The sequence below is a fragment of the Heptranchias perlo genome, chromosome 34, assembly GCF_035084215.1.
Source record: "Heptranchias perlo isolate sHepPer1 chromosome 34, sHepPer1.hap1, whole genome shotgun sequence".
Classification (NCBI taxonomy): Eukaryota; Metazoa; Chordata; class Chondrichthyes; order Hexanchiformes; family Hexanchidae; genus Heptranchias; species Heptranchias perlo.
The window spans coordinates 9233369-9305457 of record NC_090358.1 but is presented as its reverse complement, the minus strand read 5'-3'; the positions used below and the strand labels follow the sequence as shown (position 1 = coordinate 9305457).

The 72089-nt window shown below is 43.0% G+C and overlaps 1 protein-coding gene across 1 annotated transcript; it reads left to right on the top strand.

The window, feature by feature from the left end:
- The first annotated feature begins 22810 nt into the window (after positions 1–22810).
- Positions 22811–53610, top strand: ticrr (TopBP1-interacting, checkpoint, and replication regulator). The gene is made up of 22 exons (XM_067971398.1): positions 22811–23520; positions 25023–25350; positions 26620–26855; positions 27137–27374; positions 27922–28054; positions 28142–28278; positions 28713–28916; positions 29916–30067; positions 30569–30669; positions 31229–31322; positions 32949–33031; positions 34331–34567; positions 35694–35781; positions 36428–36506; positions 39242–39379; positions 40090–40180; positions 40366–40430; positions 41206–41358; positions 42604–42728; positions 43353–46332; positions 48909–49031; positions 51974–53610. Exons 1-22 carry the CDS (start codon positions 22912–22914, stop codon positions 52123–52125), a joined length of 6546 nt encoding a protein of 2181 aa, XP_067827499.1. The 5' UTR covers positions 22811–22911; the 3' UTR covers positions 52126–53610.
- Positions 53611–72089: the final 18479 nt, after the last annotated feature.

Here is a 72089-nt window from a genome sequence, read left to right as displayed (position 1 = left end):
ATCAAAGGGGGGGGGCAGAGGAGGTGGGGGGACGTGGACGACATCGGGGGGGGGACCAGCCAGCATCGGAGATTGGAGTGGGGGGAAGGTCAGTCAGCATTGGAGATTGGGGAGGAGGGAAATCGGCCAATCGCGGGGTCACGTTGTGTCAGGTGAGCTTGTTGAGTCTGGATGAAGCACTCATGCTCCTCTGGGCCCACAAGCAGTGCAATAAAGGCACTCGCCTCATGGATCCGTCCCTTCCTGCCTGCTTTCACATGACGTGAATCGGAAGCGATGGGAAACTCAAACAGGTAAGGTTAAATTCATTTAAGTTTTCCAATACACAAAATATTAAGTATTTCAAGTATACCAATTAAGTACATTGCCCCTTTTAAGTATCAGCCCGCCGGCTTTAAGTGGGGGCGGGACTTCCTGGGGTGTCTGCTGTCCACATGCAAACAAACCTGCCTGGGTTAAACCCAGAAGTGGGTGCATTGGAGCCGGGATGTGGTCCCAATCCAAAAAGTTATTATTTTAACCTCCCGCCCACACCCAATCCACTCGTGCTTGGGGGTTAAAATTACCCCCCAGATGTGGGAATCCTGGCTGACTTTTTCTCTTCCCTGGCCCAAGAATGTGGGGCCAATAACAATTGCTCTATGGCTAACACAACCTTAATCGAGAATAAACCTGGGCCAGTTTGCTGGGCCAGTACAATAACTATTACATTATTGTATCCTACTTGTGACAAATAAATGGGATGGGATAAATATTCCCTGAAACTTTGGCTCTGAAATGAGTCATTGTGGAGCACAAGATATATTTTTAATATATCAGAACTTTGTATGGTTTAATTTTTAAAAATCATGAGCAACATGCTACCAGAAGATATATTCTTCAAAATAAATTGACCATGCTGCCGCCATTTCACATTTGTTCCACTGCTAAAATAAATAACAACGTACACTATATAGTTTTTTATTCGTTCATGGAATGTGGGCATCGCTGGCGAGGTCAGCATTTATTGCCCATCCCTAATTGCCCTTGAGAAGGTGGTGGTTAGCCGCCTTCTTGAACCGCTGCAGTCTGTGTGGTGAAGGTTCTCCCATAGTGCTGTAGGGAGTTCCAGGATTTTGACCCTGCGACGATGAAGGAACGGCAATATATTTCCAAGTTGGGATGGTGTGTGACTTGGAGAGGAACATGCAGGTGGTGTTGTTTCCATGTGCCTGCTGCCCTTGTCCTTCTACATGGTAGAGGTCGCGGGTTTGGGAGGTGCTGTCGAAGAAGCCTTGGCGAGTTGCTGCAGTGTATCCTGCAGATGGTACACACTGCAGCCATGGTGCGCCAGTGGTGAAGGGAGTAAATGTTTAGGGTGGTAGATGGGCTGCTTTGTCCTGGATGGTGTCGAGCTTCTTGAGTGTTGTTGGAGCTGCACTCATCCAGGCAAGTGGACAGTATTCCATCACACACAGTACGTTTAATGTAGAAAAATATCCCGATACACTTCGCAGAGGCTAATCAGAAGAAAGTGGATAGCGAGCCAAAGAAGGAGATATTATGAGGGGTGACCAAAAGCTTGGCTAAAGAGGTGGGTTTTAAACGAGGGTCTTAAAGGAGGAGTGAGGAGCGGAGAAGGGAGGGGTTTAGGAAGGGAATTCCAGAGCATGGAGCCTAGATCGCTGAAGGCATGGCTCCCAATGGTGGGCGAAGAGACGAGGGATGCACAAATGGCCGGACTCAAAGGAATGTAGAGTTCAAAGGAAGGGGTTGTAGGGCTAAAGAGGTTACAGAGATAGGGAGGGGTGAGGCCATGAAAGGATTTAAACACAAGGATGAGAATTTTAAATTGGAAGCGTTAGGGGACTGGAAGCCAATGTAGTTCAGCAAGGATAGGGGTGATGGGTGAGCAGACCTGGTGTGGGATAAAATACTAGCAGCAGAGTTTTGGATGAGTTTGAGTTTATGGAGGGCGGAGGATGGGAAGATGGCCACGATAGCATTTGAATATTCAAGTCTTGAGGTGACAAAAGCATGGATGAGGATTTCAGCAGCGGATGGGCTGAGGCAGGAGCGGAGGCAGGTGATGTTATGGAGGTGGAAGTAGGTGGACTTTGTGATGGAGAGTATTGGGAGCAAAGGTATGGATGAGAGTTTCAGCAGCAGATGACCTGAGGCAGGGGTGGAGGCAGGTGATGTTATGAAGTAGGCGGTCATTGTGCTGGAGAGGGTTGGAAGCTCAGCTCTGGGTTAAACAGGATGCCAAGATTGCAAACAGTCTGGTTCAGCCTGAGACAATGGCCGGGGAGGGGGATGGAACTGGTGGTGAGGAAACGGAGTTTGTTAGGGGGGCTGAAGAAGATGGCTTCAGTCTTTGCAATGTTTACTTGGAGAAAATTGTGGCTCATCCATGATGGATATTGGACAAGCAGTCTGACAGCACAGAGGCAGTAGAGGGGTCGAGAAAAGGTCAAGAGTTAGAGCCGGATATCATCAGTCTAAACATGGAAGCTGACCCTATGTCTGCGCATGATGTCATCAAATGGATAGCACGTAGATGAGTTTACATCTCCTTCAATTCCACGTGCACTTTACACTCCTCACTTGTGCTCACTGCTTCACCAAGTGTTCCCTTTTGCAACTCACTAACTCCCTGGCGTGGCTCTATCTGTGATAGTGCAGGAGTGGTGATGCAAAGTGCTAGGTTGAAGCTATACAGTTGACTCAGCTGCCTCCTTCTCTTGGGCACCTGGAGGAGCGGAAGAAGAATGTACTTTACAATGCTTGCCATAACAAAATCCCTTGAGTCTGTGCGTAAAGGAATGAATAGGTGAATAAAAAGAAGGTAAGCAATGAAAAGCAAAGTCATGAACTTGGGGGAGGCTTCTGACTTCACCGTTCTTCACTCCCTCTATTGCCTCCATACCCATAATCTTGACGGTTTTCTCCTCATAAGGAGTCGAGGATCGTGGTTTTGTTGAAGACCCTCCTGTCTGCAAATGCCACCTCCTGTTATATGCAACCTTTTCCTGCAGGCAGATATAAAAGGAAAGTATGTAAGAAGGAGGGTTGTGGAAGAAGATGAAGACTACCAAAGTGCCCAGAACATCAGCTGTATTATTTGAGTTTGTGAATATGCAGCTGTAAGAAAACTTGGGCTGGCCTAGTACATTGTGCGTGATACTTTGCTGATATAATGGCACAGAGAAATGGAAGAAATTGAGCATGCCTGTGCATTTACATAATAGCTCCTCTGCAATGTTGAACTAAGTTTACAGTGAGAAGCAATAAAGAATCTTGCAAAACAACTAATTAAATTGTCACATGCCTGCTCGCTCTATCTTGATGACCTTGCATGAGAGGAGGCGAAAATCTTGGAATCATTTAAGAAACAATTAGATGCTGCAAAGGGCGCAACTGTAGGATCTTTCTGGATGAGTGCACTAAGATGGCTGAATGGCATCCCCCATCTGTAATTACTGTCATTTTGTGGTCAGCATCTGATGTCCTCAAGATTGGAATAATTTCAGGAGCTTTATAGCAGATCTTAAGTGACCCAATTCTGATTGCTTTAAGTCTTGACTTCAGGCTAACTCTCATCTCTACAGTTATTAATTATTTTGAGGTTTCATCATCCAGGACTTTTTAAGAGTATTGATAGTCAATACTCTTAAAAAGTCCTGGATGATGAAACCTCATTGAGTACAGTGGCTCCATTGTTCACACCTGGCCCCAGACCAATGAAAGAGCAATGGGCACTCCTTCTATGACTAAAGGCTGGTTGCCAAAAAGCTTTAGGCATTCCCACATGATCTAGTAGAGTTCAGTAATTCCATATCATCTTAGGGTTCCTCTCATGACGGCAATGACTCTTGCTGTGGTATGGTTCATTAAGCACCAAGTGTTTCCCAAGTAACTCCCCAGGTGGGCATTTTTCATTTACATGCCCAGACAATGGGGCCTCGATTTTAACTGCCCCCGCTTGTCGGAAAACAGGTGGGGTGGAAGTTAAAATAAGGACAGTCACTTATCCCCTCTGATCCCGCTGCCTTCCCGTTGTGTCCCAATCTTTGCCTGCTCTTATGAGCAGGCGAGCGGGACATCCACGGGATGGGAGCGAGGTCCTACCTTAAATTTGCAGATTAGGTCCAATAATGTCATTAGGACCCAATCTGCAATTTTAGTTGAAGGCCTGAGCGGGGGGAGGGGGGGGGACAGTGACAGCTTCCCCTTCAGGCAGACCTATTGGGAGCCAGAAGAGGCCCAGAGGTAAATGTTAAAGTTTTATTTTAGGTTTCCTTGGGGCCAGGACGGGCAGGCATGCTCCTCCGGGCCTCACAAGGAAGCCTCGGGACTCACTTATGCCAGGCTACCCCCTCCTGATCTTTGTCAGAGCCTTCCCCCTCCTCCCGACCATGCTCAGAGCCTTTCCCCGCCACCCCCACTTCAGCCGCCAGATGCCCAATCCTGCCCACCAGCCAGGTAGTCAATCTGGCCGAGTGTCGGGCGGGACTCTGCAGAGATTTATTCAAATGAGGCCCGGCCATTAAGATCGGTTGATCCAGTCCTCTCTCGATGTCCAAACACGCTATGGTGATCAAGAGTAGGATCATTGTCTAATTTCTGTTATTTGTATCCACTTCCCTAACCAAAGGACACTGAGGTCAACTGTAGAACCGCTACTACCATTCCAGCTGAGATGGGTAAACACAGCACCAACCCAAGGATTGAACCTGGACCTTGCCAGCATGTTGTTCTACATTTCCACTCCTGACTTTCTCTTCTTGTAAACTGATCCGCTTCTGGGAACCGTTTTCTTTTCCGTTTTACAGTTAGGCGTATTGGCCCAGATTTTGCTGGAGTGGGGCATCTCACGACATGCACTGTTAGTTAACCTTTTTCCCTCACCATTCAGCTCAAAATTGTTTTGCTCTGCAAGTTGCTGCAAGTGCGATCTGATAATGAGGGCAACGGGGGCAACGGGCATCCGGCACCTTGGTGAAAGGTGGGACCTACAGTTTACCTCCTTAAACAATGAGACTTAGGGATTGAGAGAGAAACAGAGGAACGACGGAGAAGGAAATAGGTTGAATTAGAGTCAAATCGGGTACAGAAAGAAAAATAAAGGGAGGGAAAGAAAGAATGAATTAAGAGAGAGAGAAAAAAGAGACAGAAAGGAAAAGTAAGGAAAAAATTTAAAAATTTTAAATTTTAAATTTAAAAAATAATTTACTACCTGCAGGAGTGAGACTCCACAGTTTATATTGTTCCCTTTCTGGGCTGGAGAGGTTGATTGACATTGCAGGAACAGAAATCTCCTCAATAAAAAGGTATTTAAGCTGTCAAGTAGCAGTCCTAACATTCTACGGTGAGTTTAATGGGTAATTAATGTGCAAATGCAGCAACTTCATGAAACTCACGGGGAGGTTGAGGGCGAGCTGCCATTTTCGCGAAGCTAAAGACGCAGTGGCCCAAATCATCCAGCAACCTGTGGCAATTCGCAATTTACTGCTTATCTCTCCCTCGTCACAAGTCACTGGACAATTTGTGCACTAATAACGGCAAGTGCCATCGAACTCGCCATTATTTTGGCAGCAAAATCTGGTCCTTTGTCTTTTCTTAAACTCATTACATTAATTGGACTGGGATTTACTGTGTTCTTGACTTTTCATTGTTCGAACTTTCAAAATTAATCTGCACCAGCTCAGCAACAAACACTTCACTTACCACTAGATGCAGTGGAATGGAGTCATGCAAGAAGCTATGTGTGCAACTCATGTAAATGTTGCTGTGCAGGAGCAGCCTGATTAAAAATACATAAAAATACACTGTCCACATCAACGCAATCAGTAGTCATGAGCGAGCGGAGAAGGGGCATTGAGGAGTAACTGGTCACTTTTATCTTTGAAGAACATCCTTTATTGATACAGGATAACTGACTGGTTAGAGGCTTGAACTACCTCTGCTTGTATACGTTAAAAATCCCATTCCCCTATTTGAAGAAAAGCAAGGAGTTCTCCTGATATCTTGGCCAATATTCCTCCCTTAACCAACAGCTCCAAAAAAAAATTTAACAGGTCATTCATCTCATTGCTGTTTGCAAATTAGCTTCCCAATTACCTATATAACTATATAGTTGTGTGTGAAACACTTTGAGATATTTCTGAGAGACCTGACAAAGAGCATTATAAATGCAAGTCAGTCTTCCTTTCCTTCTTTCTTTCTTTCACATGACCCGTGCAGTAACCTGACCTCCTGTAATATTTCAGTGTACCATATGGGCAAGATGAGGAGAAATTTCTTCACTCAGAGGGTTGTGAATCTTTGGAATTCTCTACCCCAGAGGGCTGTGGATGCTGAGTCGTTGAATATATTCAAGGCTGAGATAGATGAATTTTTGAACTCTAGGGGAATCAAGGGATATGGTGATCGGGCAGGAAAGTTGAATTGAGGTCAAAGATCAGCCATAATCTTATTGAATGGCAGAAACTCAAGGGGCTATATGGCCTACTCCTGCTCCTAGTTCTTATGTTCATAATTTCCCTAATATAGAATTATGGATCCAGGTATCTCTGGAATCCTGATCCATCAACCGTTTCAAACCATCAAGAATAAATTTTCAAAATGTTCACAGTTCCAATTGGAGATGCAACAATTTCAGGTGTTGATGAGGAAAAGGCCATACACTGGATCCTAATCCCAGTTTGTAGCTTCACCCCAAATAGATGTCAGGAGGTATAAATGCATCTCCCCCCACAAACACAGAGCAGTGTTGAGGAATTCAGGTGTATACACATTTCTACATTGATCCTTCTACCGAACCCAGTACAGAAAACTGACCTATCAGCTACACCAAGGGTTCAATGGGCAAATGTGCTGTCCACCATCATACTGAGTCATACAGGTTAGGAGGCTTCAGGGTTTCAGGTGAAATAGTTAATTCCAACCAGAGTTCCTGCCCCTGAACAATATCCAGTTCTCACCTGGCATCCACATTCATGCTGCGCAGGAACGGTCACTGGCCAGTGATCAGGAGTGGACACCCTAACCAATTTTTCCCCACACTAGCCCAAGGGTGGCTGAGGCCAGTTACAGTCCCTCTTCCTACGCCCTAGCTGAAATCAATTAACTCAGCATAGACTGGGAACTGAATCTGGGATCTCCCAGATGTGAAAGGCTGAGTATCACACCATGCCTTTACCCACTGGCACATCAGGGAAGTCCTGCAAAATGTTTTAAAATCCTGACGTGTAACTGTGGGAATCTTTAATGTATTTGCTATATATGGCTGTTACATTTGAAACAGGAACAATGTCATGGCTGGTGGCTGGTGACTGGTTACAACCAGTTACTGACAATGGATACCAGGTACCAGCATGTATCACATATCAATCCTCAGCTTTGCATATCATTTACAACGATGTTCTGAAGTGATGGAATTTGTCTCAGACAAGGTCAGTCACAGGCACATCACAATCTGACACATTGTATGTACATCACATTGTGTGTGACTCTTTTAATCTGCGTGTGTGTGGTTGTCAGTATGTGTGTCTGTCTATATCTAGGTATGTGTCTGTATGTGTATGCATTTATCTGCATGTATCTGGTCTGTGTGTGTTTGTATGTATGTCTATATCTTTGTGTGCTTGTGTCTCTGTATGCATGCATATGTCCATCTGTATGTGTGTTTCTCTCTTTCTCTGTCTTTGTGTTTCTTTTTCAATCTTAATAAGATTTCACTTACTTGTTTGATACAAGAATAGGAAAACACGCTTAAAAATGGACTGTTTTCAGAATCTTACAAATTTGTACAATCTCGCAACGAAAAGTCAGCACTGTGGGAGAACCTTCACCTCACGGACTGCAAAGGTTCAAGAAGGCAGCTCACCACCACCTTCTCAAGGACAATTAGGGATGAGCAATAAATGCTGGCCTTGCCAGCAACGTCCACATCCCATGAACGAATAAAAAAAAAGGATGTAACTCCTTCTTGTTCCCAAGGCCCTCTGGATAAGACAATATAAAATATTTTCAAATTTCAAGCACCCAGTGGCAGCATTAAGTCAGGTACAGCACGGGTTAGATGCAGAGTTAAGTTCTCTATATGCTGTCCCAACAATTTACCTCAGCCATGACCTAAGAAGGGTGTCCGCTATTGCACCAGTGTGACATTTTTTTTCTACACGAGCTGTCCTGTGGCTTCTGAGAATGAGGTTGCCAATTTAGTGCTGAATTAGGCCACCAAGAAACTGAATTGAGACTGCCCAAACTTGTATTATTCATGATGTGGAGATGCCGGTGATGGACTGGGGTTGACAATTGTAAACAATTTTACAACACCAAGTTATAGTCCAGCAATTTTATTTTAAATTCACAAGCTTTCGGAGGCTACCTCCTTCCTCAGGTGAGGAAGGAGGTAGCCTCCGAAAGCTTGTGAATTTAAAATAAAATTGCTGGACTATAACTTGGTGTTGTAAAATTGTTTACAATTGTATTATTCAGGCAGAGGATATTTTCATTCCCATTATACTAACCCACTAAAGCCCACATCCCCCACCTCTAATTTGTTCTTAATTTACATAATATCGGACATATAACACCTGAACACATCTTTCAGTATCATCCATAAGCGCTTCATATACAATAAATTACTCTGAAGTGAAGTCACTGTTGTTATGTAGGGAATTTGCCAGCCATTTTGCACATAGCAAAGTCCCACAAACAGCAATGACCTCTTTGGAGGGATTTTGGTTGAGGGATGATTGTTAATCCCTGTTCTTCAAAAAGTGCCAACCCGAAGCACTGGAACAGGGCAGACAAGGGGGTAAATTTTAACCCCACGAATAGGTGGGTTGGGGGTGGGTGGGAAGGTAAAAATTGTAAAAAGCTAAACCCTGACCCCAACCCACCTACTTTTGGTTTTAACAGAGGCAGAATGAGGGGTCGGCGACCAACCCGCTCTTAGGAGGCAGGTCGGCCAGTGAAAGCTTTTAAGGAGGCTGTGGGCCTCCATTTTTACAGATTTTTAAATTTTAACTCCTGGGGGCCGGGATTCCCGGGCCTTCTGCTTCACGTCACGTAAGAGGAGGCGAGAAGGCTCGAAACAGCAGGTAAGTACCTTTATTGCACTGCTTGTGGACTAGGAGGAGCAGGAGTGTTTCCTCCAGGCCCAACCAGGTTACCTTCCGTGATCCCCCCCATGTCCGACCTCCCCCCCACAATCTCCAACCCCCCATCACAATCTCCGAGCCCCCCACGATCTCCGAACCCCCCACGATCTCCGTCCCCGATGACCCCCGACCCCCCGATGACCCTGACCTCAATGACTCCCCAATGACCCCAACCCCCCACATTCTCCGGCCCCCCCACGATCTCTGACCCCACCAACTATGTGCAACCCCCACCGATGAGCCCGACCCCCCCAGATGACACCCAACCCTGACGACTCCCCCATGACCCCCGACCCCCGGGTAACCGACCACTCCCCCCCACCCCAATCTATGACTTACTTGCTGGCATCCACTCCCTGTCTGTTCTCCTGTCCGACTGACGGCCAGCCTGTCAGTTTGGTTGGCCTGTTGGGCGAGAAACCAACAAAAAAAATTAAAAGATGTCCTTATGTCAAAATCGTAAGGAATTTCTGCCCTCCCGCCCCCACCCTCTTCCTGGCTCCCAGTTAAAATTTACCCCAAGGTCTCAGCTTAGTATCTCATCTGAATAACAGCATCTCCAAAAGAGGAACCTAATCCCTCAATATTGCATTGAATTGTGACCTTAGATTATTTGCTTATGTCTGGGACTGGGCTTTAACCTACACCTTCTGATTTGCAGGCAAGAGTCAGGGTGACCTCGGAAACTGTAAGACAGCTAGGGTTCATTAGCATAATAAATAGTTGGATAATTATGCGCAGGGAGTGCCAGAACTTCCAATGGGCACCACTGGCGTGCAAGGCTCCCTGCTAGGGGTGTGAGGGTGGAAAATCACCCCTCATATCCCCACTTTAAATCATTCCTTTTTTTTAAGACTTCATAATAATCTTTATTTGCTGTTAAAAATTTGGACTCTGAAACTTCCTCCTCTGCCTCTGCCTTACCACCTCGCTCCCTGCCTTCAAATACCTCTTTGCAACTCTCCTCTTTGACCGCATCTTTGCCCCCACCTAGTCTTCCCATACTCCGACATACCCAGCTCACTATCCACCCGCTATCCTCTGCCCTGTAAAGTGCTCTGAAATGTCTCTCTGAATATAATGAGTGCTATAGAAATGTATGTGTGTTGTTGAAAATGTACGTGCGCTTTAGAGGTGTATTGAACTCCCAAGGTGAGGGCACGAGGCCAAATTTTAATTCACTTTTGAACTTGGGCTATCATTCCCTCTAGTATAAGCTGAACGTGAAACTGTTGACCCCGGGAAACATTGAGGAACTGACGAGGGATTACAAAGGTTGGAGAACCATAAAGCCCCTCTTTGATTCCCCAGTGCACTGGTGGGAAGCCATCAAGGCGAACATCAAGAGGTTCTTCATCCTCAAAGGTGTTCAGAAGGCGAGAGAGAGGCAGAGGGAAACGTCCCGACTCCAGAAAAGCATGCAGAATCTTCTCCTGCTTCAGTCAATGGGGATCAATGTCGGGGAGGAACTCAGAGAGGTGAAGGACCAGCAAGCCTCGCTCTTTGCCTCCGAGATCATCTTCCGGTCCAGAGCCCGCTCCGTGGAGCAGGACGAGACTTGCTCGCGCTTCTTCTTCCAAAAGGTGCACAGAGAGAGCTCTGTGATCAGCAGCCTGAAGGAAGAGGATGGCTTGGTCACGTCCTCGCAGCCCGACATACTGAGGATCTGCAAATCCTTTTATGCCAGACTGTACGACGCGAAGCCCACAGACAGCGTGGCCTCCCAGTCCTTCTTGTCGTCTATCACGGAGGTTCTAGACGACAGCAAGCAGGAGAGTCTGGATCACCCGCTAACTCTGGACGAACTGACAAAGGCCGTCCGTTCCTTTGAGAAGAGTAAGACTCCCGGAAGCGACGGCTTACCGGTGGAGTTGTACTCGGCTCTGTGGGACTGGATAGGCCCAGACCTGCTGGAAGTGTACGGGGGTATGCTCCTGGCAGGCGGCATGTCAGACTCCATGAGGAAAGGCATCATCACCCTCATCTACAAGCGGAAGGGGGAGAGGGAAGAAATCAAAAATTGGCGACCCATCTCACTACTTAACGTGGACTACAAAATTCTGTCCAAGGTCATCACCAATCGGGTCAAGTCAGCCCTGGAGGTGGTGATCCACCCCGATCAGACCTGCGCCGTACCCGGCAGGAAGATCTCTGATAGCCTGGCGCTACTCAGGGATATGATCGCCTACATACAGGACAGGGGGTTGAACACCTGCCTGATCAGCCTGGACCAGGAGAAGGCCTTTGACAGAATATCCCACACGTACACGATGGACGCGCTCTCCAAAATGGGGTTTGGGGAGGGAATCCGCAATTGGATCCAACTGCTCTACACAGACGTCAGTAGCGCAGTTTCAATCAACGGGTGGGAATCAGAAAGCTTTCCGATCAAATCTGGAGTCAGGCAGGGCTGTCCTCTCTCCTCCGTCTTGCTCGTGTGTTGCATCAAGCCCTTTGCCGAGTCCATCAGGAGGGATGCGGGCATAAGAGGGGTGACAATCCCAGGCAGCGGAGGCACTCAGGTCAAGGCCTCCCTGTACATGGATGACGTCGCCGTCTTTTGCTTGGATCAGCTGTCGGTCCGCAGATTGATGAGCATCTGCGACCAGTTCGAACTGGCCTCGGGGGCCAGGGTAAATCGTAGCAAGAGCAAGGCCATGTTCTTTGGGAACTGGACCGACCGATCCTTTGTCCCCTTCACCGTCAGGTCGGATTACCTGAAGGTGCTGGGGATCTGGTTCAGGGGGGCCGGGGCATGCACCAAAAACTGGGAGGAGCATATTTCCAAGGTTAAGCAGAAACTGGGACTGTGGGATCGACGATCCCTCTCGATCGTGGGCAAGAACCTGGTCATCCGGTGCGAGGTGCTCTCGGTGTTGCTGTATGTGGCGCAGGTCTGGCCCATACCTCGCTCGTGCGCCGCGACAGTCACCCGAGCCATCTTCCGCTTTGTCTGGAGATCAAAAATGGACCGTGTCCGCAGGGTCACGATGTACAAATCTCCAGAGAAAGGGGGGAAAGGCGTGCCCAACGTGGCCCTCATCCTGATGGCCACCTTTGTGCGCGGCTGCATCAAGCTGTGCATAGACCCTCGGTACACAAACACAAAATGTCACTACATGCTGAGGTTCTACCTGTCCCCGGTGTTGAGAAGGATGGGCCTGGCCACGCTGCCACGGAACGCACCGTCCAGTTGGACCATTCCGCCCCACCTGTCCTTCGTGGAAAAGTTTGTGCAGAAAAACACCTTTGACCACAAGGCGATCAGCAAGTGGTCCGCACGTAACGTCCTCGAGATCCTGTCGGTTGGTTCCCCGAGCAGACTGTCACTGTCACTTGGCAGAACGCCTCATCGCCAGAGCTTTCAAACAAGCACCAAGACCTAGCTTGGCTGGTGGTGAGAAGGGCCCTTCCTGTCAGATCCTCCCGGACTCTCAGCGCCACCGCGCGCTGTCCTCGAGGAGGCTGCGGTGGAGACGAGACCGTCAGCCATCTCCTTCTGGAATGTGCCTTTGCAAAGAAGGTCTGGAGAGAGATGCAGTGGTATCTGTCCAGGTTCGTCCCGAGCAGTTCCGTAACACAGGTTTCTGTGCTCTACGGGCTGTTCCCGGGGACGCACACCGAGACGGACATCAGCTGCTGCTGGAAGACCATCAACTCGGTGAAAGACGCCCTTTGGTCTGCCCGAAACTTGCTGGTCTTCCAGTGCAAGGAGCTGTCCTCGACCGAGTGTTGCAGACTGGCACATTCCAAGGTCCAGGACTACGTGCTCAGGGACGCACTGAGGATGGGTGCGGCCGCCGCAAAGGCTCTGTGGGGAAAGGCAACCGTTTAGAGCCTTCCCGCCATTGTATACCGAGGGGCTGCAATCAGGGAAAAACCCCCTCAGGCAGAATGTAAAATTCAAATTGATGTAATGTACCCGTAATAAATCTGTAATGTATCTGTAATGAATCACCTGTATTGATTGTGATGCAATGAGGCACCCTAGAGTGTCATGAACTGTAATTATGTCCAATGTGTTCATTGAACTGTACTTGATGTAACCTGCAAATTGCATAATCTATATTGTGTATGTTTGGAATGTAATATGACAACTGTATTGTATGTACTGCTGCAAATTTTATGAATAAAGTATATTTTTTGAAAAAAAAAAATCAGGATTGTCAGTGCTAATACTATCAGTGCTGACTGACATTGGAGATTAAGATAAGGGGCTTTGGCGGAGGGGCCTCTAACTACCTCAAAAGGAACACATGAAATAAAACAAAAGTTATAAGCATGTAGCAGGAAATTAAAAAAGCAGCCACTGCAGAATCTCCACTGCTCCAGTAAGGAGTACTACAACTGGCCTCAGAGCTTGCTAGACCTGTTGGGAGCAATAAATCAGCGGGGTTCCTGCTCTTGACCATTATTCCAAATGTGGATGACGAGTGAGATAAGGACCAGGCTCAGTTTTAATCCTCACCCCCATGACAGAGTGTTGAAGGAAGAAGAAAGAACTTGCATTTCTATAGCACCTTTCATGACCTCAAGACGTCCCAAAGCACTTCACAACCAATTAAGCACTTTTGAGGTGTAGTCACTGTTGTAACGTAGGGAATCATGGCAGCATATTTGCGCACAGCAAGGTCCCACAAACAACAATGAGATAAATGGCCAGTTAATCTATTTTAGTGCTGTTGGTTGAGGCATAAATGTTAGTCAGGACACTGGGAGAACTCCCTGCTCCTCTTCAAATAGTGCCATGGGATAAGAACATAAGAAATAGGAGCAGCAGTAGGCCACATGGCCCCTCGAGCCTGCCCCCATTCAATAAGATCAAGGCTGATCTTCAACCTCAACTCCACTTTCCCGCCCGATCCCCATATCCCTTGATTCCCCTAGAGTCCAAAAATCTGCCTATCTCAGCCTTGAATATACTCAACGACTCAGCATCCACAGCCCTCTGGGGTAGAGAATTCTAAAGATTCACAACCCTCTGGGTGAAGAAATTCCTCCTCATCTCAGTCTTAAATGGCCGACCCCTTATCCTGAGACTATGACCCCTAATTCTAGACTCTCCAGCCAGGGGAAACAGCCTCTCAGCATCTACCCAGTCAAGCCCCCTCAGAATCTTATACGTTTCAATGAGATCACCTCTCATTCTTCTAAACTCCAGAGAGTATAGGTCAATTCTACTCAATCTCTCATCATGGGACCTTTTACATCCAACTGAGAGGGCAGTTGGGGCCTTGGTTTAACATCTCAACCCTCAGAACTGCACTGAAAGTGACAGCCTAGATTATGCGCTCAAATCTCTGGAGTGACAATTAAACCCCTGACCGTCTGGTTCTATATCCTTTTATTCCCTTTTCCTCTAACCACCTATCTAATCTATTCTTAAATGTTGACATGGTCTCTGCTTCAATAACAATAAAAAACTAACTTTGGTAATACACTCCACAGGCTCACAACACTCTGTGCAAGAAAGTTTCTCTCGCTCTCTGTCCTAATTCTCTTACGATTAATTTTAAGTCTGTGTCCCCTCGTTCTAGATCCCTGATTCACCACAAGTTGGAACTCTCACAGAGGCCACAAGATGGCTGGTGTGGGAGATGGAAATTAAATGTTCCCCTTAGGCTGGAGCACATTGTTGGGTTACAATAGAGTGAACTTTACTCCGCATCTAACCCATGTTGTATGTGACCTAGGACCACTTGATGCTGACAGTGGATGCCTGAAATGGGTGTATGTGTGTCTTCCAATCCCAGTACTAACATTCCTCACCTTGAATACAAGAATACATTGCAAAATAAGGTCCTAAATTTCCATGGGGGTTATTCCAATTTCCCACCGTAACTTCGGTGAGATTTCAGCAGCGAATCAATGTAAACAGCCATTTTCTGCCATTTATCCCATTTCTCTACGGGTTCTGCTGATCTCCCGCTGAAGCTACACTGAAAGATTGGGACAACTCCCGTGAAAATTAAGGGCCTAAGTTATAGAAAAGTCGAGCAATAAGTAATAGTGAATAAGGATCACTAGTGAATATATTTATTACTGTGCTTCCCACTCCAGCCCTGCTGCATTGTGCTCTGGATGTCTCTTTCTCTCTCTCTCTCTCTCATTCTGCAGTCAGCACTGTGTGGGTTTTTCTCACCGTTGCCTTTAATTGTTTGCTCTCATTATGAATACAAAGTGACCCAACCATATTGAAGGTTAATCTCTGCTTTGGTTGCACCAATGGGTCTTAGCTTCTTGATGGCAAACTTCAAATAATGATCATAGCCCCAAGCAGGATAATTAGGTTTCAGGTCCACATCATGAGATAACCCTGGATCATCCTCATGCATGAACTGGTGGGGTACTGGTCATTAAAGTGCAAATTCAGCTGAAAGGATACCTCATGAAACAGAAGTGAGGATTCACTTGTGTTCAGGTTTGAGCTTTGAGGTGATGCTTTATTCTGAGACGCAGCTTGTCACTCAAGATGGCACCGTTTTTGACATTCCCATTGCAGAATCTCCGCTAATGCACAATCATAAAATCGTTACATCTCAGGATCCCCTAAAATGGTCTCCTAAAAGTATCACAGTTGACAGCTTCTTCAGTGGGTAAATGCATTGCTCAGTGCACTACCAGGGTTTCCGAACCCTCAGAATTGTCCTGGAGTCTCCAGGGATGAAAGATTAAGCTCCTGGAAACTGCTGCAAATAACCTAGGAGAAAGATCATAGGGGCATTAAAAACAATTCTGTGTTTTTGTCATTTACTTTGAACATTTTCGTTTATTAGTTATAAAAATAGTGGAGCTATTAAAAAAGGCTGTTTGACAGGGCGGAGCAGTTGGAGGTGGGAGGTCATGTGAAGAAACCTCCAGGAATACATCCAACCAAAATTGGTAACCCAATGCTACTGACCAGGAAAGTACTGCATTCGATCAGCAGTAGGTGGGCTCCATAGTTATAAAATTGCAATTGCGAATACAAAGATTTGCATAATTTACAAAATTTAGAAGATGATGAGAGTTTGACATGTCAGTGGGACCAGCACTGGAGCAGTGACTCTCTGCCTCCATCTGATGGTTGCTCTGTAGTACTAACTCAGTACATACTTTAGTAAAGAGACTGGGAACAAGGAAATTACACTAGCTGTAATTCATTTAAGGGGGAAAAAAAAGATTTTTTTCTGAACATACCACTTGCACCTGCAGAACGAGACTGCGTGAGACTTCTTGTCTGATCTCCCATTGTGGCTCTCAGGAGCTGGGGATGTGTGTATCGGATTTCCTCGAAGCTTTGTCCCATTTTGCTACTTGAAACTTCAGACGGTTCAACAACTGCGAGTCCCAGGTTCAATTCTCCACCTGCACTGAGTTATCTGATCTCAGGCAGGGCAGCAGTAGGGGTGCTATAATTGGCCTCAGTGCCCCTGGACTAGCGGGTGGGGAATATAAAAAGTCTGCCAGGGTTCCTGCTCCCTCATCAGTGACCATCTTCTGGAAAGTGCATTTGTTCGGACATAGTCACTTGGGTGGGGTACTGTAAAATTGCAGGAAAGTGTTGAATTTTACTTCAGCAAGAGTCAGCACCTTCAGGAGCTGAGGGGAGAAGATTAGAAAAACCTGGAGGAAAAAACTGCTTAAGCTCCAATTTAGTTTTGGAAAAAAAGGAGATGCAGTGGGTTAGGCACTGCCCTTTCACCTCTGGGACCTGGGTTCAAATCCAGCCCAGTCTGATGGGATGAAGGTTTTCTTTAAATCAAAAGCAAAATACTGTGGATGCTGGAAATCTGAAATAAAAATAAAAAGTGCTGGAAATACTCAGCAAGTCAGGCAGCATCTGTGCAGAAAGAAACAGAGTTAACATTTCAGCTTAATGACCCTTTGTCAGAACGGGAAGTAGTTGAAGGTTAAACAGTTTTTAAGCAAGTACAGAGCCAGGGAAAGGGAGGGGGGGAATGGGAGGGGAGGACCTTCCCTTCTGTTCTTTCCTCCCCTCCCCTTCCCCGCCCCCACTTTCCCTGGCTCTGTACTTGCTTAAAAACTGTTTAATCTTCAAATTCTTCCAGTTCTTACGAAGGGTCATCGACCTGAAATGTTAACTCTGTTTCTTTCTCCACAGATGCTGCCTGACTTGCTGAGTATTTCCAGCATTTTCTGTTCTTATATTGAAGGTTTTCTTTGTCCGCTGGCCACAATGGTCCAAAATGAGATGTAATTCAGTAATCTCAATCCAGTATCTAGTGAGCCTGGACCCAGCACAAAACTGCCCCTAATTCAGCACTAACTTCTATCATTTTGATAGGTACATAAATTCACAAGAAAAAGATTAAATATACGTAGAATTTCTCAACCCAATTCTCACAATGCATGACTCCACTTCATCCACAGTAAATATCCAGCGACCGTGGGCCCCACTCGTTATTGTTTTAGTTCAACCCTCAGAAATGTGTCTTATCAGATGCCAGCTGTTCCTCCATTTCGTTTCAGTCCTGCACCATCCAATGTGGGACAGCAACCCAGACACCAACCGAAGGCCCAGGAACAGATGGTATCCGGCGGCCAACAGAGCTTTTTACACAGACTCTCCCAGCCACAGAATGCAAATCGGACTAAAATATTAATAGAAACTTTTGTTTTTTCACCAATAAAAAATGCATTTGCCATTAGTGGATGGTTTAAATTTTTCATGTATTTCAATTAACGCAGCCACAAAGTTTACAGTTCTGGAGTGTTCATGTCAAAAATGAATGAAATCAAAATAATTACAGTAGGTTTGTGTAATACACGGTCTTTTCCAATGCAGCAATTAAAATAACAAGGTGCCCTTATTTACATCATCTGTGCCCAATGCTAATTGCGCCTGATGGTTATCTGCTACTCAAGCAAATGCATTATCTCTGAGAGGGGCCCCTCATCACTAATTACTTCCACCACATCAGCAGCAGGCTATTTCCTCAAACAAGTACATCAATATTAAAGAGACCCCTGTCCTGGAATTGTAATTCTTTTTATCTGTGACTTTTAATTTTTGTGAATTTTTTACTCAGTATAGTGAAAAGTTTTAGGCTGAAGAGTGGAATACTTTCCATTTCATCCAGTGCCAGCTTCAAGCACTCCTGGGTCAGGTGTAGCCCAGATTACATGTATACTAAAGCTCACTCTACACTGCCTCATAAAGAACACCAAGGTCAGGTACAGCATGAGTGAGATGTAGATTAAAGCTCTGTCTACACTGTCCATAAAACACTCTCAGGTAAGGTATAGCACAGGTTATATGGCAAACAAAATCCTTCTGCCCTGCTCCATCAAGCATCCCCAGGTCAGTATAGCATTGCTTAGATGCAAAGTAAAGCTCCGTCTATACTGTTCCATTAAGCACACTCAGATGAGGTAAAAATTAGATACAGGGTAAAGATTCCTTTGCACCGCTGTGACATTTTCCCATTTTCCACATCAGCCACATCTTGTGGCCTCTCTGAGTGACACTGCAGGCTAATGCCCAGCAGGAACCAAAATGAGACTATCCAGGAAAGATGAGGAGATTCATTAAGAAGAAGTGATTAAATGATGCCAAGCTCGGATTTTAGATTGCAACAGGAAGGGATGACTGAGGGGCTCCAGAATCTCAAGGTCCTGGAGAAAGAATTAGTTAGAACAGGAGATGATTTCGAAACAGTGAGGATGCATGGAAGAGAAAGAGTGTGTGGGGCACAGAAAATCAGTTGATTATTTGTTAATTGGGATGTTCATACATGTTGCAAGGATTAGATTGTGTTGTTTAGAATGGTTAAGAACAGTATAAATTGAATGAAATTGTTTGCATACGTTCCAGTTTAAAGACAACTAACAGAAACTGACAACAAATGACGGCTGCTGCTCTTTAATCCTTACGCACTGCAGCTTTGTTCAGCAACTCTGAAAAAGAGCGCGCTGTCTCTTTAATTAAGGAAGGCAATGCACATGATTCCATACAGAAATTTGTCTGACGTACAGTAGACTCATATGTCTCGGCCAAATAGATAGTGCACTTGTCAAATCCTATTTGTGCCAATAGCTCAGATGAACTCGGACCAAAGTGTCTTATTATCAAAGGGTTTTTAATTCCAGTGAGCATTTCCCATCCTGTCCAGGTAAGATCTCTCCTTGGGGGCACTGACATATGGGGTTGTCGCCTTCCCATCCAAGCTGTCACTCTGTGCATGTCAAGTAGGGGCTGAAATCCAATTAGCCGTTAATTAGACAAATGCCCTGTAGCACCAGACCAATTTGCCACTGTTTCATTCAGATTAAATCATAGAATCATAGAATCATAGAATGGTTACAGCACAGAAGGAGGCCATTCGGCCCATCGAGCCCGTGTCGGCTCTTTGTAAGAGCAATCCAGTTAGTTCCATTCACCTGTTCTTTCCCCGTAGCCTTGCAATTTTTTCCCTTCAAGTATTTATCCAATTCCTTTTTGAAAGTCACAAATTATCAGAGACATTAAACACCTTCAAGTCAGATACAGCAAAGAAAGGGTTAACTGAACTGCGGCCCTCCAGAAGGAACAGCATTCTTTTATTGCTTTACAACTGGAAGCTGATCTCACTGGATAGATGTCCCACGACTCTATTTTGAGGCATGAATTCGGCCATTTAAAGCTTCAGGTGCTGCAATGCTTCAACATCCATGAAACGATCCCAAAAAAATTTAAAGGGGTAGTGTCAGCTCAGTAAATGCTATGGCAGATCATTTTGTTGTTTTTGGGACACAGAAGAGGTGCGATACTGGATAGTACGATGCAATGATGCCATAACATTAATTCACAGGGAAACAACAGAGAGTGAGTGGGACTGGGAATGGGAGTAGCTAGGGAGCCAGCCGGCGAATGCAACCTCTCCACAAGTTACTTACAAACACTTCCCTTGTCTGGCTCCATCTTTTTAACACGCTGAATAATCATTGAGCCTGAGGATGAATAGAATAGTCTGCTTCACTAACTAACTGTGACAGCCTGAGCAGGAATTAATACCTGAGTACTCTTGGGAGGCATGTGTGGAGTAATTATTGGTTCAGAAACAATGTGCAATTCCGTTGGTATGGTTTTATGTAAGGATTTCAGGTCAAAATAAAGATAGAAAGATTTAATGTTAAATTTGCAATAAAAAGTTCAAATGTAATGTATAAGAAAATATATATTTACTAAACATTTAAAGGTTACATTTGTCAAATATTTCTGTGACAATCATTAATAAAAGAATTATTAAAATCTTGTCTGGACTTTGGGAGCTTGTTTTTTTAAATTCATTTTCAGATGTGGGTATCGCTGGCAAGGCCAGCATTTATTGCCTATTCCTAGTTGCCCTTGAGAAGGTCGTGATCAGCCTTCTTCATGAACCGCTGCAGTCCGTGTGGTGAAGGTGCTCCCACAAAACTGTTAGGTAGGGAGTTCCAGGATTTTGACCCAGCGACAATGAAGGAACGGTGTTGTATGTCCAAGTCAGAGACTTGGAGGGGAACTTGGAGGTGATGGTGTTCCCATGAACCTACTGCGCTTGTTCTTCTAGGTGGTGGAGGTTGCAGGTTTGGAGGCGCTGCCGAAGAAGCCTTGGCGAGTTGCTGCAGTGCATCTTGTAGAAAGTATACATTGCAGCCACAGTACGTTGATGGTGGAGGGAGTGGATGTTTAAGCCAGTGGATGGGGTGCCAATCAAATGGACTGCTTTGTCCTGAATGGTGTTGATCTTCTTGACTCTTTTTGGAGCTGTACCAATCCAGACAAGTGAAGAGTATTCCATCACAATCCTGGCTTGTGCCTTGTAGGTGGTAGAGAGGCTTTGGAGAGTCAGGAGGTGAGATGCTCACTGCAGAATACCCAGCCTCTGACCTGCTCTAGTAGTCACAGCATTTATGCGGCTGGTCCAGTTCAGTTTCTGGTCAATTTTGAACCGCAAGATGTTGATGCTGGAGGACACGGTGATGGTAATGCCACTGAATGTCAAGGGGAGTGATTAGACTCCCTCTTGTTTGAGATGGTCATTGCCTGAGAATTGTGTGACGCAAAAGTTACTTGCCACTTGTCAGTCCAAGGCTGGATGCTTTCCAGGTCTTGCTGCATGCGGGCATGGACTGCATCAATATCTAAGGAATTGCGAATGGAGCTGAACACTGTGCAATCATCAGCAAACAGCCCCACTTCTGAGCTTATGATGGAGGCAAGGTCATTGATGAAGCAGCTGAAGATAGTTGGGGCTAGGACACTACCCTGAGGAACTCCTGCAGCGCTGTCCTGGGGCTGAGATGATTGGCCCTCGATGACCACAACCATCTTACTTTGTGCTAGTGATTCCAGCCACTTGAGAGTTTCCCCCCTCAAAATCAAATGGGTGATATGATTGAGATGCATAATATAATGAAAGGAATTGTGAGGGTGGATGGGGAATGACTCTCCCCTCCATGGGGAATCTGGAACAAGGAGACGTCATCTTAGAATTTGAACTAAGCCTGTTAAATGTGAATCCAGAAAAAATATCTTCCCAAAAAGAGTTGCAAGAATGAAGAATGTACTGTTCCAGATCACCAGAACTGTAGAATCAATTGACATGTATGAAAGGGAGAGGGATACTTATATGAGGTAGGAGTATCAAGCTTTATGGAGAAAAGGCAAGAAATTGTGATTAAAAAGATGAAGAGCTACCATGGATAACAAAATGGTGGAGTAGGGTCAATGGGTCAAATGGCCTATTCATGTTCCTACGTTTCCCTCTCTAACCCGGGGCTCTGAAGCCAATTGTACTTCCTCTACTCCACCCCACCCCACCACTGGGAGATCTACTACCTCAGCACAGGCCAGATTGAAACATTGGACCCTCCTGCCCTGTAAGGTTCATACCACACCAGAGGAGGCATTTAACCACTGGGACATCAGGGAAGCTTTTCTCCTCTCCCCAAATTGGTTGCTCTGAATTTAGAGACCCCGTTGTAAACATTCTTAACAAAGAAAAAAATTCCAAACCTCTTTTTTTGTGTTTGAACAGCATTGTTACCCAATAATGTATTTTACATTAAAATAAATCACAGACTTGCAAAATCAGAGAATAGTCTCCACCTGATGCCATCACAACAAAAATCACATAATAGGGGGATAGTTACGATGAGGAAGGCCATTAAGCCCATCTTAGAAAGATACTAAATTCCCCACCCCCAATGTTACTAATTGTTACTTAAAAGATTCCAGGATTCGCTTCCACTGCCTTTCCTGGAATAACAATTCTCCCCTTTAAATGTTGTAGTTGTGAGAGATTTTTTAAAAGGACAAACTACAGCACAGTTTAAAGGTGACTATCTGATTGGTTGTATCTTATTGTTTACTGTCAACTTTGCCAATCAGAAATCAAGAACGGCTTCTTCGAATACTATTGGTTGACTGGAGAAGCAGATTATCCAATCAAATCGCCCAATATGACGCTGCCCTCCAACGTGACCAATCATCGATTGGGCACGAATGTCTTTTAGCGAATCAGATCTGATCACCGGGCCAAAGTGCAGATTTTGCACCAATAGCAAAAGCGGACTGTTCGGGAAATCACCCAATCAGCGTACCGTGCCTTGAAACTGTGACCAATGAGCGCTCAGGGACGAAAAGGGCGCCAAGAATTGTTCGTTGAAGTTCAACAGGAAAATGGCGGCGGGTCCTGGAGAGCGGCCGATCCAGAGGGACTGAGAGAGACCCGGGAACAGAGCGCGGCCCGGGACCAGCGAACACTCGAGGCCTAAGCTTCATCAATTGCCGGCGATGGTTTCTCACAACATCGCGTTCTTGGTGGATACCGCGGCCTTGGACCCCCAGCTCGGCTTCGGTCTGGTCCGTCAGGCCGCGCTGAGAGTGCTGCTGCACTCGGCCTGCCGCTCCGGCTTCCAGAACGTCCGCTGGGCCTTTAAACTCTTCGACTCGGCGGCAGCGCGGGGTCGCGTGTCCCGGGGCCGGGGCCACGGCTTCAGGGAGCTGCGGCTGAGACACCTCGAGGAGCTGGAGGAAGCCCTGGGCCGAGAGGCAGAGCAGAGCCGGGAGAGGGGAGTAGCGGTAGCGGCAGCGGCGGTCGCCACTCAGACCGCACTGATGGAGGCCTTATCCGACTATCAGTGGGACCGGCCGGACATCACTTCCCCAGCCAAATCCCGTCGGGGGCTGGGAGCCGAGGCCCCGCAGCCCCGGCCTCGTAGCTCCCTCTTTCTCTTCGCCCCCTGCCCGCACACCCGGGCTGAGCTGCACGGCTTCCTGCAGCTTCCCGCACCCGACAGCTCCCAGCAACTGGCGGAGAAAATCATCCCGGCGGGAGTCCGCGCCCTGCTGTCCAGCCACAACATAGCCCTGCATTGGGTGGACACCGAGCAGTACCTGCAGGTAAGGGGCGGACTGTGGTCGTTTAGTGCGCGGGATTTTTAGCTTCGATTGGCGGATCCAATTTAAAATTCTCATTCTTTTCAAATCCCCCCATGGCCTCGCCCCTCCTTATCTCTAACCTTCTCCAGCCCTACAACCCTCCGAGATCTCTGCTCCTCCAATTTGGCCTCTTGTGCATTCCTGATATTCATCGCTCCAACGTTGGCGGCAGTGCGTTTAGCTGCCGAGGCTCTAAGTTCTGGAATTCCCTCCCTAAAGCTCTACCCCCTCTACTTCTCTCTCCTTTAAGACGCTGCTTAAAACCTACCTTTGTAACCAAGCTTTTGGTCAGCTGTCCTACTATTTCCTTAAGTGGCTCGGTGTGGAATTTTGTTTGATCGCTCCTGTGAAGCGCCCTGGGATGTTTCACTAAGTTAAAGGTGCTATGTAAATACAAGTTGTTGCTGATCCTTTGGTGACCTAAGCTGCAGGATGCACTGACTTTAGAACAGTAATGACCTGAGTGCTAGTTTGGCTCAGTTGGTAGCAGCCTTGTCTTCGTCAAAATAGTGCACCTATTTTGATGGAACAATAAGGGTGACACTGTCACTAAACAAGAATCAGCAGAAGTGAGCCCTTTTAAGGGCATCTTTAATATATAAGAAATAAAATAAACATTCTTTCCTCAACCAACAAATCCAATTACTGATTGACTGGTAATTCATCTCATTGCCAATTTGGGATTTTGCTATGTGAAAACAGGCTGCTGCATTTGCCTACGTATCAGTCATTGCATTTCAAAAAGTAATTCATTGGATGTGAAGTGCTTTAGGATATCCTGAGAATGTGATAACACTCTTATTGTTTATAATAAGTCTTGTGTATAGTGCATTTCCTATTCACATTCTCCATCACACTTTGATACACTTCTATTGCTGTAAAATGGTGCATTCGCACCATGAGAGCATCATAGGCGATCTGTTAGTATTTCTGGTACATTAGAAATGTTGCATTTTGTATGTGTGTAGATTGCTGTCACAGAGCCTGTTATTTCCTTGACTTCTAATTGACTGCTGGAAGTGCCTAAGAGGAATTGGTCTCTAATTCACCACAGGAATGCTCAGCATTGTAGCCGTAAAGATGATGTCCAGGCTGTGGACCCATGTGGCTCCCAAGCCTAGCCAAACTAGCCCTCATAGCCAAGGCAACTCGGTCCTATTTGCAATTCTGTCTTTTACTTGCTAGTTTGTCTCATTTAAATTTGATGGTTTGGAAAACATTAAACCGAAACCCCGTCTGCCCCCTCAGGTGTAGGATAAAGATCCCATGGCACTATTTCGAAGAAGAGGCGGGGGGTTCTCCTTGGTGTCCTTGCCAATGTTCATCCCTCAACCAACATCGCTCAAAACAGATTATCTGATCATTCTCTCAATGCTTTTTGTGGGTCCTTGCTGTGTGCAAATTGACTGCAGCGTTTATATTATATATGCTATATATCATGCTTTGATATTTTTTTCCTCTAGTTCATTGGAGCTTCTGATCATATTGGCTATAAGATAGTCTCAGAGGTGATGCAATTGGTTGGTGGAAGTTTAATTCCATTTGCTGCTTTAATGCAACTTTCACTTAATGACACTGGTTTACTATTGGACAAAACTTCACTGGGCTCCCAAGCTGGCCTGAAGAAGATTGCTATTGAGAACGGAATAGATGCAAAGGAGTATGTGAAACGGAGGAAAACAGTGGATGCTACATTTCCATTTGACTGCAACATGAATTACTTTGCGAGTGTTGAAAGTTACTATCGAAAAATGTTTCCTCTCCAACAAGGATTACTGACTATTACACAAGGTAATTATGACCCCTTTGTCTACAGTCGTCAGATTTGAAAGTATGCCCTCTAATTTAGTGTTTGGCTTTTGGCCCTTTAGAATAATATCTTGAGTTTTGCTTTGATTATGTTAGGTTAACATTAAAAATCTGTAGTTGAGGTGTTTAAAATACAAGTTTTAGTATTGGTACAAAGCAATTTCCACTTTCACCAAAGCTAAACTTGCAGTGTAAATCTAGAGTCAGGGATCAACCTGACTCATGAGTCAAACACCCCAGAGGTGACATTCTCCCATCATTTCAGTTTGACACCACATGGGGTGTAAATCCATTGTAGTGTCAAATCGTTAGAGGTTCTTGGCACTTTTTAAGCCCATCTTACCTCCATGTAAATGTCTAGAGTGGAGAGGCTTTTCCTCCTGGCTTTCACAGGTTATTTGTCTAACTGTTGTAAGAGACCTCAGCATATCGTACATGCATGCACAAACGTAGATTGCTAAGTAGGAAAGTTAAAAGTTCTAGCCAGACAGGAGCTACCAGCAAAAACAATTCTGCCTAGCTAGATTACGTACTGCAACTGTGGCATCAGACTGGTGTAAATACAGCCTTGCATACCCTAGCAGCTGGATTTTTGTTTTGGCTTATTGAAATTTCAGCCTAAATTAGCTGATCATGTGGGCAAATTTTGACGGAAGCACTGTTGAGTTTATGTTGCAGGATAAGGGTCAATTGATTACATTTTACATTTATAATGACAGTGCGTTTGATTTATATCTGCTATAATGGAGGAGATGTTTCCTTTTCCTCCCTAGGCCCCTACCCAGTATGTAATAGAAATTGGTGAACTCACCCCAAATCACTGTGATTGCTCTGTCTCTCCAGCGTGACACACCATCATTATTCATGTCGGCCATCCTTCAGATGAGATGCTAAACTGAGACCCCATCTGCCTGTTGGCGTTTAAAGACCCTGTGAAACTATTTGAAGAAACGTAGGTAGTTCTCCCACAGTCCTGACCAACATTTCTCCCTCAACCAACACTGCCAAAGCAGGTCAACTGACCATTTATCTCATTGCTGTTGGTGGGACTTTGCTGTGTGCAAAATGGTTGCTGAGTTCATCTACGTAAGTGACTGCACTTCAAAATAATTCATTGAATGTGAAGAGCTTTGGGCCGTTTCTGAAAGGTGTTATCTAAATGCGAGTTCTTCCAATTGAGGTTCCATTATAGTTATTTTATTGAGTGTTGGAAAATTCTAAAATTATTATGTGGTTTCTGCTTGTGGACAGGAGAGCAGGAGGTGTGCTGCCCAGTCACTTTGGAGCCAGTTTCCTGTAGTCAGAAATACCTGACTGGGCCAGTGAACATTATAGTAAAAGGAGCTGTAAAAAATTGGAATCCACAAAGGACTGACCTGTTGTCAACACATTCCTGGGTCTTACAACGAGCTGAACAAAAGGAAACTAAAGAGAACTGCTTCCTTCATCGACTTCTGCAGGAAATGGCTTGCAATGAAATATATGTGGTGTGTATTTTTTTCATATACATCTTTCAAACTATTAATTTATATTAATTGAATGTTGCAGTCCCAACTTTTTCCCCTGGAAGTTTAATTGTCATTTGTTGAACAAAAAATTTATGGTACTTTGTGATATCTCTTCCAAAGTAACAGATTTTGATCTTATTCACATTGCTCTGGTTAACAGTTAGTCGTTTTGAAGCATGCTGGTAGGAACATTGATGGGAAGAAATATTTAAGAACCTCAGAAGAAATCTACAGTATTTACTTTTTTCATATTTTTCCAGGTTGCTGATGTGGAGATGAATGATTACCTGCCCCCAAGTACAGGAATACTGTCTCCCTTGCTTAGCGGCACAGCAGTGCTCACACTGATCTGGGAACGAGTACCAGAGTTTGAGGAGCTTCTCTTGCAGACGGCGATAACTGAGAGTAGCCAGGAGACATCCTCAGAGCTCTCAGATATTGTAGGCAGAACATTGAACCTCTTTTCTGATATCACTGATGAATGTCTAACCTGTTCAGGTGAGAAAAAGAAGCAACATTAATAGCATTAAATTTGGTAATTAATTTTATTCCTTTTCTTGGTCTGTCTGTATCAGGAATGTTTTTCAGCTGTTTCTTATTCCTTTGGCCTGAGCATTGTTATTTTTAGATAAAGGATATGGATTTTTCTCAAACTTGAGTGAGATGTGAAATTTAATTTGTGGATAAAGGACATCTGGTCCCAAAAATGAATACATTTCAGTTGCCCAGTTCTTCAAATATCATCTGTTCAACTCTCTCTTGAATTTTTCCATACTACCTGCCTATACTAACTCCTCTTCTCTTCCTCCCCCCACCACCCCAGCAATCCATTCCATGCATTCACTACCCACTGGAGCCCATGTCCTCTGCCTCTAGAATTTGTAGCAAACTCAAACATCATGTGGTTTGATTTATCTACTCTCTTAATCTTGAATACTTAAATAATATGAGTCTTCTCTTTCCCAGAGTGACCACTCTTGGGCTCTCAAACATTATCTAATGGTGTAGAGGAAAAGATTAAATTGAATTTGTCTCTTTCTTCTAGAAGATATTACTGTTCCAGATTGGGTACAGCTAGAGTTAGCTGAGACCTCCCAGCAAAGAATTTCCTTTGTTGAAGGGTGGTTTCCGTTATCTGAATTGTCGGGTGCGAGCTCTACTCTAATGGAGTCATTCAGGTAAATGATTAAAATTATGGTTTGTTGAAAGATATTTCTGATCTCTGAAATAAAGTAACAACTTCAGAATTACTGTTTGTGTATTAGGTCAATGCAGGCAGCGGATGAGAAAGAGAACACAGATTCTGAACTTGTCCTAACTGGTCATTTAGCGGAGTTCTACCAGAGGAAATCTGCGGACGAAGCTGGAGTAGCTGTAGAGCATGGAGAAAAAAGGAGACAATGTATGTGTAGTATTTTTTTGGAATTTAAGTTATGGTGTTACCGGGGATTTACCTTGAGTCATGTTCCTTTTATTTTTCCTTATACAATTGTTTCCCCTCCTGTTCTGAATGAGATGACTTTTAGTTGTGGCATAGTTCCATGGATATGGATGCTCTAATTGGCCAATCTTCTTGTGCGCTTAGATAGTGAGTGTCAGCAAGCTGTTCAACTCTGCAGGCCAAGATAGATTCTGTCCTGGGATAAATTGTAGCAGACTTGGCTGAGATTATTTTGTTCGAATCATGTGGCCTGGTTAGGTGCTACCTTTAGCAACTGAGACACTGGGGGTAGCTTGCTTATATATTGATTTTTTAAAAAAGAAATTATTTATTAATGTTTGTTCTATCTTTCAGTCTGCCCTTAACATTTCTGTTGCTTTATCAATTAATTTCAGGTGGTCCTCGGACCCCCATCCGGCAGAAGATGAGGTCCATGAGTCGCTCTCTTCAGATGTTAAATGTTGCCAGACTAAACGTGAAAGCACAGAAATGTCAGACAGATGGGATGCAGCTTCCCACTGGAGATGAGTCCACCCATCAATCCAAGAAACATTTGGGGGACAAACAGAAACGAAAAAGAGTGAGGAAGAGTACAGTAGGTATGTCCTAGCTCCCTTTCACCCGATTTACAGATGAAATTTGTGTGGTTCTGTCTTGACTATTTTAGAGGAGGTTTTTCTTCAGTTGTTTGGATCCCTTTGAAAATAGCAAGGATGATAGTTAGTGTGCTTGGTTCAAGTCTTGGTGGACAAGATGAGGTGCTAAAACCCTGGTTGGCCAGTCACTAGCTGTTCATTAACCAACATTTGACTGAAAACCAATACAAAAAAGAGATGTTTGAGGTCTGCTAAAGCAATAGAATTAGAAACGTAGAAAATAGGAGCAGGAGTAGGCCATTCGGCCCTTCGAGCCTGCTCCGCCATTCAATATGATCATGGCTGAGCCTCTATCTCGATACCATATTCCCGCTCTTTCCCCGAACCCCTTGATGCCTTTTGTGTCTAGAAATCTATCTAGCTCCTTCTTAAATATATTCAGCGACTTGGCCTCCACAGCCTTCTGTGGTAGAGAATTCCACAGGTTCACCACCCTCTGAGTGAAGAAATTTCTCCTCATCTCAGTCCTAAATGTCCTACCCCGTATCCTGAGACTGTGACTCTTCGTTCTGGACCCCCCAGCCAGTTGTTTGCTGATGATCAATATCAGATTATAGAGATGAGGAACAATTCTGAGCTATGGACACGTGTTCACTAGGGACTGGATTGACACTAACATTTGCTGAATAACAGGCAGTTCGGTGTGATACCGCAGTGTGATGAGTGCCTGTGGAATCGTATCCCAGCAAGGAGCTGATGCCTTCAGGAGGATGAGTTTAGTTTTGCAGTTTAAAATACAGTATAGTATCTAAAAATTTAAAATGTGTTGTACAGCACTATGCTACATTATTTTATGCACATTTTTGTAATGGGTGTATTAATGGCCTGAATACAATAACCAGTTAAATAAAGATGTTTTATCTTTCAATACTCCACCATGATTCACGTATTGGCCATTTGCAACTTTTGAATTTGGCTTCGAATTCTGTCTGTGTATTGCAGATTTTAAAAGCAATGAGGAGATGATGTCCAGTTTGAAAGAGAATTACCAGAAACATGTAGCAGAAGATGAACTGTCCCAGTTCAGTTTCATACAGAATGCAGTCACAGTTGTTAAAATGTACCTAAAATCTGGCAACACTGAAGATCTTGAGGTATTATCTGTTTTTAATTTGATGGTCTGATAATTCTGAAGTAATTTAATGATCCCATTGCACTTTCTGACATTTAATGATCCTTCATGAATAATTTGTAAGACGGACAAAAATAACTTCATTGATTCGCGTCTATTGCTGTTTATTAGTATGGCACAATGTTGCAGTGTTGTCACCTCTGGTTGTTTAGTCTATTGGTACCATTACATTTATAGGAATTATCACACTTAAAACCAATATATGCTTCATTGTTATGTGATAAACTTCCCACTTAAACTGCTTCCACTACTACCTCTATCAGAGCACCTCCCTAATCTTGAGCTCCAGGCACAGCTCAAGTTTGGAAGGACAAACATCTAGTCATACTGCTGGATGTCTTTCACAGTTGTGAATGTAGTACAAAAACGGAAAAAAAAATCACATTTTACTGAATTCCCCAGTTCAACAATGATTATTCTGTAAACCTTTTGAATGTAACAATTGTATCTCTTCTATTTAAAGGCCACGTGTATAAATCTGATTCAGATGCAGTTACTGAAGACAAGTAAATCCATTCGGCAGCAGTACGGAAACCAGGAGAATAAGGAACTCAAAGTCAGAGAGTGAGTAAGATGATATTTATATTGGAGACTCCAGGCTGCATCCGTCACCTTTCTGACACTCAGAATTTTGTGCCTATAATTTCTAAAGCAAGAAAAATGCAGAGATTTTTTTTATACGTCTTCCAATTGTAAAGGTTCTACTGAGATTGCAAAACTACCCACAACTCAACACGTTGATAAATTGTCTACTTCATTCAAGCTGCCCTTCAGTGTTTGGTGTGGGAAATGAAAATGGCACTGCTGTGTTAGAATATGCTGTTTGAGCTAGCTTAAGACATGCTATTTGGGAAGAGAAGAGGAAACTTTAACATGCTTCTGACTTGCCTTTGTGTATCTGACCTAGAAATTAATGCTCTATGCTAACAGATAACCAAAGTAGAAAGTATTTGTTCTTTGAACACTAAACAAAATTACTTCTGTGAGAAGAAGTTGGGGGTGGGGGGGTGGTGGGAGGAGGCATGGTAAGAAAGGAAAGAAGATTGATTTATCTGCATTTGTGAATTTGTTTTTGTTGGAGGATCAGCCCTGTATTAATTTTTATGATGGGCTCTTGTTGCAGCTGCCAGCTCCAGGTGTTGTTACGTTTGGAGATGTACCAGCAGTTTCCATCATTGCAGAGTGACCATGAGCAATTGGAACAGCTTGTGGAAGAAGTGAGTATGGTGTTGAACCAAGTGTACAATTGTTTCACCTCTGGGACCTGGGTTCAAATTTGAAGGGAGGAAAGTCTCTCTTTAGTTGTAAGGACCCTTTGTGAAATGAGTTTAGTGAAGTGAGTTTAGTAGTTTCAATCCAATTCCTTGTTGGCTCAGGTCTACAATGCACACTGCTTCTACTTCACCAAATTGGTCATCCCACTTAGACTACAGGGTTGCTGTGGTGGGTAATGGAAAAATAGCCCATTGGTACAGTGAGGTGTGATCTTAGGTGGGGCTGTAGCATTTTGGAACAAAATAGGAGGCACTTCACTCTGCATCTAACTACTGTGCCTTCCATAGACAGTGTTCTATTTCCCAGCATTAAAGTTATTCATCTTCAACGCAAAGTTCACAAGTGCCATTTTACATAAAAGTACATATTTGTTCAATTAATGGAAAAATATTCAAATCATAGTTGAAGCACAGAAACTAAGTACTGAAAAACGATTCCTCTTACAAAGAAAATGTCTAGGATATTGAAAGAGTTGCATTATTTCAAATTGCTGAGCAAGACCCCTGATTCATTCAAGATTAATTACTCCTCTGATGCCAGGGTTAAGTTGCTTTTGGAGGTATGGCTGCGAGGTAGACCCTTCCTGTACTATCTGATGCAGAGAATGAGCTTATGCTGTTGAAGCATTGTCCTTTTTGTCTTGAATGATTCTGAAATTGCTATTTCCATGGCAATATTGGAAGAGGCATAGGGGAATTCTCCCAATGTCGTGGTCAATATTTAGACCTCAACTACCATCACTAAAACAAATTATCTGGTCATTTATCTCATTGGACCTTGCTGTGCACAAATTGTGTTGCCCTACAGTACAACAGTGACTATACTTCAAAAGTATTTTATTGGCTTTGAAGCACTTTGGGACGTCTTGAGGTTGTGAAAGGCATTATATAAATGCAAACTATTTTCTTCAATTAACAAAATAAGGCCTTCAAAAGTGACTTTTTTTTTGTTCTGGCAGCATGTAGTTTTTAAACCTGCAACTGTTGGTCATGTTTTTAAAAAAAATGCAACTCGACAGAGTATAAGATGTCTTCATCGGGAACAGAAGGGTCCACTTTGCAACAACAGTAAAGTTGCACTTGCACTCTAGTCAGGTCCTGATTCCGGACAGTAGCAGCGAGTGTACCCTTTGAGGAGGCAGTCTGTACTGCTTAGGTTTGATGCCATGAGAAGTATAACTCCTCTGCAGAGTCCAAGATAGCTTGAAAAGAGCTTGCAGGGAAACATTGGATATCCTGAGCACTTTTTAAACTTTCCCCAAGTTGTCTTAAATATTGAGTGTGCATATATGCACAGTTGTCTCCTGGACGGGAAACATTTATCTGTGAATATGGTCAATCTTCATTATAAACGATGCACAGCCTCCCTGGAATGGATACTGCAGATACGGGCTTGGACTACAGTATAAATGCATTGTAGGATCAGCCAGGAGTTGGACCATTTGTTAGGCAATATATATATATTGTTAGAATGTATGAGTGGTTTGTAATGAGGTTTTAAATGTATTTTGATACTTTAGGAGGGTCCAATATTTTTTCATAAGCTGATCACTTTGTCCTTGTCTGCAGATGACAAATCTACTGCGCATCATATCTCTAACAAAAGACACCACGTTCCTTTCAAAGTTTCTGGAGGAAGAGATTTTAAACACGTAAGATCAAAGCAAACTTCAAGCATGAAAATGTCACTTTAGGTCTGCACAGTATGTTTTGATTGTCCTACACACAACCGCAGCTGATGTGAGTCTTCTCTCTCTCGTCCGTTTTCTCCTCTGGATAAATGATTTATGCTGCGATTATGCTTTCATGGGCACCTGAATTCATCTGGTGCCTTGCCCATTCTTCAGTGAGTTTAAGCAAACTATTCAATTGTGAATGGCATCATACCCAAGTCCGATTCTGTTCAATCCTGACGTCCATGTACCTGCACTATCCACATGGGGTCACTGGATAATGATTAGGAGTGGGAGAATTTACTTTTTTTCCTTCACCCATAGCCAAAGTATACTGTGACCCACTCACTTCCCCAGCTGAGACAACTAACTCAGCACAGGTTGGAAAAACTCACCTGTGATTTTTTGATCTGTGTCTCAGTACTGTACCGTATGGTGCCTTTACCCAGTAGGCCAATGGAGGTAAAGAAATTACCTTAGCTTCAAATTTGAATTGTTAAATCAAAAATAAAATCTAGACCCATATGTTGTGTAATGGGAAAGGGCGTAAGATCCAAATTACAAACTGCTGCTCCTTCATTTGATACATTAAATGGCCTGTGAAAGCCCTCCAGTTTTATTGTGTTGTAGACAGTGTTGCAACTTGAAATACTTTTATATTGTGTACTATAATTCCTAAACTTGCTAATTTGGCATAACATCAATTGAGTTTATTTGTAATCTCCATTGAGTTGATAGTGGTTCTAATATCGTAGGATCACAGCGCAAAAACCGGTTATGTTTCAGGTTAATTACACTTTACTGCTTGCTCCCCAAATACTTTAATATATAAATTACATTTATTAAATAAATTAAAAATATTAACTTTTTTGCTTAGTAAGTGAACATAACTTTCTGGACCTGGAAGGGGCACTGCTGGGATTCGAACCTTAGGGCCACTGTTTTCACAAAGTACTTTAGTTACTTTGTCAAACATCAAGCCTGCCTTGAGTGCTCGAGGCATGATGCGGAACAGAAGTTGAGTACAGATTTGCGATTAAAGTGAGAAGCTAATAATACAGGAGTGATTTTAACTGTATGTATGGTTGGATACTTAGTTTTATCCTGGTATATCTATATACTTGGGTTTTTACTTTAAGAAAATTGCACAAGATTAATGTGGATTGTGTGGGGGGTGGGGTTAATAGCATCAAGCCTTGTCTCTCCCCTCTCATTCTAGTTATTTTCAAACATATGAAATTGATTCAGGCGGTTTTAACCATATTTATACCATTTCAGGTATTTGCCGACAGTGCCAAAGATATTGGGCGAGCTGTACTTCGGATTAGGACAGAATGTCCCAGCGCGTCTTGCCTCTGTGCTTCCTGCTGACTTCTTCAGTGACGAATCTATGAGCCAGGAACCCGAGTCACCTGATCACTCCCAACCAGCCTCGCTGGCTGTCAGTACCAGCTGTGCAGGCTGTGAAGGAGAGCAGCTGGAAGAACTACGCACCAGATCATCCCGGAAAAGAAGGTACTGGTGCCTTGTCAATGTTTCAAAATGTGGTTTATCTTGCACAGTGGGGTGCATTACTGTCATCTGGCTTAGCATATTTATTCCAATACTCCTGGGGGTGAGGGAGGGGGCACTTGAGCCAATATGCTTTGCTATTGTATGATGCTCTTAATTTGTGATCTCAAATTGCTTCAACTATGACTACCACCAATGACAGATCTGTAACAACAACCACTTTGCTCCAGTGTTATACAGCCTACTCCAGATGCAAACCAAGTTTGGAAGGACAGAATATATAATACAGCTGGGTGTCTCTTCCACGCTCTTCTCCCCCACCCCCCCCCCCCCCCCACCAAACACAGTTTTTAAGTAGATAGCGTGAAAACTTTTCAAACCCACTGTACACTAAAATCCCAGTGACAGCACTGAGGTGAGATATGTATAGGCCTAAAGCTGTATTTATTCCGGTATGGTATTGTATAAATGTAAGAACCAATAGGTCCACAATGTGAATGATGCATACATATCATAACACAATAGATTTGAGCATATAATCTAGGCAGATACTTCAATATAGTACTAACAGCCACTACATTTCAAAAGTAATTAATTAGCTGTGAAGCATTTTTGGGATGTCTTGGTGAAAGACTGTGTATATAAATGTACATTTTTCTTGTGCTTTCCAGATTAGAAAAGCACTTGTTAATGTTTTTGACAGCATGGGGTACACAGCTACTCTGTTCCCCCAGAATTTAAAAGGCTCGTACCTCCCTCACAGCTCCACCTGTAGTGTGTTGAAAGGGTGACATTTTGGTTGATAGAGGGCAGGAGATCTGTTTTCTGTAGAACTGGCAAATCAGCTGATTTTGTCCAGAGTGAAATCTTGCATGGATTTTTTTTTTCTTGAACAGCGCTGCTGTCAGGTGGGATGTCCTGAGTACGACAGTTCGCAGGTTAACTATGCAGCACTCTGGGGGAAACCAGATCTACTTTTTACAAGTTTAAATCTTATCGGTGCACTAATGCACACTGAGGAATTAGATACATGGGTTAAAGGTGTAAAATTTGTGTTCTGTGCAGTAAATATAGCTATCCTAAATGTGAGAATTCAAAACCAGCACTGTTCAAATACTTTGTCTTTTAGGAGCCTTCCACTGACTAGGCATCGGAGCATGTCTGAGGTATCCCATAATTTGCGTCAAATTCAAATGCCAAAAAAATCTGTAAAACGGGTAAGTTGCATGGGAGGAAGTAACTTTGTAAATCTGAAGTTGTGCTAATGATAAAGCCTGCTGGAATTTCTGACCAGAACTGGGGGCTGCAGGGAAGAATAGGTACAGCTGAAATTGGTGTGTGAAAACTACAAGAAATACTCTTTAAGAGCAGGCTTGCTTTTCAAACAGCCAGAACTAGGCTAATTTAAAATTATTCCCCTCATTCCTGTAGTTAGCTGATACAAACCTTGACATACTGGGAAGGAAGTAGTGTGTTTTAGTATTTTAATGCAATGCTGCCATCTCAAAACATCTGTGTATAACTGTATAGAAGCCAGTTTTCATACGATAGGTTGGGGTTTAGGTACATTGTAGGGTGATGTTGGGCTGTCTATACATTGCACTTGTCCTGTGTTACATCTGGTCTGGGAGAAATATTTCATGTGCCCATTCTTCACTTGTGTAAGATTATTCCATTTGCTTTATTTACCAACATCTATCTGGGTTATTTCTTTGGCCTTAAAAGGAATGATCAAGAAACCCCTTGAAAAAATTCTACAAATCTAAAATATATGAACATATTGTAACTTGTGTAGAAAATTACAGCATGAACATCTAAGAGTAGCTGGAAATTGTATTAATCAAAAGTGTTTATCATAAACAGGAAAATTTGCAGTCTCGTCCATCCTTTGCTATTGAGCAGTCAGTGCTACCACCATCTTCATCACAAAAGGAAGTGCAAGGTACAACTTGGTCATATTTACATTGTGCTTTAACATTTATGATTCTATTAAATATATATTAGTAGTGTGCCACTGAGTGATAGGACCTGTGTGGTTGGTTAAGGAACAACTGATGTCTTGATCAGGCCTGGACATTTGGGTGAGCTCCCCCTCTGAGTTGTTGCATGGCTCACTAATTCAAGATGTGAGGCAAATTTGACTGCATTTAGTATAGTGAATTCAAAATTTTTTGCAGTTTGATTGCTGGTCTTCCATTTTTCTGTTGTGCAGCTTCAGCGCTCAAATTGGCAACTGCTTTTATGATTGGCATTCTGCCAGTTAACTATAGCAAGCTGATCCCACGGTTCCACATAATTCAAAGTCCTCACTTACAAATCTGTCTCAGCCTCAGTCCACCATACCTCTTTACTTTGACTCTTGCTTTCTTTGCCTCCTCCCCTCACTCCATTGTACCATCACTGGTAGAGCATTTGACCGTCTAGGCTTTACGCTTAATCTCTTCCTAGGCCTTGCTGCCTGCTCAGATGGACATAAAAGATCCAACTGCATTATTTGAAGAAGAGCAAGGGCGTTCTCATAGTGTCCTGGCCAATATTTACACCTCGATTGCCTTCTTTAAGATCCTCCTTAAAACCCACGTCTTTAAACAATCTTTTGGTTACTTCCTCTTGATATTATCTTTTGCTCAACATCCATTTTTTTGTATTTTACCTATGAGAAGCACTTAGGGACATTTTTCTATGTTAAAGGTGCTATATAAATGCAAATTGTTGAGAGTAAGACCTAACTTCCTCCACCTTTTACAGAGGAAGAATACTATGGGTACCTAAATAGAAGGCAAAATACATTTATACAAAAAAGGCACAATTCTTTTTAAATTCGGGTAGCTATCGGTAAGAGCTACAAGTAACTGCACTTAAGTGGAATTTTCTTTACTTCATAAGAGATTTTAGGTTGGCTGTAAAATGGTGCATTATGCTTTGTTTTTCTGCTTGAATGACAATTTGCTATAGAAAATGTTACAATTTTTGTAGTTTTCATCGTTTGCATTTTTTGAGGTAGTGAGAAATGAAAAATGAACCTTGTATTGTTGGGCATGGTGTAGAAACACAAAGATTATTTTCTACTGAGGATACTGACCAAGCAAATGGAATTTTGTGAAAGGTGTTACTTTCTATTGTTTATAGAACTAGCCAGTACTTGATGCTGTAAGTTTAAGATGTACGGAGTATTGATGCATTGTCAGGTGATAGAACCACTCCATGAGGGCCTGTAGTGACAAATACAATTCAGATATGATATTTTCTTTTTACAAAAATATTTGGAATAATTACATTTTTTCATTTAGAGTTTAAAGGTAATATGGCTTTTTTTTTTTACAATGTGTCTATGGGTGGAAGACAGGTCTAAATGTTGTGCTTTTTGCTCTAAATGTTTTACGGAATCTATGGTACTAGTTTCTGCATATTTTGAAAGCTATCTTATGCTGATCTTAGTCTGTGCTGTAAAACTAATTATGGACATCTCTAATAAGTGAGGTTGCATTTTTAAAAAACAATTGCTCCTACCTATACGCTACGTAGCAAGAACAAGGTGTGCAGCTTCAAAGTTAAAACAAAGATCAGCTTGCAGTAGACAAAACATTGCAATGGCCAATATTTCTCAGGTTTGATGAGAAAAAATTAATGATATTGTAGAGTGCGATTCCCAAAACAGCAACAAATTCTGGAATGCCACATATTCGAATTTGATTTGGTCATTGTAAGCTCGTGATAGTGACTGTAGGGAAACGTAGACCCCATGTATATTACAATCGGAACTGCTGATTTTCCAATTATATGGGGAAAACTTGCTGAATGTGATCCCCAAAACGTTAGTAAAAGTTCAGGAATCCAATGTAATCCAACCAATTTTGATACGTTCAGTTGCCATAGCCAGTGCTCCTGAGTATGGCCTACAGTCCACTGATGGAGGCCATTAATTACCAGCAAAAATGATATTTGGTTCAGTGTTCATCCTTTGAAACCATTAATGAGAAAAGCGATTGAGAAACTGCCTTGTTCAGACTTTGAACTTTCTATTGGTAAGTGTTGGTATTAATTTGGGTAGATGCTTTAGACTTAGAAATTTGCTTCAGTTTCAGTTGGGTTTGGATTGATGATAAAGCAGCAACATCCTATAGACTTTGCAGTAAAAAAAAATAGATGGGGGCCAAATGCTTAGTGTAGGTGGCTTTAAAGATTGTAAAGTTCCACCTAATCGCAGGGCTGTGTGCTCAGTGGTAATTGATATTCTAGTGTAGCAACTGTTGTGGCTTGGAGGAATGCGGTAACATCAAAGAATATTGAAAGCTCACTAGGAGATTCGTCTTGCCCAACACGGAGGGTTGCCTGATTTCCTGATCTGTGTTGAGTTGGTTGATCTCAGCCCCTGGGCTAGGAGAGTTTTAGAAAAAAAAATTATTCAGTTATGGTTTGTGCTTCTGATTGCTATCCAATAGCCCTTGCTGAAAAGTGCCTGCACATTGATGTCGAATGAGTCCAGGATTGGGCTAATCTGTGATGCCTCTATAGTGGAATAGTCTGCCAGTTATTCTCTACATTTACATGGTCAGGTATTTGAGCACTATCTTTGCTAATGGGAATGTACCCCAACAGGAATTGATGCTTTCAGGGAGGAAAGAAAACTGGCTACCAGTCAAATGATCTTGCCCTTTTGTTTTTTGACCCCCATAGAGGTTACAAAAGTGAGAAGAAATCTGTTTAATCAGGCGATCTTGTCTCCGAGGAAAAGATCGAAGATGCCGAAAAGCCAGTCTGTGTCGGTTGTTGAGGGAGTGAGGCACTTACACGATGAAAAAATAACTGATAAAGGTAAAGATACGTGAAGTTACGTTGCTGAACTGATTTAAATTTAAATATATCGTCTACTCTTTCTTCTCATTTTGGGGTTGCATCTGCTGCTATGATTGCTATTAAATCCTCTAGAGGTTTTTTAAACAGAAATTTTACTTTATACGCTCTCACCCACTGTTTAAAAGACACTCCTATGCAAAGCAGCACTCCAGTGGCCTGTTATTTGACCTTGTAATGCTCTAGATGTGAATTCACTGATGTAACACTTGAGGTATTGGACTACTCATTCCACCACTTTTTTTCTCCCCTCATTTTCTGATGTTGCTGATTCTTATTGGAGTACAATTGCAGGGTCAATTTTAGCTCCCTGTACCCCTATCATATGACTCGAGTAATGAATGGCAGGCTATTTGACTTTGGATTTATTGCATCCAGGTCTGATATCTTTATGCACACTTTCCAGCAGAGTCACTAGATAGTTGTCGAGTGGGAACCCAGGCTTTGTCCTTTCCCCGTCCCCAAAGCATTGGTGGCACCCTGGGTGAGATGAGCTAACTCAGCACAAACCCGGGATCAACTTAATTTCATAAATGTATTTACACATTGCTACAACAGACATATGACAAAACACTACAATTTATTTTACTCAAGCTTGGTTAGTTTTACAATGGGTCTTGAATCTACTTAACAAGGGAAGGGAATAAGTGGAGTCTACTTTGCCTTTTTAGGTCATCGGAAATTACTGACTAAGAAGGTGACTGAGACGCCGCTTCACAAACAGATGTCACGCCGGCTCTTGCACAAACAGATTAGAGGGAGGTATGTGACCATCTATAGAATGAAATGCAATTATCTCTAAACGCCTTTCTGTTACCCATCAGAATTCATCACTGGAATCTTCATACACCAATAATTAAAATATAGAATGAGGGAGAGCTTCTCTTTAGATGTGTGTCAGCAATCTTGCATGAAAATATTGTTTCATGTCTGTTGTCTTTCTGCAGGTGTTCAGAGTCTGGTTCTGATATTAGTATTGTGGAAGAATCTCCAGAGAAAGCACTGTCTGCTGGTAAGTCTCTGGATGACAAAGAGTATTTCATGTACTGTTTATGCACTTTAAACTCATCAAATTAAAATTTGCAAACTTGCCAATGTTAGCTCCTTTCATTAAAGTAAAAAAAAAAGTACAAATATAGACCACGGACATATGATTTGCTACTGATTTAGAAAGCTAATTATCTTAGGCTATCAACTGAGGTGTGATGTATATTTAGATTAGAAGAGTTTCTCAAGTGAGTGATCCAGTTCAGTGAAACCATATTGCTGGCCATATGAACCCAGAATATTACTTCAAGGTCAATCAGGCCAGTGGGACAAGAGTGCATAAATTGAAATTAGTGAAAAACAAGTTTAAAAATGGGGTGATAAACATTTGAATCCACTACTTTACCTGATTAGATTATTCTAGATGTGGAGATGCCGGTGATGGACTGGGGTTGACAATTGTAAACAATTTTACAACACCAAGTTATAGTCCAGCAATTTTATTTTAAATTATTCTAGACATTATAGGAGTTCACAATGTAGTTGGATGCCAGACTGGGTAAGTTAGAATACTAGAGGGATGATCTCAATAAGCTTTTATTTCTTATGTTGAGCAGCAACAATCCCACATGATTTAAGTGTCTGATCGCATATTTTGAATGTCGTCTGAGTGATCGTAATTAAATACCAATTTTTATCCCATATGTTTCCTGAAATTAGTCCTAAAACATTAAATATGAAGTTACTTATTTCAACCTTGAAAAAAAGTTTGCCCTTATATAGTTACTTCTTGTGTGTAGAACCAAATCTGAGAAGGAGCCCGCGGATCAGGAAGGCATCTCTTGCCAGAAGTAATTCTAGTTTCTTCTACTCTGGTTCACGCCCAATGTCTCGGAGTCTGGAGCGAGTCCAGTCATTGTCACAAATACAGCCAAGGAGAGCAAAAAGAGCAGGTAATCAAAGTTTAAAAATTACTTCCAAGTAGTAAACAATTTATCTTAATGTAGATATGTTCATTTTGCTTTTAAAAAGTGGGCGAGTTGTTTTTGCTCATCCCTATGCCATAAACTCAGCAAATTTTAGAATTTTTTTGGTTTGCTGAAGTTGATTTTTTTTTTAAGTGGGCGTAATGGGAAGACTCCCTCAAGTTTCGATTTAATTTTTTTTTAATAATTAGCAAACAGTTGATTGTGTATTTTACGATCTGCTCCCCTTCTCTCTCTTGATACAGTTCCATGGGCTCCAGCCATTCTTCATCTGTCAGCCTAGACTGTGAATGTTGGTGGGCTATTTAATAAATGGGGGCATCACAGCTGAGCCTGCTCCTAATCTTACCTGATATCGATGTGAACTTTATAAGCTGGGGCCACGGGCTGATTGTTTCCCCACCTAGCCCAGGGGTCCTAAGGGTAACTTTATCCCATCAACTAAAATTCCTGTCCAGCTGAGATCAGCTAACTCAGCACATACCAGGAACTGAACCTAAGACCTTCTGGCCTCTGGCAATGCCATTACCCACCAAGCCACTAGAGAGCAAGCATTATGTTAAACAATTTTTTAAAAATTGTTATCGAATGCCTTTGAAATGCATAGAATATTGTAGAAAATCATTGTGTGATTGAGTGTATAAGTCATCTGCTGTGAGCACTGTAGATGGTTAAGTACCCCTCTTTTTTAAAAAAAAACATCTACCGGAATGTAGAAAAGAATCTGGGTACGCAAGTATTGGCTTAGTTCAGTTAGTAACGTCAATCTAGGTTGACCCTCTAATGCAGTACTGAAGGAGTGCTATGTTAGAACTAGTGCCGTTCTTCAGATGACCTGTGAAAGGGAGACCCCGTCTGCCTGTGGATGATAAAAATACCATTAAACCATTCAAAGAACAGGGAGTTTCCAGTGTGCTGGCCAGAATTTGTCTCTGAACTCGGACTACCAAAATAAAAACTGATAACTGGCCATTCATCTATTTACTGTTTGCCATTTTTCAGACAGCGCGATCCCACATAGTTTTTACCTACAAAACAAAAGTCACCCGTGCTTCAAAGTAGTTCATTGTGAGTAAAACACTTGGAAATGTTTGAGACAAGACATTGCATAAATACAAGCCTCTAGTATTTTTAGAATTGGTGCTCAAACTTTGCATGCACTAAAAGTGAATGTTTCTACTACACTGAATTAACTTGGTCTCTTCTCTTCAGACAACCGAACCGTCCAATCTCCAAATCGGCTTCTCTTTGGTGCTGTATCTGGACTTGTCAGTCCTAAAGAGAAGCGGTCATCAAAGCGCTCCTGTTCAGGCTCTAGGGGGTTCTCGGTTGTTCAGGTATGATGGAACTTACAAATTTTATTTAGAAGGGGAAAACATAAAACCAGATGTACTAGTTTTTAAAAAAAAAATGTGCATTGTTAATGAAGTACGCCTTTCTTCTCCCTACCCGTGTAGTTTGTTCTTGCCGTACAGATGAATTATTTACTCTGAAAGCTAAATATTTGATTCAAAAGGTCATGTGTCCTTTCTGTGAACACTAAAATTTGGAAATGTAATACCTTTACATTAAAGGTGGCACAAATGCTGATAACTGGGTGCTTGGAATGGAAGGTGTCCCATTCCTCAGTATTAACATCCTTTAACCTGAGTGCGCACATTTACCAAGATGTCATTTAAAAATCAACTCAAAAATTGTAGTAAATGTTACACTCAACTAGTAGAACCAACTCTACTTAAAGGGAAAAGACTGACTATCTGGAGAATAATCTTTTGGGTTGTGAGCTCAATTAGCACGTCAATAGGAATGCTGACTAACAACAAACTTTTTAAAAAGTTAGCATTTTGCTGGTCAGCTGATGTATTTTTAATCCTGTCTATTTTTTGTGAAAGCTTAGGACTAATGAACTGTTGGAGTTCTGGAACTTCATTTTAATAACTGTCTCTCTTTAATGCGTTCAGGGTCCAAAAACTACTCCAGAGCAACTGCTGAGCTCTCCAGACAAGAACAGAACCACCCAAAAATCTCCACGAACACCCCGCTATTTGACACCAAGGAAGGAAGTAAAGAGCTGCAAAAGCCCAACAGCAAGAAATTATACCAACAGTTCCTTAAGTAAAGGGTCCTCACCATGGAAAATGGCAACAGATTCACAATTTCAGTCGCCTAGGCGAAGTGAACGTCTGACTGAAGCAACGCCTAACAAAGATAATTCACCACGGAAAATAGAAATCCAATCCCCATTTAAATTCCCTTCCAAGGTTAGTGGACATCTGATGCTGGCATCTCCTTATAAGGCCCATTCATCAGTCAAACCATCTTCCAGACGGAGTGAGCGCTTAGCAACTCCTTGCAGAAACAGCTCAACTGTAAATGTTCCAGCTATGCCTTCAAAGACAAAAGAATTTGCTTCTCAAGTGAAAACACCAGGGAAAAGTGTATCTGTGTTGAATAGTCCACTAAGGGTGTCAAAAAGGCTATCTCCATCCTATTTGATCGATACTTTGTCAAAAGATAAACCATCAACCCCTTGTACACCAGGAAAGGTACGGTTAAGGAAATCAAAATCTGATGAGTCATTCACCTCTTGTACTCCAATGAAATGTTTTGTAGTTTCTCCCCAAAAGACATGCACACCAAAACCTTTGAAGAGGACTGCTGATAAAGAACTCAATTCATGCTCACCAAATGAGAGCATATCTCAGAAATCAAATGCAAGCACCCCTTCTACACCAAGGAGTATCTGGAAAGCCAGTCCTCAAACACCCCTGAAAACTCCAGTGAGGACGAGATCGAAGTATGTGCAAACACCATCTAAACTTAGTGCAATGCAGTTTAAAAGCCCAGCAAGAACAAAAGTTGGGTTTCTTGTTATGCCATCAAAATCTGAGTTGAAGACACCACCAAAATATACTGCAACACCCCTTAAAAGCCCGGTAAGGACACGATCGATGTTTGAGGTGACCGAGCTATCTAAATATACTGCAACATCTCCACACCGCAAATCCCCAAGAACAAGGACTGGCCTTAATGTTACACCCTCAAAAGTTGATCGGAAGACACTGCCTAAATATAACTCACCACCACCCAAAAGTCCAATAAAGACTCAATTCATGCTTAACACTGCACCGTCAAAGGTTGATCAGAAGTCACCATCCAGATCTAGTTCAACACCTCCACATCTCAAAACTCCAATAAGAACAAGGTCTGCGTTTAACATTACACCCTCTAAACTTGACATGAGTACGCCATCTAAATCTAGGCCAACACCGTGTACGCCACTCAGATCAACTTCTAGGAGTAAAGCAGTTGTAGTATCAGTGAAAAGGCCTGCAAAACTTGCCACCTCTATGCCCAGATTAGACCAAATATTAAAAACCCCAGAAAAAAACAGAAGCTCAATTTGCATCATACAGAGCAAGTCTCCAAAGAACCCCAAAGCATTAGACGAATCCAAACTTGAGAGGGAACATATCTCCATAGAATCTGGTTTATGGGTGAGTATACCACAAGGAAACTTTGCTGGGATCCTTAACACCAATGAAAGCTGTGTGACCAACCAAACTATTTCTGACAGTCGGTCAGCAGCAACCAGTGATAACTTATGGAATCTTGGAATGGACCGTTTTAATGCTGTTGCAGCATTGGATGCTTCGTGTTCTCAGAACACAGTTTCTGAACTTGTTTCCAATGTCAGTTTGATATCTGAGAGACTGGATTCTTCTTTGGCTAGTACAACGGATTCTGGTGCGGCTAGTTCTCAAATGGAAGAGGGTAGCGACATCTCTCAGGTCAGACTCGTACAAAGTGAAAGCTCTGGCTTGAAAATGAAATTTGCTGTGCTGAGAAAAGTGTCCGATTCCAGTGTTTCAAACTCCGTACATACTACTAAATCCTCCATGCTTCAAAAGGAATCTACGTCTTATGAATTCCGTTGGACTCCAGACAGGAGGCAGAGACTAGCAGCAGCACAGCAACAGTTACCTGAACTTCCCAGGAAAATCTCAACTCCAAAGGGCCAGAATTGGCCACCAATGCCAACCTATGAGGTTGAGCTGGAGATGCAAGACTCAGGGCTTCCTAAACTCAGATTCAAGCGGACCAATTCCAGTACAGTGATTAGCCCGCAGCTGGAGCGCTCTGTCACCAAAAGCAATAATAGTACTCTCTCTGTCTGTGTAAAGAAGAGTGGATATGAAAGCCCCTTAGGTGAGAGAAGTGCACAGCGGTGTGTTAAGCATTCAGGAAAATCAGAAGGAGGCCATATATCCCCATCGTTTTGTTTCCATACTTCCCACAGCACTCCAGCAAAGACTACTCCCAGAAAAGGTGGGGTACAGACTTATATCTGCCAGTCATATACTCCAACCCAGTGCTCATCTAACACTTCCTCTCCGTCGCAAGCAGATTTGGGAGTAGTCCCCTGGACACCTTCACCCACACGCAAGATCAAGCCCTCCCAAACACCAGATGCCATCAAAAACTGGCCACGAAAGAAGAAAGCAGCCACAACTCCACTTAGTGGGAAGAGGCAGAAGAAGGGAGAGCCTACTGCTATGCAAAAGGAAGAGAACATTTATACAGAGGACTACAGCAACAAACCTGTGCCTTTGGAAGAGATTGCTATAGAAGGAGTGAGCAGGTTACAAGACCAATCCCCTAGTGTCGATTGGGACCAAAGGTTTCGAGATAGTCCTGTGGAAAAGTTTGGCCTTCGGTCTAGAAAACGTGGGAGTAGTTTTATCTCTCCTGTATCGGAAGAAGGAAGAGAAGCTAAAAAGCGCAAGGAGGCAAATTTCACTGCAACATCTTTTGGAGATACAAGATTAATATTGGAAGAGAAGCAAAAGGAGCAGTCTCCACCTGGCTCTTTCGCTCCTTTTCACAAAACCTTTACATGGCAGTGTTCAGTTGAAGATGAGGTGGTCTTCAATGGTCCAGGTGATTTTCCTACTTGCATAAGAAATAGGAGTAGGCCATACGCCCTCTTGAGCCTGCTTCACCATTCAGTAAGATCATGGCTGATCTTCGATCTCAACTCCACTTTCCTGCTCGATCCCCGTATCCCTTGATTCCCCTAGAGTCCAAAAATCTATCGATCTCAGCCTTGAATGTACTCAACGACTGAGCATCCACAGCCCTCTGGGGTAGAGAATTTCCAAAGATTCACAACCCTCTGAGTGAAGAAATTCCTCCTCGTCTCAGTCCTTAATGCCTGCCCCCCTTATCCTGAGACTGTGCCCCCTAGTTCTAGACTCGCTACCCAGGGGAAACAGCCTCATAGCATCTACTCCATCAAGCCCTCTCTGAATCTTGTGTTTCAATGAGATCACCTCTCATTTTTCTAAACTCCAGAGAGTATAGGCCCATTCTACTCATTCTCTCCTCATAGGACAACCCTCTGATCCCAGGAATCAATCTGGTGAACCTTCATTGCACCACCTCTAAGGCATCTATATCCCTCTTTAAGTAAGGAGACCAAAACTGTACACATACATAGAAAACAGGATCAGGAGTAGGCCATTTGGCCCTTCGAGCCTGCTTCGCCATTCAGTATGATTATGGCTGATCCTCTATCTCAATGCCATATTCCTGTGCTCTCCCCAGACCCCTTGATGCCTTTTGTGTCTAGAAATCCATCTAGTTCCATCTTAAATATATTCAGTGACTTGGCCTCCACAGCCTTCTGTGGTAGAGAATTCCACAGGTTCACCACCCTCTGAGTGAAGAAATTTCTCCTCATCTCAGTCCTAAATATCCTACCCTGTACCCTGAGACCGTGACCCCTCGTTCTGGACCCCCCCCTCCCCCCACCAGCCAGGGGAAACATCCTCCCTGCATCCAGAACACACATACATCCCCTGCCTTTCCCAAAATTACAATTCAGTAAATATTGCACTGTAGCTTAGCTGTCATGTATTAGCTCCTTTTTGGAGGGAAGGTTTATGGAAATAAGGCTCAAGATATTTTGACCTTGAAACAAGCAAATCCATAATTGTTTTTAACATGGTGTGAATTTGCCTGTTGGAGGTGGTGACCAAATTGTCATGTTTAGCTGTGGATTTGTCTGCTTTGTGAAATTGAGTTCCATTTTTTTTGAGAGGAGGGATTGCAACTTTAAATGCAGCTTCCTTTAACTGAAAATGAAGAGGGAATGTCGCAATATAATGACACAGTATAACTAGTCCTTAAACTACTTCTTAAAACCAGTATGATTCTTAATTGATTATAATGAAGTTGCATTACACTCATTTTGCAGTTGAAGCATTGTTAAAACTGAGTACAGTGGAATTGAAGTGCAATCTGCAGACTATAAGACTATATAGACTTTCAAAGAAAAACAATTGCTGATTTGGGTGTTGACCTGTTAAAAGACATGAATTAAGTTTTGCAGTTTGTTACAAGGTTTGGAGGTGGTGTGTGGCAGGAAACACGCATAGATTATAGAAACATAGAAAATAGGAGCAAGAGTGGGCCATTTGGCCCTTTGGGCCTGCTCCGCCATTCAAAATGATCATGGCTGATTGTCTAACTCAGTACCCTGTTCTGAGGGTTATAAACTGCTGAAACCATTTGAGAGATTCTAGACTGTGTCTCAGTGTGTAGGTTTCCATATGCCTGTTTTGCATTGAATATCAGTCAACAACCACCACTGGGAAGCAGCTGATTCCTGCTTTCTGAAGGCCTTGTGAGCAAAAATGTTTAGAGGCAAACTGGGTGGGAGAGGGATTCTGAGGAATGAGGTTGGATGGGATGGGGGAAAGAGAGAATTGCAGGTACAAGAGAGAAATAAGGTCCCACCAAATGTAGTTGCCCTCAAATCCTGAGCAGCAGGGAGTGATCAAATAGAAGTTTAGAAAAGAGAGAAACAAAAGTATTTGGCAGGAGAAAGCCAGATTAACAATAAGAGAATAAAACTGAGCTGATAAAAATAGAAGCTATGTTGTACTGAACAGAAAATTATAACTAATGTGTAGATTTGAAACCAAATTTTTATAAGCAAGTTACTGAGAAGTGTTTTATTGTTTCTGTATTTTCTTCACTTACATTGGTGCATCCACAGAAATAAAGGGAGCAAAGCTCCAAAGAAATGGGGTGTACAGAAAAAGTCCTCTGTGTATGGGTGCTGTTTACAATTCAGTTGTCCCAATGAGTCTTAGGAAACTGACTGAGCAGTTACTACCACCACCAAACCTGGGAATGTTAGCAGCAATCACAGCTGATGGAGCTGCAATTCTCACAATCTATAAGTGGGGAGATGTATAATTTCCAGCAAGGCAGCTGTCCTATTACCCTGCCAAGGCATTTGTATGGGGTGAGTATCCCATGAACAATAGGCAGAAACATGCAGTTATGGTCCATTGCACCTGTAATTTTTGCTGTTCGGGAGGTGGGATGGGAAGAGTTTGTGTTAAAGGTGTACCAGAGAAACTTTTGACAAAATAAGTAGTCTGGAGAGATTGGGTGTGGTGCCTGGTTTCTACTTGTGATTGTAATACTTTATTTGTGTTCTGTAGCTGTAACATCACCGAGCTCTAAAGTTAAATCAGCCCTGTCTGCCAGTGGCCTGCTGGCACTCACTCAGTCGCCATTGTTATATGCTGGGAGAACACCTGCTAAGAAAAGACCTGGTGCTGGAGGTAAAGTCCAAGCTTCTTTTTGTATCTGAGTATTGTCTGATTACTATTTTTATTTTTCCCTATTTGGGATAGGCCAGAAGGAGCCAGACCCAAATTAAGTCTGGGCAGAATAACTATAGATGAAGAGGGCCATGTTTTTTTCATTGCTATTGTCATTTTTGTTTTATGGACCGAAGTTAGACCAAGCTAATGGAAAGAGGCAGAGAGATTAATTTTAGGGGTGTGGCAGGTAGTGTTTTTGGATCTGAGTGTGCACAAATGTCAAACACATCAAATGGGAGCCAAATCAAGGTTTGGGAGTTGGGTGATTCAGTTCCCATGTATCACTGTAAACATGGCAAATCTAAACTATTGCAACAAATGAAACCCATTTTCTTGCTCTGGGTTCCTGTTGATGTAAACTGCATGCTAACAGCTGAACTTGTGCTGGCAGACCAACATAGCTGCCACCTTGTTCTTGCTTTTACCTCAGCTGGAACTCATCAGTAAGTTCTGGATGTTCTGCAGTTCACTTTGCTAAATAGGTGGAAGAAATGCTGTGAGCAGCAACCAGCCACAGACTTTGCATCTCCAGGACCGTTTTATTCATTTTCCCTATTTGGGATCGGCCAGAAGGAGCCAGACCCAAATTAAGTCTGGGCAGAATAACTATAGATGAAGAGGGCCATATTTTTTTTCATTGCTATTGTCATTTTTGTTCTCCTTCCCTCCTGGTGAAACTCGCATTATAATGCAGTTTTGCTTCAAAGAGTTGTGATGTGATCAGTTAACTTCTCAGTTTATGAAGGAGAATTCTGTTGCATAAAATTAGCAGTGGGCAGATCACAAGAGATCAGGATTCACACAACAGCAACTTGTATTTCTACAGTGCCTTTAATGTAGTAAACATCCCAAGATGCTTCACAGTGGGGACATGGACCCCAAGCAGTAATAGGAGAGTTGGGAGAGAAGAGCGAAAGCATGGTCGAAAAGATAAGTTTTGAGGAGGTTTTATGAGGCAGGGAGAGAACTAACAAGGAGAGGATTTTAGGGAGTGAGTTCCAAACAGTAGAGCTGAGGTGACTGATAGTTCTGTCACTGATGATGGAGCGGAAATGGAGAATGAACAGGAGACTAGAGTTAGAAGAAATGATATCTCGAGCTGGGAAGTTGGTGGAGATTGCAGAGATAGGCTGGGGTGAGACGAGGCCATGGAAAAATTTGTGGTAAGGATTTTAAATCCATTGAGCACAAAGGCTGCAAATGGTTTATCTTTTATACCTACGGTAATGGCAGGGACGCTGGGGTATAAGAACCTTACACAACAGCAGCTTGAAGATTTTTAGAAATATAGAAAATATGTTTACCCAGGTATTTCATCTACTCTAATTCAAAACTTGTATTAAAAAAAACTATCACTGCAGTAACATAATTTAGTGTTGATGTACTATGCTAAGTTGGCTCTGGGATCATTTGAGATTCAGATTTTTAAAAAAATCAAGCTGCTGTTATGTAAGGTTCTTATACACCAGCGTCCCTGCCGTTACCTAAGGTATAAAAGATAAATCATTTGCGGCTTTGTGCTCAATGGATTTAAAATCCTTGACCACAAATTTTTCCATGGGTAAGACTAATGCATCTGATCCCTGTGTAATCTGTCTAGTCAGGCCTTTCTAAGAGTCATGTGAGCGTCTCCAATCTCAACACTGATCAGCATTGAGTGACCGCGTGCCAACAAGGAAATCTCACTAGGAGCCAGTGCCTTCGAGGAAGCAACGGGTGATCATGTTCCAATTAAAAAGTTTACAAATGGTTATCTCAATACTTAATTCTTAATGTAATTTTTATCTCTGTAGTTTGAAAACCATTTAATCTTTGGAATGGAATTTTATTGCAATGAAACAAGTTATCTCTTCTGTTCCCCTCTTATTTAGATGAAGCGGAAGACCAAAAATGGGGAAGTATGTGTGAATGTGCTTTTTCACCAGAAATCTCTAGTCATCAGGACTAGATGAAGGGTGCCCTTTGTCATCTGTACAGTCTGTAAGCAAGCACTCCTCTGGTGCAGTGTATAAAGCAGTCGGCCATCAGTGGAACAGTTTCCATACCGCAATAGTTAATGCCATATTATAAATCTCATCTGTATTCAGTAGTAGCAGTTTTTGGTCCAATTTTATTGGCATAAGTTTGGTTAGAATAGATGGGAATTGGTTAATAGCAGTGGAGGATTGTGGAGCAGTCCTCTTCCTAACTCAAAACTTGTCAAAAGTATTTTGAACTGTACCACTACAATAACATAATTTAGTGTTGATTTACGTCAAGTTGGTTCTGGGATCAGTTGAGACATATATTTCAAAAAAATCATCAAGTTGCTGTTGTGTACGGTTCCCATAACCCTCTCCCTGCCATCACCATAGGTATTGAAAATATATCACCTGTGGCAACTAATTCCTAATCATTAAGCTGTCTTCAGCTCACTGGGTACTTTCTTCCTATCTCTCTTCCATCCCTGCCCCAAATTTCTCCCTCTCTCAAAGATACTTAGTTGCTGGCATACAATTCTACCAATGCTATATCAGCCTTCTGGTATCTTGCTCAAGTGGCAATTCTTTGTGAGCCGACACATTCAATGTTTGCAGGCCATTTGACATGAAGGGCATCTCAGACCAGTCCATTCCTACCTTCATCTGACATCCACACATGTGCTTTTGAGTAGAAGTCCTTGGTTGGTGATTAGGAGTGAGAGCCATGTCTGTCTTTCCTTTTCTGCCCTTTAGCCCAGGGCTGAGACTAGTTGCAATGTCTAGACTGAAATTAGATAACTGAGCATAAGCCAGGAATCGAACCTGGGGTTTTGGTATGGTTCAGTTCCACACCATGCAAAACATTAAGCCATTGGTGGAGTTTCTGAAGTGCTTTGGGAGCAAGAAACTAAATTCTTGATTGTGTTGAATATTTTCCAGATATGGTGTACGAGGATTCGCAGATGGACGGCTCCACTAGCAAGAGATTGGTGGTAGCTGGTGACATCGACCGGGATTATTCTCCTTTCACCAAAGTGCCTGTTCGCCGTTGCATCACAAAAACCTACTCCAGGAAAAAACTAGTCAGTTAACTAGAACACCTCAATCTTGGCTTTACCCTTTGCTGGCTTTGTTTTTCAGTTCCTTTTCTCCCCGGGTGCAGGGTGAAGGGCTGCCAGTATCTTGAATAATAGAACTGCCTTGTGGATATGAAACGGCACTTCAAATGGAATGAACATGGAGAGAGTGCTGCAACACTACATTAACACTAGATTCTGCATTCACACGTTAAAGCTGACTGAACCATTCAAATTTCACATTGCCTTTACAGGAACAAATTCTCTTGGTACCTTTTTGTTCCTTTTATAATATATTATGGATGCGTGTTATGGTTGAAACCTCTCTTTCCCCCGCCTCTTCTCCTCTCACTTTTTGGGGGAGGAAGGATCAGTGCACACTTTTTGGCTGAGATCACCTGGATTAATTGAAGGCATGTTGAATGCCCATGCTTAAATATTGTGGGCCAGTTACTAGATCTCTTTCACAAGAGTGTAGAGTACATGGGAAGATGGATTAATTCTTGCTGTAGAGTTACTTTTATACATTGGAAGTGGACAGTTCAAGTAAGTTCTTTTAAATTTTTGGGATGGGGAGAGGTACAATTGCTGACAGTGGGGTTGGTATTCTGGAAGGATGAAATCAAATGGACTGAAGGGTCATTTATGATCAAAATCATTGTAAGTTACAGTATTTTAAATTTGAAAGGGCTTGCTATGGTGTAGCAGTAATGCCATTTTAACACGAACTCTAGGTGTGTCTTGTCCTGTGCTTAAACCGCTAAAGCTTATTTCAGAACTCAATTTGAAAACATACATGAAATATTTCAAAGCAGCTGCCTTGACTTTCCAATTGCTGAGATTTTTAGAGCTATTGAGTTGGACCCCTGAGCCTGCTTTGATGGAGAGATGGGGTTCTAGTTCTTAATCTACTTGCTTTTAATCTGCTTGCTTCCGCCTCTCTCAGCACAGTGCGGCTGTTACAATTTTGGAAACTTTCATGTGTCAAATTCCCTCTGTGGTTCAGTTATAGATTATCTGTCTGAAAAGCTCAATTGCTTCTTGATTTTAAAACTGGAATTCCTAGTGTGCTTCTAAAGCTAATTTTACTTAGGGAACACCTGAGTTGTATTTTGTGCTATTAAAACTCATACATGATTTGATCTTTTCAGGCATCGTTGTTCCTGACAATTGTGGTCATTTTTAATTTTAAATGCATTTTACAGAAGGAAACTACAGACCTTTTGATGGCTTTTAGATTTGTTTTAGACTACCTGAAAAGATGGCTGTTAAATCCGTGGGAGGGAATGTGGACTAGACACACTATGTTCAATACATTGGTACAGATCAGTGGGTAATGTTTTGGATTTCTATTATATAGCAAATTATGTATAAAGTGTTAAGTTTGGGGGTGGGGGATGTAAATATTGTGTAAAGTGATGTTCTTAAATGAAAGCCATTATACACATTCTGTACAGTTATTTAGTAAAATAAACAATGAATTTACCACTATGCAGAAAAGACATTACAAAAGCATGTAATTTGTACACGTTGTTACATCCTACCTGGTTAAAAACCGCATAGGCGACATCTCGATGAAGGTACATAAAAGAAAGACTTGCATTCTCTCGGGACTTGAGATTGCAGTAACCAGCGCTAAAGCACAGACCTTTTGTAGACCTGAGAATAACTCCTTTTTAAAGAATGAAAAATGTGATTTGAGTTGGGTCCCACTGCTCAGCGTGAAAGTGCATTGACAAGTTACACACCCAGCCCTCTGGCTCCCACAGATTTGTGCAAAAGTTCAAGCACCAGAATTATTGTTGGTTTGCTGAATCCTGTGTGGTGTGCCAATGGGCAAAAAAATCCTGCTGAATGCTGAAAACGTACAATAGATGAGGGGAAAAGATATGCTCTTTTAAGATGAGACTTCTCATCAAATGAAATGTATCTGCCTGAAATATTAGCCGGTTATCGATTGGCACCTAAAGGGAGAAATAAGTTAGCATTTTAGGTTGTCTGTATCTGACATTGGGTCAACCTAAAAGATTAATTGGTCTTTTTATCTCCTCCTCCTTTGGACCTTTCGTGTATTTGCATTATTTTCTGTTTCTATTCCGCATTACTGGTGGTCAGCCAGGTCTATGCAAAAACGCTTTTTTTCTCCCCTCCCACCCAAAGGATGCTCGATCAAGAATGAACAGGTTAGGTGTGCATGTCTCTTGTGGAATTCATACCAAGGATTGCTGTTTCATGAGATCAGTGAGGAGGTGTAGTTCTGGATTATACCAGCAGATGTCCCCAAACCTAATCGAAATTATTTTTTAAAATTTTCTCTCGGTATCAGAGATTATACTCTTTCCTATATATAGTTCTCCCAATCATTTTATTATGATCATAAATGCAAGTTCCATCCATAAGGATTTAGCATAGTTTCACTGATGTCAGCTATCTAGTATCTAGAACAGATTGAAATAATTAACTCAATGTTTTAGATTTTTTTCCTGATTTTCTTCATGCCTCTTCTGAAGGGACTAATTCATGCAGGTTACTGTTCCACAGTTGTTGGTGGCTTGCCAAACCTCACCCAAGAATCTATTCTTCACATGTGACCCTATACAGTGTCGGTAGGTATTTGATTATTGAGGTGTGGTGGAGGATGTATCAGTCAAGCAGGCCCTTGTGTTCACCCAAAGTTCTTATGGGCATTATGTTCAGCAAGGGATCACTCGATAGTGATCAGGAGTAGGAAGCTTTTTAATTGTCTCTAAGATCGATAGCATGAACTCATAACATGGTATTAGAAGACAGTAGCAGAAAAGGCCAGGTTAATTGGAGTAGTGGGTAGGTAATGCCAAGCTCGAGTCTTGAAGAGAAGACAGAGAGATAAAGATGGGCAAAGTTTGAGGTCCAGGGAAAGAATGAATTGGAATCGGAGACTGCGGTGGGTCTTGATTTCAACATTGAAGAGCGTAAAGGACGGTGCATTTAGAGTTTAGAATGAATGAGACAAGCTGTAGCCAGAAGTGTTACCAATAAAATAGAGATGAGAGGTCAGGGGTAAAATTTTGTGTTCAGAATTTAGAGTTATGAGCTGAATCTGTCTCACTACACTGATGGTGAGCTATGCTGTGGTTTTTTGGGAGGGGTGTTTTGTCACATCCTGTTGGTTGATCTCGGGCAACATTTTCAGGAGTTGAGATGCCATTAATACGAGACAGATGAGGGGCCCAAGCTGGAAGGAAAACAAATAAATGGTCAATCTGATTATAGGGAGCTAGTGGGAAGTGTCAAACGGAGCAACGGGAAAATGTATAATAAAAAGCACTTTGCCTAAATTGTGTTCTTCCCTTGGATGTCCTCTAGGGGGTGCACTTTGTTCAGTTTTAATGGCAATTGGTCCTCTTAAAAACCGAATCATGTACTTCATACAGCATGTACGAAGTGGTTGGGTTACGTCTCCAACTGGAACTTTAAAAAAAATATATAGTTTTTTTTACCCCTCAATATTTTTTTTAAAAGAATAATTTTTTAGGCCCTAGGTTCACTTTCCAATTTGCCCTGAGTTAGCTGATCTCTTGTTGTCCTTAGTTGGTTTCAGTATTCCAGAGACACAAAATTTCAGCTGGGGTTCTAGCTTCTTATTATCCAGTAACTCCTGCATTAGGACACTCACTATCTAGGCTCACGTGTGAAAAATGCTCACCTTTTAGAATACTAGAGGATGGTTGCTACCAGTGTGGAGTTATACCCTTGGATGAGTCTGGAGAGGAGGGGAGAAAATTAGGCAGCAGATTCCACATTTTTAGGGTAGGAATTAGAACTGGTAAAGCAGCCCATCTTTCAATATGTTTTGCTGGTGGGATTAGATAGTTAATGGCAGTGCTTTGATCAGTTGGTGAGGGGGTTGAGTGGAGGAGGAAGCAATGGATTGATGTCATCCCCAGGCACCCTGTCATTCAGAAGTTTCCTCGTGCTATTTTAATGGACAGTTAGTATAATGCTGGCATCCAAGAATAAGATAAGAGTTTAATTCTGTGCATATAGTCGTCACAGACATGTTGGGTGGGAGTGTGTGAGAGAAATATCTTTCACTATTTCAAAATAGCTACACAATTAGCAACCCTAACCTGTTTGGTTTCTGATTGAGGGATGTGATTGGTTATATTTTAGGAATACAGACTCAGTATGTACAACTAACTGATACAGACCAGAAAGATCCCAGGCTTAACCCTGGTCCATGCTGTGGTAGCTGATCTCATCAAGATAGTGGTGAGGCTGATAATTCATGTGCCTTTGACCTAAGGCAAAAATCAACCGATTCTTCCCACACCTGATTGCTATCCAGTGACTCATACTGGCCTGTGCCTCTGTGCTGGGTCAGGACAGAAATGGGTTTGGCTGCGATGCCTCTGTGATTGAACAGGCTACAAGGAATCATTGACTAGGCTCATACACAATGACTGGCTGCTTGGGTGAGGTACTAGAGGGCAGCTAGTGCCCATGAAACTAGCACTTCAGCACAGGCAAAAAATCAGAAGAAAAGTCACATAATGGGAAAAACTATAGTGGGAAAAAATCCTTCCCTTTCATGTATGTCACCAGAACTCTGTACAGATGAGCGAGGACTTATACAGCCAGAAGCAGCTAATGCAGAAATCTGAACAAACAATTGTGATTCATTTTTTTACTGGCAAAGTTGCTCAGTGCTCATCTCAAAAAGCACTTGGCTAACTGCATGGAAATAAATGTAGTAGTGCCTCCAGGCTCTGGGTCAGACCTGCAAAACAGCAGTCAGTTTAAAGGGGTACTGTATTTATATTTAGCAAACTTTATTTTACAAAATACTGGGTATAAAATGCAGTGTGATATTGTTGCATTGAAAATTATGCTGGTGTTCCAGCTATTCTCCCTGACCAAGATAGTGCTCATTAAGAGTTCCTGAAACCCATGGCCCTTCATTGGAATGGAGGAAGGAAATGTGTTACCTGCTTGAACCAACTCTCCCTTTAACCGTATGTCCCATTATAGCATAGGTGTTCTTCATAGCACAAATTCCTTTTCAGTGAGCTGTCATATGTAAAATCATACATTTAGTGCTGGTGCACCTCATCCAGCTAGGGTAGCCAAGCCTTCTGGAGTCTCCAGGACACTTCCATGAGCAATGTGGGAGCAAAATATTGGAGATGGAATAAAAAGGCTGCTAGACAGTCAAGAATCATCCACTTGGCCAATGAAGAATGTGTTTGCTTTCCAGTTGGTGTGTAAAGGTGGTGTACTGTGAGGATGGGCATGTCAGGTGACCAATGATGGGAGCGTGGGGCAAGGTATTTGGAAGTGGGAGGTCATGTGATGAAACCTCCTAACATTTATCCAACCAGAGTTGGCAATTCTATATGCAAGTCAACACTTATATTGACAGTGACTTCCCCATAACAGAATTCAAATCGAAACATTCAGTGATGTGATAGCTCAATGGAGAAGTACAAACCAAATGGTGCTGAGCTATACAACAAGGCCCCGACCTTGAGTGCCAGTCTCTGTTGAGTCAGCTAAGCAGTAGTTGGAATTGTACTTCAGGATAAGGAGTGGAAAAATTGGCCAGGGACCCTGCACCTGGGCACTTTTGAATGATCAGGGTTGGGTTTATCTGTGATGCCCCCTCTAGATTGATCATCCAATCGATACTCACCATCTAGGCTCAAGCAAAGGATGAAGTAATAGAAGCCAGCTGGTTCCTGAGGAAGTAGGAGTCCATGATTTCAGGAATAAAGGGGAAAATGAAAATTATTCCTGACACAAGATTTGACTTAGTGACACTGTGGATTGAGTTTCTTCAAAGTTGTCATTTGTTTTGTGACCAGGAGGGATTACTGAGTCCCATCCTCTCCTTCCCCCGCTCTCTCTTCCTAGCAGTATTCATTGGCTCATAATTGGGAATGGGAAAATTGTCTGACAATTCCCTCCCAGCCCAAGGGCACTTAGCCCAATTGTTTTATTGCCTTTCGGCAACGCCGGCTGAGATTGGCTGACTTGCCATTGATTGGGAATCGAGCCTGGGGCCTTCCTGTTCTGTCTGACAAGTACCTCTAACAAACTTAATTGGAGAGGTGGTTAACTGTGCATGTTACCAGCACCAGCTCAATAATTTAAGTGTATCCCCCTTCCTTCTCCTCCTCCTCTCCCCACCCACCCACCCCAAACTCCGGTTCATCCAAAGGATCTAGTAACTCTCAACCACTATCCAGTGTGATAGCCTGCCCTGCTCTCCAGGTTTGGGGTGACTGTTATGAAAATATTTCCAGTGTGGGGCTGCAAAAAAAGTTTTTGATGCAGCATGGATTTATTTTATGTAAGTTGCAAGGAATCTTTTAACGTTTCGGTGTTACTTTTGTATATTTGACGAAGTTTTCTGCTTATGAAGGCAAAGGATGCACCGGGGAATGGAACCCTGTCCACCCATGGGGTAAATTTTCACTTTTACCTCCGGGTGGAAAACGGGCACCAGCGGATCGGTTGCCTATTTAACGCACCATCCCGATTTTCAATGACTGGAAATGAAAATCGGGAATGGGGCGTAAAACAAGCGGACAATCCTTTGGGCGCCCATTTTCTGCTCGGAAGTAAAAGTGAAAATCCCCCCCCCCCCACCCCGGCCGCAAGTTTCAGCATTAACCATTCCCAGTTCAAGTACGGTACAATGTTAGATGCATAATGAAGGTCCGACACCTTCCCATTAAGCATTCCCAGCTCAGGGATAGCATGGGTTCGATAGAGTCAAGTGCTCTCTACAATCTCCCAAGCATTCCTAGATTAAGTACAGCACGCTGTCAGATACAGATTAAAGCTCGCCTGTGCTCTTTGCGACTTTTGAACAATGACCTAATATTTATGTTTCCACATATTGAGGCATTGGAACATTAAGTCTCCGCTAGGTTAAAGAGGTACAAACATCAGAAACTTGGCAGACAAGAGAAATTCCTGATTTCCGCCAACTGCCCACTTGCCAGTATCCATCCCGGCCAGGGCACTGCGAGTTCCCCGCGCTCTTTTTAAAGTTATTTTGGAAGCGTTTAAGCTCTGAGACCAAGCTTCAGTGTCTAACTGAAAGTGTTTAAACCTCTACAAAAAAAAAATAGCAGCATTGTACTATGTTGGGGAAAGGGGGGTTACACAATTTACCATCTAACGGGATAACGCGGTCGGTCCTGGTAACACCTTCAACTCTAAATTGTATAATAACTTGTCTCCACAGCAGGGTACATTAGGTAAAGAGAGAGCTATCTCTCAGTCGGTAGGCTTTGTGTAAACCTCTATCAATGTCTGGAGTATATGTGGCAACTGGAACTCTGTGCTATAGCCTAAAACTGCTTTATTTTTTATAAATCAGAACATTAGAAGTATTTGGGTGGGAGTTAAAATGAATTGATCCCTTCTAACTACTGTTTTCTTTCAGTTTCCACCCAGGTTTCCTGCTCAAAATAATCTACCTTTGTGCTCCAGTGACTGCCTGCTATGATAAACTTCCAGGAATGGTAACGTTCAGTTTGAATTGCCAACCCCCACCATTTCCTTTTGCTGTAGTCAAAGCCTCGATTGTCTCTGACGGCTATAGCACTCGGGTAGTGAGCAACGCAAACGGGCAGCAATGAAGACTCAATACTTCTCTGTGCTGTAGGGAGCAGGAAGAAACTGGGATCACAGAGAGGACGAGGCTGCTTAGATGATCATTCTGGCTATTTTCCCGGCAACCTTTGGTAGAATTCCACTACTACAGTACCGTGAAATTAGGGAAGCTAGTGAGAATTGGAGCTTTTGGGACAGGGCTGGGATTGAGGGGTATCTTGAGGTGGAAAAACAATGTATTTTACAGCATCTTGTGTATCAGAAGCGACTTCAAAGTTTTTCACATACAGTCAATTACTTTTGAAACGTTGTCACTATCAGGTAGCCATATTGCACTCAAGATTGCGCAAATAGCAATGAAATGAATGTCTAGTTAATCTGTGTTTTTTGTTGGTTGAAGAATGTTGGACAGGACACCAAGTAAGCTCCCTTTTGTTCTTCAAAAAGTGCCATGGGATCTTTGACATCCACCTGAACCATCAATGCAGGCACATGGGGCCTTGGTTTGCTGTTTCACCTCCAATGCAGAACTCCATTAGAACTGCACTGGAATGCCAGCCCAGATTATAAACTCAAATCCTGTGTGGAGTTTGAACCTACAGCCTTCTGACCCAGACGTGAGTGCTACCAACTTAGTATAATACATACCAGAAGTAGGTACAGCCAGAAGTTTTGTAACTGAGTCTTATAATGAATGTCATAGGCTATTTTAAGTGCAGAGTAAAGTTTGCTCTTTCCTGGACAAAAATGCACCTCAGAAGAACACTCCTCCACTGCCCTATTGTGACATTTTTCCATTTCCCAAAATAGCCACCTTGATGTCTCCCTAAGTGAAATTAACAAATCTTAGAATCTTACAGCACAGAAGGTGGCCATTCTGTCCATCATGCCTGTGACAGCTCTTTGAACAAACTATCCAAATAGTCCCACTCACCCACTCTCCATAGTCCTGCAAATGTTTCCATTTCAACGATATATATATATATCTATCCCTTTTGAAAGTTACTATTGAATCTGCTTCCACCACCCTTTCAGGCAGATCTTCATACTGTTAAACCTGACCTCAAGGTATGGTGATTTCCTTTTTAACAGCTGTGTGTAACAGAGCACACATTCAGTAGATGAGCAGCTTTGCTTGTTTAGGAGTTGAGAAGTTGAATTTTGTTCTTAGCTACTTGGTGGCTTGGTAGGCAAAGGTACTGCTGTCCTTCTTTAGTACTAAACTAAACCATTTAGATCAGAATGTTCCAGGTTTAATCCTCGGTCTGTGCTCAGTTGGATCTTCTCCAATTCAGCGGTGGTGGTAGAAGGAAAGACTTGCATCCATATCTCACGTTATCACAGCTCCGCAACATCTCAAAGTACTTCATGTACAAGGGTGTAGTTGAGGACATGTGGCCCTTTTAAATTTTGGAGGCAAACTTTTTGGCAGTTGTGAATGCCGGTATGAGTTTGCCTGAATCATTTCCTCGACCGGGATGGGCAACATTTGCTGACCGAATCTAGAGCAGGAGAGGCAAAGGTGCTGGAGCAGTTGACTTTTCCAGTAAGTTTCTGAGTTAATACCCAAGAATCACTCATGTTCCTACTCTCTCATTAACACGGGCACTTACTGGAAAAGCCAACTGCTGCCTCATCCTAATCCCAATTCTGACAACTCCCTTTCATCTCTTCAGATTCTGACAGTTCTGTGACCCTACTGCTCCTGTAACACTGAGTAGCTGGACTCCCACTAAGTTCCGGCACAAAGAATAGCTACTTGGCCAAGTGACGTTCAAGAAGATGGCTCACCACCACCTTCTCAAGGGCAATTAGGGATGGGCAATAAATGCTGGCCTTGCCAGCGACGCCTACATCCCATAAATGAATTTTTTAAGTAAAAGGGAATGGAGCCCAGCCCGCACCTCTGGAACCAAAAACTCAACAAGGAGTCACCCCTTGGGACAATTTTTTTAATTCATTCATGGCTATATGGGCGTGGCTGGCAAGGCCAGCATTTACTGCCCAACCCTAATTGCCCTTGAGAAGGTGGTAGTGAGCCGTCTTCTTGAACCACTGCAGCATGCGTGGTGAAGGTTCCCCCACAGTGCTGTTGGGTAGGGAGTTCCAGGGTTTTGACCCAGCGACAATGAAGGAACGGCGATATATTTCCAAGTCAGGGTGGTGTGTAACTTGGAGGGGAACGTGCAGGTGGTGGTGTTCCCTTGCGCCTGCTGTCCTTGTCCTTTTAGGTGGTAGAGGTCGCACGTTTGGGAGATGCTGGCGAAGAAGCCTTGGTGAGTTGCTGCAGTGCAGCCTATAGATGGTACGCGCAGATGGCGAGGGGAGTGAATGTTTAAGGTGGTGGATGGGGTTCCAATCAAGCAGGCTGCTTTGTCCTGGATGCTGTCGAGCTTCTTGAGTAGTGTTGGAGCTGCATTCATCCAGGCAAGTGGAGAGTATTCCATCACAGTACTGACTTGTGCTTTGTAGATGGTGGAAAGGCTTTGGGGAGTCAGGAGGTGAGTCATTCGCCGCAGCCTCTGACCTGTTGTAGCCACTGTATTTATGTGCAATATAATATAAACGAGTCAGTGAAAAATCATTAGGATCAGGAGTAGGCCATTCAGCCCCTCGAGCCTGTGGTGCCATTCAATTAGATCATGGCTGATCTGTACCTCAACTCCATTTACCTGCCTTAGTTCCTTATCTAACAATCTATTGATCTCAGTCTTGAAAGCTTCAATTGACTCAGCATCTACAGCCTTTTGGGGGAGAAAATTCCAGACTTCTAGTACCCTTTGTGTGAAAAAGTGCTTCCTGATTTCCCTCCTAAATGGCCTAGCCCTAATTTTAAGATTGTATCCCTTTGTTCTTGATTTACCCATTCGAAGAAATAGTTTCTCTGTCTACCCTATCGAATCATTTTAACATTTTAAACATCTTGATCAGATCACCCCCCTCAATCTTCTGTACTCCAGGGAATACAAGCCAAGTTTATGCAACCTGTCCTCATAATTTAACCTTCTAAGCCCTGCTATCATTCTGGTGAATCTGTGCTGCACCTCCTCAAAGCCCAATACATCCTTGCTGAGGTGCATGAATTAGTCGTATTGAGAAGGGAGGGAAGGAATGAGTGAAAAGGTACGACGAAGAAAATTTAAAATGTCCATTGTTAGTTGGTGCTTAGTTAGCTAAACTCTTGCTCTTTTCAAAATGCTGTATGTGGAATATAAACAACTGTTGGGTCTTCCTTTGTTAGGCAAGGAGACAGGATGACACGAGATGGGGTGGGAGGAAAGACTACAGGTTTACATGTTGGCTACCAACTTTGTGCTGACCCCAATCAAACTCTTGTTTCCTCACAGCATCACTGGGAGCAGCAGGCTCTTCCTCCTCCCTGCATCTGTTTGCAAAGAATGGCTGGAAACAGCTGCCATTAGACCCGAGGGCGAAGGGAAATCAGAGAGGCAGCAAAATAAATGCAGTGAGAGGAAAAAACACACAACAGCCAGAGATCTGAGAATCAGCAAAAGTGCCGTGCCATTCCATTTCCTGGATGACACTGAAGTATTACAAAAAAAGTGTTTTCCTTCAAAGAGCCATCATATACTGGAGACTCGTGGAAAAAATACCTTTCAGCTGCAGGCATTTTTTAGTCAATTTATTTATTCTAACGATTTTTCTTCCCTTTACCCCCCTCCTTCCCTGAACAATGCTGCACCATCCCTTCAGGGAGATTTACAAACTAAATCTAACTTCATTCCTGTGGTATTTTCATCCCCTCTAGTTGGTATTTATTTTTTTTTGTTATTGAGAAACCCCAGAGAATGGCCAAGGTCCACAGTGCAGGAAGAAAAAGGAAGGAGAGAATCAAGTGTTCAAAATCATGACCGGTTTAGATAAAGTCAATAAAGAGAAACTGTTCCCATAGGCATATGGTACGAGAACCAGAGGACAAAGATTTAAGGTGATTGGCAGAAGAACCAAAGGCAACGTGAGGAAAAACTTTTTTTACGCAGCGAGTAGTTATGATCTGGAATGCGCTGCCTGAAAGGGTGGTGGATGCAGATTCAATCGTGGCTTTCAAAAAGGAATTGAATAAATATTTTTGAAGAAAAATTTTTTACAGGGCTATGGGGAAAGAACGTGGGTATGGGACTAACTGGATTGCTCTTAGAAGGAGTCGGCAGGAGCTTGATGGGCCAAATGGCCTCCTTCTGTACTGTAACAATTCTTTGATTCTAAGATGAAGTAAATCAGGCAGTGGTGATTAGGTGACACCAAGCTCGGGTTTTATAAGCCTGTAACTGGTAGGAGGAAGGGAAGACTGGAACCCCTTCTTCCTTCACAGTTTTGGGGTCCTTGGGTGGACAATGCACCAAGCTGCGATTTCAACACTGTGATGATGCAAGGAGGAGGAAGACCATGTTGGTAATTATGACCAGAGCTTAAGAGGAACAAGAGAGGAAAGTTCAGAGAGATAATTACCAATGTAGTATCAATATAAAAGTGAAAGTCAAGAATAGAGAGGGGGAGATATTGGAGGCAGGTGATTGCCAATCAGATAACAAGCATCTTGTATCAGTGTCATGGACTGGTGGATGAGGAGAAAGGAATCGCCATTTCTTAATGAATACTTTGCAAATGTCTTCACAAAAGAGGGGGATGATGCAAACATTGTAGTTAAGGAGGAGTGTGAAATATTGGATGGGATAAACATAGTGAAGGAAGAAATATTAAGGGGATTAGCATCTTTGAAAGTAGATAAATTGCCAGGCTTGGATGAAATGTATCCCAGGCTATTAGCAAGGGAGGAAATAGTGGAGGCTTTGACCATCATTTTCAAATCTTCTCCAGCTACAGGTCTGGTGCCGGAGGATTGGAAGACTACTAATGTACTGTTTAAAAAGGGAGAAAAGGATAGACTGAGTAATTACAGGCCAGTCAGCCTTACCTCAATGGTGGGCAAATTATTGGAAACAATTCTGAGACTGTATAAATTGTCATTTAGAAAGGCATGGATTAATTAAGGATAGTCAGCATAGATTTGTTAAGAGAAGGTTGTGAATGACTAACTTGATTGAATTTTTTAAGGAGGTAACAAGGAGGCTCGATGAGGTTAGAGAGTTTGATGTAATCTACATGGATTTTAACAAGGGTTTTGACGAGATCCCACATGGCAGACTGGTCAGAAAAGTAAAAGCCCATGGGATCCCTGGGAAAATGGCAAGTTGGATCCAAAATTGGCTCAGTGGCAGGAAGCACAGGCTAATGGTCGAGGGGTGTTTTTGTGCCTGAAAAGCTGTTTCCAGTAGGGTTCAGTACTAGGTCCCTTGCTTTTTGTGGTATATATTAATGATTTAGACCTAAATGTAAGTTTGCAGATGATATAAAAATTAGCCATGTGGTTGATAGTGAGGAGGAAAGCTGTAGACTGCAGTGAGATATCAAAGGACTGGTCAGATGGGCAGAAAAGTGGCAAATGGAATTCAATCCGGAGCAGTGTCAGGTAATGCATTTGGGAAGGGCAAACAAGGCAAGGGACTATACAATAAATGGGAGGATTCTGCGAGGTATAGAGGAACACAGGGACCTTGGAGTGCATATCCATAGATCCCTGAAGGTAGCAGGACAGGTAGATAAGGTGGTTAAAAAGTCATACAGGATACTTTCCTTTATTAGCTGAGGCATAGAATATAACAGCAGGGAGGTTATGCTAGAGTTGTATTTCAAAAAACTAGTTAAGCCACAGCTTGAGTACTGCGTATAGTTCTGGTCACCACATTACAGGAAACATGTGCTTGCACTAGAGAGGGTACAGAGGAGATTTACGAGGATGTTGCCAGGCCTGAAGAATTTTAGCTATGAGGAAGGATTGCAGGGGCTGGGGCTGTTTTCATTGGAACAGAGGAGGCTGAGGGGTGATTTAATTGAGGTGTATAAAATGATGAGGGGCCCAGGTAGAATGGATAAGAAGGATCTATTTCCCTTAGCAGAGGGGTCAGTGATCATCAGGGTGTATAGATTTAAAGTAATTGGTAGAACGATTAGAGGGGAGCTGAGGAGAAATTTTTTCACCCAGAGGGTGGTAGGGATCTGGAACTCACTGTCTGAAAGGGTGGTAAAGGCAGAAACCCTCAACTTATTTGAAAAGTACTTTGATCTGCACTTGAAGTGCCGTAACCTACAGGGCTATGGACCAAGTGCTGGAAGTCGGATGAAGCTGGATAGCTCTGTTTCAGCTGGCATGGACATGATGGCCCGAATGGCCTCCTTTTGTGCCATAACTTTCTATGATTCTGTTGCTTTCTCCTGAGGCTGGGAGGGTCTCCTGATTAATCTTATCCATCGTTGAGGGAGAAATTATATCTCCAGGTGAATGTCTTAGTTAGTTTGCAGATGTGCTAAGCAGAACACGGGAAACACGCTGGTCACAGAGCTTAAGGGTAGTGGTCCTAAAACAGGCCGTGCCCATCTGGCCAATTGTTCCAGCGGTAGTTCAATAAATATGGAGTCAGTCAACTACATTAGTATCTAACTGACATTCTAGTAAACGCAGCTTGTAGGGGAGGCTACCAGGATCACTTCTTACCATCTCAGCTTGTGGTTGATGAACTGTTTTATTTTACCAACTTGCTTCTGCACTTCCTGTGGAGCTTGGACTCTGTTTGGCGGTCACATTTGGAAAGCTGTTCTGAGAGCTTGCAATTTCTTCCCGTGCTGGTGATTCCCGTCATTTGCCCTATTGACCCCCGCACCAGCCCAACTGTCTCCTTCACCAGTGGTCCGACTTCAGCCGCAGTCCCTCCGGGGGAATTCGCTGCTGCTGTGGCCTGACCCCATTCTTGGAAAAAAAACCAGACAGTAGCAACACGCAATGCAACACGGACAAGCTCTTGGTTTCAACCCAGACTCCAACGCTGTGAGCTACAGGTTCCACGGGCATTGGGAACCCTCTGTTGGCTCTAACCAGTAATTATTCTTGTGTGTGAGAACCCGATTATTGGTTTGTGGATTGTAGAAGCTGGAAGAGCGGCTGGTCCCCCACCTTTAACCCAAAGGCTCTGAAGCTCAAATCCAGCAACCACTGTGCTATTAGTTTGTCATTCACTAACTGAGCATAGACCAGAGATCAAATCTAGGGCCCTTCTGACCTGATTTGGCATTTACAAACTGAAACGTTTAAAAACTATGCAATTTAACAAAAAACTTTTTCTTTGTTTCTTAAATCTTTTTTTTTTCTGAGCAAATTGCAGATTTTCATAAAAACCCAGAATGTTTGTTGCAGGAGGGCTTAAGGTGACTTCATTTTATTCAACGCTGCAGACTTTGCTTTCAGCACAGGCACATTTGCAGGAAAGTGAAAGTGATGTCACTTCTGCTGCAGGCAACTTAGTTTCCCCGATGTCTCAATCCCTGATGTGGTACCAAGCCACACATCAGATTCATTGTTGTGTTCCCTTACCTCAACCAAGCTGACAAGTATTGTGCTGTATTTGGCCTCCGCAATCCCGGGTTGGCGAGGGGGAAATCAGCTCGGCTTCCTGCCGCTGATTGCCACCCAGTGGCCTCGTTGGAAAGTGTGCTGGGGTGGACATTAGATGAAGATAGGATAGATGAGGCTCCCTATAGTCAAATAGCCTAGCAGCACTCACTTGCCTAGATTACACATGAACAATGGCCGCTTGGGTAAAGTACTGGAGGGCGACCACTGCCCATGTAATTGAACCCCAGCGAGAGCAGCAACTTCAGGAGAGATGGGAAGAAAAAGGGGTTTTACTCTACTTTTATTTTTGTTCATACTGGTAAACTGAGGTGAATCATCCAAATGTTTCCACAGATTCCCTAGCCATTTGCTGCTTGAGCTCTGACCTGAATACCCAAAGGGCAGCCTGTAGGAATGTGGCCATTTTGCTTCAGTGGCTGCCAATGAGTCAGACTGATTGATAAGGGCCTGAGGCTCTGTGGCATGACCTCGGTAATACTATCATTACCCCATGTCCCTGAAGTCTAATAGTATAGGAGGGATTGCATTTAAAGGAGCAGTGTCTTCATGACAAAGTGAGAAATGTTTTTGGAGGGGCCCAGGTAGGAGGAGAAGCTGAGCAGGTTACAGAATAATCACTGGAAATTTCCTCGTGGGTTCATAACTTCGATGGACGATCGCTAGATTGCTCCGGATAAATCTCGAAGACATTCTTGGCGAATGTGTTTCGGTGAGATCTATGCCATTGCAACATGGATTAGAACACAAATGAAAAGCACATTGCTATACACTGAATCAAGAATAAGGTTACAGGACTCCACAATAGAATTTAACCAACTTGCCCTCATCTCGTAGCTTTAACACTGGGAAATGTTCCAAGAGGAGTGATGCAGATGGTGAGCAAGAGTTGGGGAAGGCGATTGGACCTTTCAGAAATACCCAAAAGACTAATTGCTCAGTTGTTAAGCCGGCTTGTAGTACTGAGCCAAACCTACCATTAACTGCACTGTCCTGTTTGCTACTGAACCATACAGGCCATTAACTGCACTCCTCAGCGTGATAGAGTCAAAGAGAACAGGAGGGTCCCATGTTTGATCTCTGGTCCGTGATGAGTTAGAAAATCTCAGCCAGGGTCGCAACTGGATGCACTGGCAATTAGCCTCAGTGCTAGGGTTGCCAACTCTGGTTGGACATATTCTGGGAGGTTTCATCACATGACCTCTTGCCTCCAACTGCCCTCTCTAGTCAAACAGTCTTTATTCACATCTCCAATATTTTTATAATTAATAAATGAAAGTGTTCAAAGAAAACGAACTTTTGATGCCCCTATGATTTTTCTCCTGGGTTGCTCACAGCGGTGTCCAGGAGATTAATCTTTAATTCCTAGAGACTCCAGGACAACCCTGGAGGGTTGGCAACCCTACCCAGTGCCCCTGGACCAGAGAGGGGAAAATCAGGCGCACATGAAACATGGCCACTTGGGCCGAAGTATGGCCAGAATCCATAGCCTTACCAAACCACATAGGATATAACTTTTGAAAGTAATAATTTAGACCATTCTGACCTCTAAGCAGTAACTAATCAAAAGTTCTTCCCCAACAAAATGATACACTACCTTTAACTGTGGGAATCAGTGACATGTCGTCTCCTTGTCATGTGACTAAATCTACCTAACTCTAACCTTTGCCCTCCAATTAAGATCAGATCATTCGCCTCAGTGGTTACAACCTGCGCTTTGACCCTTTTGGGTTACAGGTCATTAACGTCTTGTGTCACTGAGCTTGCAAATAATCGCTGGGCCTTTCACAAATATCGCTCGGGCCTCTCTTAATTACCCTCATCTAAAGTAAACACAGTTCACCCAATCCTTCTTTATCAAGTAATCTATTAATCATGTCAAGATGAAATCCCGCCTAATCTGATGGATGTCACATGTGCATTTTCACAGTTGTATAACATTTATACTTGGCATGCTAAAGTTTTCAAGTGTTTGGTATTTAAAGAGGAATCATCACTGTTTCAGAGAGAGATAGAAACCAAAGGAACCATTGGTCTCGTGGAGTAAAAGCGGCAGTGGCAGCATAGATATAAAATTGACTAAGTGACAGGAAACAGAGTGTAGTGGTCAATGATTGTTTTTCGGACTAGAGGAAGGTATACAATGTTGTTCCCCAGGGGTCGGTACTAGGACCACTGCCTTTTTTGATATATATTAATGACTTGGACTTGGGTGTACAGGGCACAATTTCAAAATTTGCAGATGACACAAAACTTGGAGGATAGTAATAGACTTCGAGATGATATGGACAGGCTGATGGGCAGACGCATGGCTGATGAAATGTAACGCAGAGAAGTGCGAAGTGATACATTTTGGCAGGAAGAATGAGGAGAGGCAATATAAACTAAATGGTACAATTCTAAAGGAACAGAGAGACCTGGGAGTATATGTGCACAAATCTTTGAAAGTGACAGGACAGGTTGAGAAAGCGGTTAAAAAAACATACGGGATCCTGGGCTTTATAAATAGAGGCATAGAGTACAAAAGCAAGGAAGTTATGTTGAACCTTTATAAAACACTGGTTTGGCCACAGCTGGAGTATTGTCTAATTCTGGGCACTGCACTTTAGGAAGGATGTGAAGGCCTTAGAGAGGATACAGAAAAGATTTACTAGAATGGTTCGAGGGATGAGGGACTTCAGTTACGTGGATAGACTGGAAAAGCTGGGGCTGTTCTTCTTATTGCAGAGGTTAAGAGGAGATTTGATAGAAGTGTTCAAAATCATGAAGGGTTTCGATGAAGTAAATAAAGAGAAACTTTTCCCATTGTCAGAAGGGTCGAGAACCAGAGGACATGGATTTAAGGTGATTGGCAAAAGCACCAAAGGCGACATGAGGAGAAACTTTTTTATACAGCGAATAGTTATGATCTGGAATGCGCTGCCTGAAAGGATGGTGGAAGCAGATTCAATTGTGGCTTTCAAAAAGGAATTGGTTAAATACTTGAAGGGAAAAAGTTAGCAGGGCTACGGGGAAAGAGCGGGGGAATGGGACTAACTGGATTGCTCTTACAAAGAGCGAGCACGGCCCTGAAGGGCCGAATGGCTTCTTTCTGTGCTGTAACCATTCTATGATCCTATGGTCCTTTTCTACATAAATAAAACATATTGCCCCTATTAATAAATACAACTATTAATAGAGTGGGAGGAGTTTGCCAAACAACTTTAGTAGTGGGATGATGTCTCTCTAAGAGGGACAGGGCAGCCATTTTTTCTTGGCAAATAATTCATTTTATTTTTGAGCAGTATTTAATGTAAATTTTCTCCAATTTTTATTGTATTTTTATCTCACGTTTTTCTTCACCTGCAGCTGAGGCGATGGACACACAGTTTGCTCTCAAGGTGCTGGCAATACCTACCTTAATGTATGTGTCAACTTGGCTCTGTAAGTAGCAGTCTTGCCTCTGAGTCAGAGGTTGGTTCAAAGCCTCACTCCAGGACTTCAATAGTGCCATCAAACAGCACATACTCACCTACTCTCCAAATGCTTAGCTTGGGTTCCATAAAAAGCACCCAGCTGTAGCCTTCACCATAGTCTTGATCTAGACTGAATGCCAGAGAAGTGAGAGTAACTGCCCTTAAAATATAATGCAGTATTTGACACAGATATGGAACCAGGGAACTCCATGCAAAACTGAGGTCAATGGGGCTCAAGTGTCTGGAGTCATACCTGATACACAAGAGGATGGTCAAAGGCTAGTTATCACAAGGCAAATAGGAATCTCCTGGGAATGGTAAGAGACCTGACATGACTGGGTCTCCACCATTTTCCAGAGAATTCTGCCAGTCTCCTGCTCCTTCCTGAGTTTAGCTGCTAATACTCACTGTACTGGGTCCATCTCTCCTCTCAGCACCAATCCCAGCCCTAATGGCAAGGTTTGGAGCTCTTGTATACTGAAGTCGGGAACCCCTGTTATCACAAGAGTTGCTGATTACAGGCATACAAAGGTCAGAATCCCTGTCAATAGTACTGAGTGGTGCTGAGAGGAGAGGGACATAAGCAAGTCAATCAGCAGCCTGACTCTGATGGAGAGACGAGGGAGAGAGAGAGGGTCTGGCCTGTACTGACTTTTGTCAGCAAACACTCACCATCTCCCCAAAACGTGACCATCACCAGGAAACATTGATAGTTATCTTGTAAAACAAAAGACTTGCATTCATATTGCGCCTTTCACAGCCCCAGGATGTTCCAAAGCTCTTTACAGCCAATGAAGTTCTTATCGAAGTGTAGTTACTGTCATAATGTTGTATGTATACGTATTCCCAAGTAATCTGTGCATAGCATGACCCAAGAAAGCAAGTACACTTTGCCAAATCCAACAAAGTGTCAAGAAAGCTCCCTCTGGTGGATCTGTTGGTAAATGCAACACCTGGTGTCGGATTCAAGGCGCACAAAACAGGAATGTCTTGGGTTCAGTCCTTGATCTGTGCTGTGTTCACTTATCTGGGGGCAGTAATGGTGGAGCTACAGTCAGCCTTAGTGCCCCTGGGCTGGGAAAGGAATGAACTCAGTCAGGGTCCCCTCTCTGATCACTTTCCAGTGACTCCTGCTGGGAAAGGAGGGTTTGGATGTTGGCTGAGGACAGGATCAGCCTTGGTTGTGATGCCCCCCAAAGTTGAATACCCTGCCAACATTCACTGCCTAAGTTGCCACATCAAGAATGGCCTCTTGGGTGAGATTTGGTAGTGCTGAGGTCAGTTATGGAACTGTACCCAGCAAAAGACTGTGACCTCGGGAGAGGAGGAGAGAACACGCAAAAAATAATCTCTGCAGCGTGGGTCTTTTTTTTGGCTCCAACTGATGGTCGATTCTTTGAACCCCTCCCCATCTTATAGGATGAGGATCCTAT

Bases quoted from the DNA above. Each gene is read 5' to 3' on its own strand.
- ticrr (XM_067971398.1), top strand. From the start codon at position 22,912: ATGGTTTCTCACAACATCGCGTTCTTGGTGGATACCGCGGCCTTGGAC. The intron at 23,521-25,022 runs GTAAGGGGCGGA...TTTTTCCTCTAG, and splicing joins ACACCGAGCAGTACCTGCAG to TTCATTGGAGCTTCTGATCA. The intron at 26,856-27,136 runs GTGTGTATTTTT...ATATTTTTCCAG, and splicing joins CTTGCAATGAAATATATGTG to GTTGCTGATGTGGAGATGAA.